At 32.7% G+C, this 55391-nt stretch overlaps 3 protein-coding genes and 1 long non-coding RNA gene across 4 annotated transcripts in view; 1 reads left to right on the top strand and 3 right to left on the bottom strand.

Annotated features, from left to right (window-relative positions):
* The window catches only part of LOC132755742 (degenerin deg-1-like), a 2393-nt gene extending 1451 nt beyond the window's left edge, over nucleotides 1-942 (bottom strand). Inside the window, exon 1 of the mRNA XM_060746657.1 lies at nucleotides 1-942. This exon is cut by the window's left edge and continues 81 nt beyond it. Coding sequence (XP_060602640.1) covers nucleotides 1-774 — 774 coding nt within the window. The 5' untranslated portion in view covers nucleotides 775-942.
* Nucleotides 943-3306: 2364 nt separating this feature from the next.
* Nucleotides 3307-15267, bottom strand: LOC132755736 (degenerin mec-10-like). The gene is made up of 9 exons (XM_060746653.1): nucleotides 15130-15267; nucleotides 14438-14527; nucleotides 13723-13843; nucleotides 12586-12647; nucleotides 11244-11257; nucleotides 7715-7772; nucleotides 6317-6402; nucleotides 5762-5837; nucleotides 3307-4610 (listed from the first exon to the last, which is right to left on the bottom strand). Exons 1-9 carry the CDS (start codon nucleotides 15154-15156, stop codon nucleotides 4464-4466), a joined length of 681 nt encoding a protein of 226 aa, XP_060602636.1. The 5' UTR covers nucleotides 15157-15267; the 3' UTR covers nucleotides 3307-4463.
* Nucleotides 15268-15276: 9 nt separating this feature from the next.
* LOC132755737 (uncharacterized) lies at nucleotides 15277-23315 on the bottom strand. The gene is made up of 4 exons (XR_009629249.1): nucleotides 23146-23315; nucleotides 19147-19227; nucleotides 17291-17382; nucleotides 15277-15297 (listed from the first exon to the last, which is right to left on the bottom strand). It is a non-coding gene; the product is annotated as an uncharacterized LOC132755737 (long non-coding RNA).
* Nucleotides 23316-23441: 126 nt separating this feature from the next.
* On the top strand, nucleotides 23442-24927 carry LOC132755743 (BTB/POZ domain-containing protein 6-A-like). Its single transcript, XM_060746658.1, has one exon. The coding sequence runs from the start codon at nucleotides 23645-23647 to the stop codon at nucleotides 24662-24664; it is 1020 nt and encodes a 339-aa protein (XP_060602641.1). The 5' UTR covers nucleotides 23442-23644; the 3' UTR covers nucleotides 24665-24927.
* The last annotated feature ends 30464 nt before the right edge of the window (nucleotides 24928-55391 follow it).

The following is a 55391-nucleotide window of genomic DNA, read 5'->3' on the forward strand; positions in this document are numbered from 1 at the left end:
ACCGCTCCTACTTACCACAGTTGTACTTTCTTGTTTAGTACCACTTCGCGTGGATCTACTTCGTTGTGTTGTGCTAGATGGCTGTTCGTTTTTACCCCCTGGATCAGTATTCTCTGAGTGATTAGGCGTTTGTTTAGTGGTTCCACCTTGGTTGGTTCCGTTCTGCTGGTTCCCGTTAGGTTCATTGCCAGTCTGCGGATTTCTTTCTTGGTTTCTGGCATTAGGATCATAATTATCATCGAACTGATGTGGTACAAAATTTTCCGGTTTTAGATCTTTGACGAGCATCTTGAGCTTTTTTGCTCCTGGAAATTTATCAAATCTATTTTTATGGAGAACGTTCGTGTTACAGATCGTTACCTGCGGAAATTGTAGGTTGTCAAATCCAAGAGAAATGACGGTCGTTTTGGGCCAGGAGTACCACTGAGAAAACAGATACCATAGGTGTAATAACATGGCAAAAACTGCACCGAGTAATAAAAGAGCCCAGATGACCTTAGCCCACCACAATTTTGCCATGTTTATATAAGGTGGACCTTGCATCGAGGTTTTCTCTGCAAACCTCTTGATGAGACGTCGAAAAGATTTCTTCTTACCCATGGAATCAAACGAGCCTACACTGTCTGTACCGTCTGCTGCACCTGATTTATAATTTTCTCCCGCCATTTTTATATTATATAATTTTAACTTTCTCCGATAGCTATTTGTATAATGTGTTAATAAAACACTTCCGGTCAAGAAAAAATATATTAAAAATAATAGTAATCCTTTCATACAGTCACAAGTTATTGTAAACACATATGCCAAAATACAAATAATATCTAACTTACATATCCGCGAGTAATTTTGCGTTGTTTTTAAAACGGTTAGGTATTGGTTGGTTGAAAATGAAATTATCTTCAAAATATAATTTAATCTCACTTTTTCATCAGGGAATTGTACAACAAATTAACGTATGTATTTTTTTTTCATCAAGCGTTCAAACTGGTACATATCTCGACTGTAACAAAATAATCAAAATCAGTCATGTGTTCAGTTCATTATAAACTATATTTCAACTAATGATGACATCTTTCATCGGTAATTATTTTGTTTTCAATCTGTACCAAGCAAATGTCGTGAGCAGACGACATACATCAATTGTTGTCGGGGAAAGTACTTAGTGTTATGAACCGTATCTAATTAAACTTATTTTTCGCTCTACATTTAATATATTTTGTCATACGTTTGTACATATAAAGTTTAGATTCAACTATCAATTTCTCTTTTAATAACATATGTAGTATATCCAAAAGCAGATACGTAAACACTTTTAATGTTTATTTTCATTACTGATGGACGGTTTATTGTTGACATGTGATGAGCAATATTTATGGGGGCATTTCTTTTTCAGACTCCCGCCTTGTTTTGGACTGGGTGTTAATGCCTAATGTGAAACCCTTTTTACTGCATTGTTGTGTTTATAAGTAATTGGGGAATTGTATTAAAAGTCTTTTTAAAGTTTCATTGATCTTTTTATTTTGTTTTCCATCACGGTTACACTTGATTGCCAACTTGCACACAAAAAGCAATGTCCCAAAAATAACAGTTTTTAGTTCCTAACATTTAATCGAACTAAAGGTGTGACAACACTAATTTGTGATGTTCAACAGACTCTACCCACTACATCCAGGAATATAACAGCATTTTTAGCGGTGTGACAAATCAATGTTACATGTAAATCAGTAGTCATCGTCATTTAAAATCTTCTAGATTAGAGCAAATAACTCAAAGTAAACCACACCTTATATTATTTCAAATTATTTTTATTAATTTAATATTATCAAAATTACGTTTCGCTTAATTTCACTGAGTAAAAAGAGCGTAACTCAAAACAAAAGTTCTTTCATTTCAAACAAGCAACTATTATAAAACCTACTGAACTGCATTGAATTTCAGAATATTTAGTACTTTGTAACATTACAGAAAACAAAATTAGCACATACAAATTAGTGATCAAATATGGTGTTGCTTGCTTATAACAGTCTTGACTTACCTAGTATCAAAAATGACCTAAATTAGCAACCACAGTGATATCGTTTTCATTTTCTGTACTCCCTAAAACACTTAGTTAAACCTATCCTTTTTTAACATTGATAGTGAAACAAATGAACAGTTATTCTTCGAGATACACTCAATTACATATTAAAGGAGATCACTACTACTTTGTTTTAAAACAGTGATATTTTTATATTACCGCGTTACTCTTCGTCGAAGTCCGCGGAATCTTGACCTCTGCCTGCTGGCGGCAACTAAATCTACCCCATACTTAATAGTTATAAACGAGTTAGTTACGAGGATATAACACTGGCCGGGGCGACATCAAGGGGTGTTTCTGCTAAAAAAAATGTCGAGGCCGTTAGGCCGAGACAATTTTTATTCAGAAACATCCCGAGATGTCGCCCCAGCCAGTGTTATACCCCCGTACCTAACGAGTTTCATATAGTTATTTACTATAACTGTTAATCACATTTCATTTTTTTTTGTAATAGAAATCAGAAAAGACAACAACAACAAAACCCGTGCATTACTCTCTCTTGTGCCCTTTCACTTTTTCACCTTCTCATTCCCAGATAATATGAACCAATACCAGCTAATGATGTCGTTAGCTAACCTTACTGCTATAATATTATAAAATAATGAAAACTTAAAACAACACCCAATGACGGATTGTAAGCTGTCCCATTGGAGCCTCAGTGAAACTTTGGAATTTTTCCTTTTTTCTTACTAACCCATTATACTCAGTACACTTTCAATGAGCATTTGAAAACTGTATTGATATATAGCAGTACAGTTTTTTCATAATTCATAATTATCATTTGAATAAATTTTTTTATCTAAGATGCTGCGGTTACTTAGAACTATATTGAAACATAGTAGATTTGGATCTGTTGTGACTATATGAGCCGCGACATGATAAAAACCAACATAATGGGTTTGCGACCAGCATAGATCCAGACCAGCCTGCGCTTCCGCGCCCGCTGTTCAGGATCCCTGCTGTTCGCTTAAAAAACCCCCAATCAAATTTTTTTAAGAAACTTCCAAACCTTCCTTATCAGACTCTTTTCCCAATGGGGGCCCCCAAAAAAAAAAGCTGGTCTGGGGCCATGCTGGTCGCAAAAAGCCCTATTGGGTTTTTGGGGCTTTTGGACTATTAATAAAAAATTTCTTTGCAATTTAAATGTATGTTTTCTTTCCCGTGAAGCAAAAATAAAACCATATTGGAAGCACAATACTAATAATATTTTGATTTTAACATATTTTATTACAAAAAAAAATAAAAAAGAAACATGTATATACATTTAAAGGCAGTAACAATACATTTAGTTTGACCCACAAATTCTCTCATCATAAGCAACAGGTCTTTCCTTATGCAATACATTTTATTTTACATATTTTACACGAATGACTTTTAGTTAGATAGAAGTAACAAAACACACACGCATGCAAACACACTAGCTAGCACACACACACGCTAACATACGTACGCACGCACGCACACGCGCGCGCACACACACGCACACACATTGATAATTTAAAAAGGACGTGGCTTTAAAAAAGTTTGATTTTGGTAAGAAAGAACAATAAAAATATAAAATGTTTATAAAAAGGTGATACAGGTGTGAACTTACATGTATATGTCAATCTTTCATATGAAATAAGCACATATAAAAGACACAAAAACCCAAAAACCAATTCAAATCTTTTTATTGAAAGCGGAGACTTGTAAGATTGTTGTAAAGTAAAATGAGCCGTGTCATGACAAAACCAACATAATGCATTTGCGACCAGCATGGATCCAGACCAGCCTGCGCATCCGCGCAGTCTGATCAGGGTCCATGCTGTTCGCTATCAGTTTCTATACTTGTAATAGGGTTGGTAACAGCATGGATCCTGATCAGATTGCGCGGATGCGCAGGCTGGTCTGGATCCTTGCTGGTCGCAAACCCATTATGTTGGTTTTGTCATGACACGGCTTTAATGCATTTCATTATGAGAAGCATAAAAACAATGAAATTCTAGCAAAGTGTGTAAACTAATTGACACAAAAGTTCAGTAAATTAGTCACCTTAATCAATATTATTTATAGACGGTATTTTGTGGTTTGGTTAATGTCTTCAGTAATAAGACTGAGAAGGTCTTTCAAAACGTCTAAAATTTCTAAAATCAGAGTAACGTTCACGTATGTCGTCATAATGGTCACGTGGGTCATCTGGTGCGAGACGTAGATCATTATAACGTTCATTACGGAAACGTCTGTCGCTGTCGGAATGATATCCTCTGTCGTTGGAAAAGCTTTCTGTTTGGTTAATTCTCCCTCTGTTACTAGATCCTGTATCAACCCATCGGCTTTCTTTGTCATTTTGAAGATTGTATATTCCCTTGTCAGATGAACGACCTTGGTGATGAGTTTCACGATTATTTCAGTTACCTCTGCCATTTTTGAGTATCTTATGACCAGCATAATGACACAACTCCATTATAAGTTGAATAACTTCACAAAGACTTAATATAGAAAGTCCAATCCATAGTCCAATCGCTCCCCCGACATCAGACAAAAATTCTTGTATCTGTAAATTAATCGATAAATCTCTCTTGTTTAAGACATTAGACATGAAATGTTGTATCTGTAAATTGATCAATAAATCTCTCGTTAAAGACATTAGACATGAAATGTTGTATCTGTAAATTGATCAATAAATCTCTCGTTAAAGACATTAGACAAGAAATGTTGTATCTGTAAATTGATCGATAAATCTTTCGTTAAAGACATTAGACAAGAAATGTTGTATCTGTAAATTGATCGATAAATCTTTCGTTAAATAACCTGGCAAGAAATGTTGTATCTTTTAATTGATCAATAAATCTCTCGTTAAAGACATTAGACAAGAAATGCTGTATCTGTAAATTGATCGATAAATCTTTCGTTAAAGACATTATACAAGAAATGCCCTACGTGTACATACAGTATAAATGTAAACCATTATTACAAATTTACATCATGTAAGCACCAATGCAGCCCAAAATCGAATGAAACCAAGATATATTTAATGGTATATTTGCTTATTAAAACATGTATCTGTCAAATGTGGCGGTTCAGATCGAAATATCCGTCAAGAGAGGAGACCCGTCCAATTGACGGTAACAAGGCTTGCGCATGGGTAAAACTAACGGATACACCAGACTGATATGGCAAGAAAAAACTATCTTAACAATAAAACAGCAGCGTGATTAGGACAGAACATATTTTATTTTTTGTAATAAAGGAGGTCCACTTAGGTCCGGATGCCTAAAACATAAAATTTAAAAGATCTTATACAAATCAAACCGCCACTAAAACAGAAAAAAATATGAAAAAGATAGTAAAGAAAAGCACGAAAAAAATTGAAAGACAATATACAGTCTTATCACATCCCTGATTTGAATTAAAAGTTGATTTAAAAGCGCTTTAACACTTTACTTCTTTTTCAGATCCCTTTGCACAATATACATGATTATTCTGAAAAAAAAACAACAACATTTGATTTGAAATTTTGCACACAGGTTATTAGTCTAAACCTACATAGACCTATATCAAATGGTATAAAAAATTAGAAAAAAAATATTTCCAGTTCCGTCAAGTAAAAAAAAAACAGTGGTGTCCCTTTAAGCATTTATATGCAACATAATATATACGTATATGACTATAAAATAATTGTTATAACATATTTGTAGATCTTACCTCAATTTGAGGTTCTTCGGTGATCTTTTCGAAATTGAGGTCTTTATAATATATATTCAGTTTCAAGAAGTTGTTACTGAAAAATAAAATTACCTTATCATTCGTGTGAAAAAGAAAGTTATTGCTTGTTATTTCATAAAAAAAAAACTTTGTGAAAAAAGTTTTATTTTTAATGATAATTGAGGCAATTTGTTACATAATATGCAAATCGTGTAATGTTATTAAATGTTGAGGTCTGTAAATTTGAATATTTTGTAATCAGAGAAGAAGAAGAAAAAAACATTAATTTACTATTCTTATTACCTCCCTTTACCAAATAGACATACATTCATTTGAGTATATTTTATATATTATCATTTCACTTTATTTAAATGATATCATTAAGAGAAAATATTATGTAACTTATGTAAATGTGCATGACCAACGTCCTAGAGTAAGATTCCTCAATATTTAATTCAATCTTAAATAACACAGATGTGTTAACCAGGAATAAATGCTCAGTTTGAATTTTATGAAGCAATAGAAAATCAATGATATAAAAACGAAGCAATTTACTTCACTGCCCATAAGTCGTTAAGTTCGTCACGGAGCGTTCTACAGTTGCCTATATCATTATCACACACCCATTCCAGTAAGACACGCTGTAATGAAAATGACGTCATTAAATACCATGACACTTACGTAAGAATGTAACCATGACAAACCAACAGATAATAAAAGTTTAAATAAGGGTTAAACTAACATAGTAGTAGTATAAATAATAATAATAAATAATAATAATAATAATAATAATAATAATAATAATCATCATCATCATCATCATCAACAACATCATTCATCATCATCATCATCATCATCATTATCAACATCATCATAATCATCATCATCATTATCAACATCATCATCATCATTATTATAAAAACCTTTGGAACGACGAAAAATCGACTTAAACTGTTTTAAATGTTTATTCATTTCTTACTTGTGGTTTAAAATATATTTAAATTATATTTTGTCCAATGGGATCGTTCGATATTTTCAAAGTTTCTTTGCTTTAGGATGTGATAGGGGTGTGATACGTATCGTACCATATATAACCTCCCGCGAACAAACTCAGTCAAAGCGAGTTTGCAATTTTTACCTTTCAAATTTTGTTTTCAAGGCCCTTTTTACTTTATGGATCCTCTTTTTTCCAAATATTTTTAGCTCATTTCTACAGACTTATAATAATATAGAATATTATCTTTACAAAGCAACACTCTTTGAGAAACAACAATTTTGGTTTCGCTCTAGAAAATTAATAAGGTTAAGATTTAGTTTTGGAAGAAATTATACTGTTATTGTAAAGTGATTATAACTCTATCAAAAGACAACAACAAAGTGTAATTCAAAATGAAAGGAAAAGAAGGAGAAGAAGAAGAACCAGGAATAAATGCTTAGTTTGAATTTCATGAAGCAATAGAAACTCGTATCAATGATATAAACACGAAGCAATTTACTTCACTGCCGATAAGTCGTTAAGTTCGTCACGGAGCGTTCTACAAATGCCTATATCATTCAGTCATATTAATTGGCGTTATTAGGGACTTGCTTCAAATCGAGTATCGAAGCACCACATTACACTTTTTTATTTAAAAATGATTTGACCGTATACTTTCAAGCAGATACAAAAGTCAAAGAATATATGAGCCGCCTCATGACAAAACCAACATAGTGCGTTTGCGACCAGCATGGATCCAGACCAGCCTGCGCATCTGCGCAGTCTGATCAGGATCCATGCTGTTCGCTTACAAACCCTAAAGCAAGTAGAGAAACTGATAGCGAACAGCATGGATCCTGATCAGACTGCGCGGATGCGCAGGCTGGTCTGGATCTATGCTGGTCGCAAACGCACTATGTTCAACAGTTGGTTTTGTCATGACGCGGCTCATATGTGAACTAGGCTCGAAAACTTACGGCATATTCATTAGACGGCCACTGTCTCTGGCTCATCTCTCTCGTGTAGCTAAATTCGCTGTAAAACAAAGTTTCACGAAAATTACAATTACAATATATAAGTTAAAAATAACTATAGTCTGTCCCATTAAAAAAGGAAATGAACTTTCGCCTGGTGTGAATTAACAAAACTAGGTTGAATAAAAATTTAACTATTTTTGTAAACTAAAATAAAGTCACCCTCGAGATTTTTCAGGATTTTACTCTAAAATGTCTACTTTTCTTGTGAAAGCAAATTTTGATTTCTCTATGGAAAATCTCTGTTGTTTATTTTCCGTAGCCATTGCCGAAGTACTCTTCATTTGAAGATGAACGGGAGAAAGCACGTGTCATGTTTCTAAAATATACATGAGGTTCTCGGGGTCGTTTCATGATTATTTTACAAAGCTGGATCTACAAGATGTAACACTAACAGTTTAGTTGCAATGCATGATGAAAAACTTAAAAAAATGAAAAAAAAAACAACAGCAAGAACACCGAATCAAATGGATAAAATATCTAGAAATTACTGTACACTTACTTTTAAGCTGAATAGAATTCCTATGAATTTCGGAATAGATATTTATAAACGTCCCTTCTGAAGATTCCTTCATTGCCAGTATCTATCCAGTTCCGTAGATCCGATTTTTTTCTACTTCGAAACTCCTAAATGACATGACTCCTACAGTACACTTATGATGATCCAGATTTTTTAACCTGTTAATCCGTCTCATTATTAAAACATTGTTCAATTTGTGGAGTTATCTGGGTTAGCAAATGAAATATGTAAATGAAACACATCATAATTCATTATGTTCCAAATCCATAATTCAAGAACGGCCCATCAATTTTAGTTGTCAACATTATAACTCTTGAAAATGGATTCCAGACGAAACTTTATTACGTCAACAACAATTTACGAAATATATGACGTAACAAAAATGCCTCGCGATTCCAGTTGCGGCATTGACAGAGAGCGGCTAGGCATTATGTAACCTCAAACAGATAATTTTAAGCGTTGAGATGAATTTGTCTTGATGGAATTTAAAATAATTTTTGTATACCCAGATTTTGCAACTTAACTGTAAAAATACACCTTCAATTCATATATGAATGATAAAACTTTTGATAACATTTAGATCATCTAGATAATTTTAAACACACTTAAAATGACATGAATCTACAACAGTACAATACTTCTTCCATTAATTACATATTACATTCGTTTTGATTTTATGTTTTAAACTATTTTACATATTTCTCAGAAATAATTTCCCTACATATAATCTCGTTTTTCATGACTTCTGTATATCCTACTATTTTAGCTACAAAATATACAATATGCCGTATTTTTCTCCCGCGAAAAATATGCTAGATCTATTGTATTTTCACTGAATATTTTTAAATTTTAGGAAGGCTAAAATTATTGAGAAAGTCACTCGGTGTTTCTCTTGGACTCGATCTCCCCTTCATATTAACATAATAATTATATGTAACACTTTGAGTCTAAAAAAAACACACTTATTGTCGCTTATTTAACACTCCAATTCAATTTATTCAAACTTATTCTTAATAATATCAAATCAGTGAAATCACTGACATTTTGTTGAATTGCGAGACGGGAAGTTAAATTTGTATTTACAAACTAAAAGTGTATAGGCCTACGTATGATTGCTCAAACTAGAAAGCATGATATTATATATATTCTTATAATTTAACATTTTCCTCGAACGCGAGTCTGTGTTCTCTCATTAGCCAGGGAGTTAGTTAAAGTAGACATCGTGGTAACAAGCAAACCAATTCTGAACATATAGTGAATCAGTTTTCCTTTCTATATATTTCTTGTCAGATTTGCATGATAAAGTAGTATTTGTTGGCGATTTTTTGTGAAAGTTGAAACCTACGGAAAGTTTTAGCGCACGGACATCGCACCCGAAATAAGAAGGGTAACATATTCTTGTATCCCATCGAACCTGGTCAATTTAATTATTTTTGAATAGAAGTGATACATACTAGTGGACAGAATTCAGACAACTAAAGAATTGTGTAAATTAAACATTAATTAGCAAAGAACCATTTTTTATAGTCTTCTAGCTGGGTCATGTGGGGGTTACGTTCATTGAACGCCGCCTTTCCTTGTTGATATTGTTTATCATATTCTATATAGCTAGTGTTCCCGCTTCCTACGACATGCTGCGGTATGGAAAGCTATCTAATCAAATCACTTCATTGTTCTTTTTTATCTTAAAAAATACGACAGTTTAATTTATCATGGTTATTAATTTAATCTTTGTGTGTAAGAATTTATAAAGCGGTTAGCGATATTTGAGCTTTAAATGATTTTGATTATTTTAATAATAGTTTGCTAGTAAAATTGCCTTTTTGACACCAATTTTCTTCACTTTTTTATTTTAATGAGAACATTTAGCTATTGATCAGTAAGTAAATAAATATAATCAAATTTTTATAATTACCGAGTACATTTCACGGTAATTGTGAGACGAACCCTCAATGACGTCTGTATGAGCGTCGCCATTTTGAAATGGACGTCACGTCAGGTTACAACGTAAGTCAACGGGGAAAAATATAATTTTAACATTTTGACCATATTACTGACTTTATGAAAAAAATGAAAAACATGCCTAGAGATATTGACGTCATGGTTAAGATGACATTAATTTAAATGATTTTACTATTATATTAAATAAAAAATGGAATGTTCAAATTTGATGGGACAGACTATAGTTATCCTTATTGCTTGATAAGCAGTTAAAGATAATGTAAATAGCATACTAGTATAATGGGGCGTCCGTGGCCGAATGGTTAAGTCGTTGACTTCAAACCACCTGCACCTCACCGCTGTAGGTTCGAATCTCGCCAAGGAGTTTCAAATTATATCATGGCAAAAAGCTACCCAGGTAGCTTACGGTGGTTCTACTTAGGGGGCCATTCTTCCCTGCAGTAATGCACAGAGGGCACCTAAGGTCTTCCTCTAAAAGTAAAGTTGGAAAGTCGCTATATAACGTTTACTGTGTTAGTGTCAAGTTACACCCAACCAACCAAAAGCATACATATTGTACATAATAACACAAGTATATGTTATTTTTGTCATATGTTACCATTTTTCTTAAAAGTAGATCTAAAATCGTGTTAGCCTTTAAAACTCTAGTCAAAACAAATAGTTATCTGGGAGATTCCAAAAGTTACATAGAATGCATAATTTAAAAGAAAATAGAGAAATAAATCGAAACGGCCCCAAACAAAAAAAACAGATCTAGATCTAAACATTTATATTATAACGACACTATTATCATTAAGTGTGATTAATAATTTGTATAATTCAAGGTATTTGGTCGAAGACAAAATAAATTCACACACAAAGACGGCTTTATGCCACTCATATAAGAAAACATACATTTCTACAGGGTTAGCTTAAATTGTCCGTGTTTACCTAATGTCCGGATTTACCAGGACTTCCCCATAAAACAATCAAAGACATGTATGAACAAACCTGCAAGGATTATCACATCGTTGGCTTAATACTACAAACCCGTATGTCATTTTTTGTCATTTTTAGAAAATCGCATTTGAAAGTTTGAACTGTTATAACTTTTTAATGATAAACCGTATAAAGATAAAATTTTCAGTGAATTTAGAAATCTGTATGTTGTACATATGTACCAAATTTTATTTCTGTGCATACAATTTTAAAGCTAAAATATCAAATAATTAATTTCAATTTTTCATAATAAATAAGAAAATACATACAAATTCTGAATTCTAAAAACCCCATTCGAGAGATACGTGGTTGTTGACAAAACATTCAGGTCATTTCTACACTATAAAAGCGACATACGGGGTTCTAATTGAAACAAATTGACTAAGTGTAATAATTTTCGGCTAGAAACATAGCAAAAATTCAAGTAAAAAAATATCATTAACTTCTCCTACTGTGTAAAATATTACACGTCTGTTTGAAAACCAATGCTACTATCAAATGAAATCTACATTAATTTTTCAAAAGTATGCACTTGTTATGTTACATGTTTATCAACCGTGGGTATTCGACGATGCGTTTCTGTCACATACCTATGTTGCTATTATGTTTCAATTTTGATTTAGAGTGTACATTAAGTAGATGCTTTTCGTGCTTCAGAAAACAGCGTTGAATCTGAAACAATTTGTCCTGATAGCATCTAGATTTAAACAAAGTGGTATTTTGTCTTCCATTCAAGAACATCTAATAACTATAACTTTGATGGATGATCAAAATGCAAATGTAAAAATGGGTTCAGCTATTATATAGCTAATGAGTACCCTTTCAAAAAAGTGTAAAAACTTGAAAATAAGAAGCTTTAGGGAAATTAACAAAAAATAGTACTTATCGAGGCCGTCCGAAATGGTTTTCATCCGAATAAATGTAGTATTTACATATGTATCTATTCAATACATTTACTATTAATTCAAAATGATGTAAGAGCTATAAAAACTAAATCATCAATGATATGTATATTACATTCAGGTAAAAATTACTATAATTATCTTTAAATAAATCACTAAAAGTTTTTCAAATATTTGGCTGTGATAAGTAGGCAGCCATTACAGATGTGTCATGTATCACGTGGTACAAAATCAGAATGTTTGATTGGACGAGAAGTTACTGGGGTCTAGAATTAAAGTTTGATGTAAATAGCGAGTTACGGGTTTGTGGAATTGGAAATAAACATTTTTATGTTAGTTCTACAACTACATAAGTATGTTCACTGTGAAGAGCTCATTGAGACGAAAAAAATGATATAAAAATCTCAATTTTGCCAAAAATCGAGTTACGGGGTTGTAGAATTAACCCGACGACATGTGCATGTTAAATTGCCCTCATAATACTGACTTAAAACTCTCGCGAGACATTTATTTTCTGAAAAGAAAATAATTAAAATGTATTGAAAGAATAATGGGAAAACAAAAACAACTGTTGCAAAATTTGTCAAAAAATGAAAATTACCACTTCACTTAAAATGATAAAAATAAACGGTCATTGATTGCTCAATGTGTATATATAATATCTAGATTATCTCATTCCTTATTCCTCACCCGCCCTTAACTTATCTCGGTTAAACAAACAGGACAGAACAAAAAAGGAATAAAATAAATGGAAAAAAAAACTGTAGAATATGCCATCAAAGTCATATTATAGACTCGTATACTGGTTTCGACTGAAGCCAAACATACAAGTTCTTGAATTGTTTTTATTTGCTAAATTCGTTCATGCTTCATAAAAATACGACAAATAGGAAACTGCCACATAACCCCAGTTTTAAAGGGACTACATTGGCTTCGTGTGCACATCAGAGTCGAGTACATACTCCTTACATATGTGTTTAAGGCGCTTCATGGACAGGCACCTACGAACATACGAGACATGCTAGACATTAATATCCCATCCAGACAACTTAGCTCCCAGAATGATGCTTAGCACTTGTTGTACCGCGTAGTAGGACTGTGACTTATGGTGATCGTGCTTTTATGACGGCAGCCCCTAAACTCTGGAATGCCCTACCTAGAACAGTTAAAAGCTGTGAAACTCTAACAGTGTTTAAGAGAGCACTTAAACTCACTTATTTAAGAGGTTTTATTTGGACTGATTATTTTTAGGTTCTTACCTGAATTTTATTATTAATGTGGGTCTTTTCAACTTCTTAAACTACATCGATTTGACTTTGTGACTTGAGCGATATTGATGTTTTAATTTTTTTATTTCTTTTTTTTTTTTTTTTTTTTTTTCTTTCAGTACTTTTGAACGTGTCAATGTGCATGAAAAAAGTGCTTAAGAAGTTTGGCAATAATAATAATAATAATAAAAGATTTACATTGATTTTCTCTTTTACTTAATTTCAGGACATTATTCCTCTTCACAAAATGTTCAGCTATCCGTTTGACCTGACCGGAAGTGACATAACAGCGCGCGATTATAAGAAGTGATCTAAGCTTACCGTCGTTGGTTCTACACGGCTTAAGTTTCGGGTTGTTACTAAAAGCAAACTCTTCCCAATAATCGTCATAGCACGAGCAAGTCTTAATGACAGTAGACATTTGACAAAACGATTGGCAAGCCTTGAACAAAAAAAGAAATCTGGTATTTTAAAGCTTATTTTATATATGAGCCGTGTCACGACAAAAACAACATAATGGGTTTTTCGACCAGCATGAATCCAGACCAGCCTGCGCATCCGCGCAGTCTGATCAGGATTCATGCTGCTCGCTATCAGTTTCTCTACTTGTTATAGGGTTTGTAAGCGAACAGCATGGATCCTGATCAGACTGGTCGCAAACCCATTATGTTGGTTTTGTCGTGACGCGGCTCAATTATCGCACGAACTGAGATGAAAGCTGAAACAACAACAACATAAAAATGGTTGGAAAATTTAAGACTAGCATGATTTAGGCACTAAATCTACATATATGTCCATTAAGTTACTTTCTATCAACACATTTTTGTGTTTACAGATCTAGTTTCAATTTATACATGTATGTTATACATATGTATTTGGATATTTTTAAGAGGTAATAAAAGCAAATTCAAACACAATTTTAAAACAGAATAAACATCCTTGAAATATTGGTGATCTTTGACAATATACCGATATGATATTCGCCGGTTAAATATTATTACACGAGGAAAAATAAAAAAATAAATAAATAAGTTACCCTTCTGGTATAGGACATGTTGTACAATGCCCGAAATTCCACTCCGTCGTTACATTTGCCATAGTTACCTCCAAGTCGAGTTATATTAATCTGCAAGTAACAAGACGATGTATTCACATTGTTCAAAACTTAAAAATGTAACTGTGTACAACAGATATAAGTGACAAAGGTCTTTCTATTACTTTCAAAGAGTGACGAAGTACTTTCCTAGAAAGAGAGAGAGAGAGAAAACGAATCCTTTCCTAGAGTGTGGTCAATTTCTTTATAGTGTGAACAAGAACTTTCCTAAAGTGTGAACAAATACTTTCCTATAGTGTGAACAAGTACTTTCCTACAGTGTGAACAAGTACTTTCCTTTAGTGTGAACAGGTACTTTCCTACAGTTTGAATAAGTTCTTTTCTACAGTGTGAACAAATACTTTTCTAGACGGTGATCAAGTACCTTACCCCAGAGTGTTAACAAGTACTTTCCTTTTGTGTGAACAAGTACATAATGTACTACCCTACAGTGAACAAGTACTTTCCTAAAGTGTGAACAAATACTTTCCTATAGTGTGAACAAGTACTTAACCAGAGTGTGATCAATTACTTTCCTATTGATATAGAAAAATCCTTATCACCAGATGTAAACCGAAACTGAGTAAGTGCATTGTATATTTAATTTCGACGGGTTAAAGGTTAAATAAACTAACGAGTTTTAGAGCAATATCAGACTCCATGGATGCTGGTATAAATAGACCCTCATCTGCCGGAAACGGATATGTACTCCGTTGCTGGACACTAACTCGTATTCCATACCCGTTAGCTATTCCCTGTAGATATTGGTGTTCGTCTCCCAGAAAACAAAATAAGTGATAGTCCTGAAAAAAATGACGAAGATCAGATAAAATCAAAGCACTGGAGGTACGATGCTTTCAATGCGGGGTAGGTATTGTCTTTAAATACATATAGATTAATTAAGCAACTATCGGTTCTTCTTGACCTTAAATCAGCGGATTTTACTGAGCTTTTAAATGGTTTTCATAATCATTTTGCAGACAAAAATGTATAGCTTCATTCAAATATATATGTTAAATAGGTTTATGAATTTCTGAATCACTCTACAAACAATTATTTTTAACTGTCTGATCCCCTCCGACGTTTCGAGGGGTTAAACGCCTCTTTATTAACCCCTCGAAACGTTTGAGGTTGGAAACTTTGTTGAGTAAATAGTAATGAATTTCTGAAATAACAAAGTAGAATTCTATGCTTAAATATTTAAACTATTTATCAAGAAAGAAAGGCAGACCAGTGTACAGATCAATTATGATTGGCCTAATTGTGGTGTTTGAAAGTGATGTGCATTTTTCTTTTTTTCAATCAGTACATATTTTGAAAATTTTCCCCAAGATGAAGAATGGTTTTGCCCAGAATAAAAGATGGACAGGTCAATTTAAGATATTTAGGTAGGTGTGAGTAAGCAGCTCTTATCGTTTGTCATATGCTTGTATTATCATCATAATCTACACTACAAAGTATGAAACTAAAATATCCGTTTCGGAGGGTTAAATGAGCCGCGCCATGACAAAACCAACATAATGGGTTTGCGACCAGCATGGATCCAGACCAGCCTGCGCATCCGCGCAGTCTGATCAGGATCCATGCTGTTCGCTTACCAACCCTACTACAAGTAGAGAAACTAATAGCGAATAGCATGGATCCTGATCAGACTGCGCGGATGCGCAGGCTGGTCTGGATCCATGCTGGTCGCAAACGCACTATGTTGGTTTTGTCATGACGCGGCTCAAATAATAAAAAGAATGTATTTCGAGCACAGAACATTATAATGATTTACAACGTGTGAATACGTTTGAACAATAATAAATGGCTAGTGTCACCTTTCTTTCAACGAAACTATAGACAGCATCATTATGCACGGGAAACTCGTTTTATATTGTATAACTTTAGTTTCATATGTCAATATATCGTATCATGTTATATTTGGCATCATTGTCATATAAAGCTTTTGTATTTTCTGCATAATTATATATAATAAAGACACCCCAACCACAAGAAAAAACAACTGTGTCACATTTTGTTCTATAAATCCATGATTTGAGGAAATAAATTCCGCATGTCATATCGACTTATTGAATTTATGTCGTCTGCCTTATTATATACAACCGACTTATGTGAAGTTTGGGAGAATAAAGCATGTTAAATGTTCATTATAAGAAGAAAGTAGCGCTGAATTTGAAATTACTTGATATAAAAGACATAAAAGTATCAAAATGTAAACAAAACAGTACTTTGACTTCCATGAAATGTAATTCACTATCATTGTACTATTTGTAAAGTACCATGTAGTACCTTGTAACAGAAGAAAAAGATGGTTGTGGGTAACTTTTTGGAAACTATATTATTTGGAAACTAAGCCATTTTGGTCATTCGTTTAAAGTATAACACTAAGAATTAAAATATTTTTAACATAATTATCTTAAAATAATTATCTTAAGCATAATTATGGTAATCTATATACAAATGTAGTATATTTAAAACATAATTATTTTAAACATAATTACAGACAAAAGGGTTTGGACCAAAAGTTATACCAAAATTACCAAGGGTCCTTCCGGACAGAACGATGTACAGACAAAATTATCGACAGACGGACAAAAACGCCATTTCAATATTCCGAAATATTAGCATAGCAATCAAAAGTAGTGTTTTGTACGTCTTTAGACAATTTACTGGCAATGACTATTGTAATTTTGAGAGAAATTCAATAATAATTGATTTTCTCTGTTGGAACATGTAAGTAATTATTATATAACAGTTAAATGTTAGTTAAGATGTGTCAGTATTGAGTCTTACCAGTTAAAGGACCGGCTTTCCTGACCTTGAACTTCTTATCAGATATCGTCCAACAGTTCCCATACTGTGATGTTTGATGTAGTTCAAAATGGCTGGGGATAAAATAGAAACAAGTTGTATCTTTTAAAATGATATTTGGCCGAAATATTATCTGGTTAACATGCAAAATTATGTTATTTCTAAGTTTTCAATACAAAAAAAAAGAAATGTAAGCAATGCTTGCATAACATTGACATAATAATTATTTCTTATGTTAAACTATAGCAGATCATTGATATAGAGGAGTTTTCAAATTATGACAATTTCTATTTTTGTTGTCCCTTTTACTTTTTTTTACGTTTGACTTAGTTTATAAATTTTGTAATAATTTGAAAAATAATCTAAAAGTAAAAGAACTATCCTCGTGCATGTACATTATATTTTAGAGCTATACTTTTCATTTTATTCTACAGTGGCAAAATTATCCCTTACATTTTATTGTAGATCTATTCTTAAATTTTGTAAGAACTTTCCTTTACATTTTATTTTAAAATGGTAATAACTATCCTTTACATTTTCTTTTAGAATGACCAATGAAATTCACCAATGAAAATTCTTCTTATATTCAGTTCTTCTCTGTTAATTTTACAGGAAGTCAAACTGATAATAGACGGATTTCGTCCGAAAAATTCATTTCTATAACGAGTGTATCATCATTTCTTCATCATTTAAAGAACTCTTGTTATTATCATCGCCATCAGCATCTTTGCTGTTGTTTTATTATACGCGTGAGTAATATGGTAGAACCATTGGTTCTTACGCTCTTACAAACCGACCAGCACATGAACCATTGGTTCTTACGCTCTTAAAAACCGACACAGCACATGAACCATTGGTTCTTACGCTCTCATAAAAAGACCCCAGCACATGAACCATTGGTTCTTACGCTCTCATAAAAAGACCCCAGCATATGAACCATTGGTTCTAAAGCTCTCATAAAAAGACGCCAGCACATGAACCTTTGGTTCTTACGCTCTCATAAAAAGACCCCAGCACATGAACCGTTGGTTCTTACGTTCTTACAAACAGACCCCATCACATGAAACCATTGGTTCTTACGCTCTTACAAACAGTCCCCAGCACATGAACAATTGGTTCAATATGCTCTTACAAACAGTCCCCAGCACATGAACAATTGGTTCTTACACTCTTACAAACAGATCCCAGCACATGAACCATTGGTTCTTACGCTCTTACAAACAGATCCCAGCACATAAACCATTGGTTCTTACACTCTTACAAACAGATCCCAGCACATGAACAATTGGTTATTACACTCTTACAAACAGATCCCAGCACATGAACCATTGTTTCTTACGCTCTTACAAACAGATCCCAGCACATGAACAATTGGTTCTTACACTCTTACAAACAGATCCCAGCACATGAACAATTTGGTTCTTTACACTCTTACAAACAGATCCCAGCACATGAACCATTGGTTTCTTACGCTCTTACAAACAGATCCCAGCAATAAACCATTGGTTCTTACACTCTTACAAACAGATCCCAGCACATGAACAATTGGTTTTACACTCTTACAAAACAGATCCCAGCACATGAACCATTGGTTCTTACGCTCTTACAAACAGATCCCAGCACATGAACAATTGGTTCTTACACTCTTACAAACAGATCCAAGCAAATGAACCATTGGTTCTTACGCTCTTACAAACAGACCCCAGCACATAAACCATTGGTTCTTACGCTCTTAGAAAAGACCACAGTGCATGAATCATTGTTTTTTACGCTCTCATAAAAAAAACCAGCACATGAACCATATATAACCAGAATAATACAAAGAGTTGTATACTCACTTCGCCGTGCATTTCCTGCCGTTAAATGTACATTCAACCAGCATATCCGCGATATTATGTCCTAAAATCTCTCTGTCGTATCTATAATTAGAAACAAAAAGTATATATAAAAGTAAGTTTAGAATATGTAAATGAAAAAAACTGAATTGAATCACATAAAAACCCACAGACACTTTTGTGTGGAAAGGACGGGTCAAACGTGGATTTAATACATGTTTAATTCATTCGTGGTTTGTTGTTATGTCTTATTTCTACCAATGTAAATTATTCATTCCATCACAAATCTTCCATAATAGACCAATTCACTTAAATGACACAACCTTCCAGATGAGTATGTGAAAGCAAATAATTGTCTAAAATACGCGAACATTACAATGACATAACTATGTAATTGGATACACGGAAAGTAACGAAATAAACATATCAATTACAAAATTGAATAATAGATGGTCATGGCTGCAATGTAAAATGATTACCTATAATTATGCGAAAAAAAATAGATTCCGGGACATTCTATATAGTTAAGAAAAAACTTCAGTCGTAAAGAATGATTGCATCATGGTTAGAAACTATTTTGTAACTGGAACAAAAAAGAATGTTGATGTTGTTAATTAAATATTTAAAGCGCTGTCTATAGAAAAATGCAAATTAATAAACAAATCTTCTAATTCGACTGCAAATAATCTTGCCAAACACGCCCGCTTAGCCCAAATGGGAACGCAACGCACTTGATTTGTAATCCAGGTCCCTTGTTCACAAAGATTTAAGAATCTGGATGCAAAATCAGGATCAAAATTTAAAACTCTAATATTCTTCATCGTTTATCCTCATATATTAAATATCTGATAAAACTGGACTTGCAATAGCAACTTTATGAAATTTTAGAATACATTTTTTGTTATTTTTGCAAGATACAGGAATTTTACAGTTGATCCAAATATTGATCCTGATCCTAAAATTGATCCTTGTTTTATCCGAATATTTTTGTAATTGTTTTGTTAATTGTTGATTTTATCCCAAAATAGTTTGCAAATCAGTAATTTTTACATTTTAATATTTTCCATTTAATTCTAGCAAAGCACGATTAATTTTAGTAACATAAAACAATGAAAATAAAATCAGGATCATTTGATCCTTATCCTGATCTTTTCTTAGCGAATGTGGGGCCAGGGGTCGCTGGTTCGATCCTCGGACAAAAACGGCGAGAAAGGTAAGATGGTGTAATACCGGCCAGAATGTGAAGAGTTTTAAAGTGACATTATGCCCACCCAAGGGTATATAGTCAGTGAACATGTGAATATATAAATAAGTTTTCATTTTGCAATAATTCCTTTTGATTTAATAATTCACTTCGCAAAACAATAAATAACGCACGGATCCGAAGGAATTTTCTGTAAATATCCATTAGAACTTACGTGTACCGTTCAGTTTATAAAAAGAGTACGGCAGTCTTTTTATATTTCAGGCAGATTTATAATTTTCTCCTAAACTTTTTCAAATATCACCTGTTGGTCAAACACCATTTTAACAGTCAATCTTTTGAATTATAAAGTCAATTCAGCTCAACTTGACTATGAAAATATGAGCATAATGTCACTATAAATAATCATAAAATTAATATTTTTTTGCACGCTGGTCGTACATGCAGTTTAAGAAGGCTCTAACATATTAGTTGCTGAATTTATTTGTATTTGTGTTTAAAATACCCTTAAACTTTTAACTGATTGCTCCAAATTCCTACCAAAGTAAGCCAACGTTTACAAAGTCAGTGGGGCAAAGGTTAATTTTTTTTTTTGATAAATGTGTTCATAATGGCATTTTGTATATCTTTACAACCTCAAAACGATGCAATGTAGACTTAATGGACACATGAATGCAGGCATCCGTATCATTGTTTGAAGTTGCAGTTTTTATCAGATTCATTTTCCTATTACAAACAATCTGCATGTTAAAAAAATATGGTTCAAATCTTATTGAAGAAGATTGAAAGTATAGTCAACTGTATTAAAGGGACTCCGCTGAGGATTTTTGATATGCCGTAATTGGACATATTTTTTTCCGAGATTTGTTAACCATTAGTAGTAGGTCTTAACTAATAATTAGTACGAACATTATTTACATCCTACACATACCCCGCTTTTTTCAGAATAATCATTGTTATTGTATAAAAAATGGCCCCAAAATGAAAAGCGTTACGAACGTTTTTCTGTTAATCGGCATGAAAACACACTAAAGAGCAATTTACAATAATTGTTTCTTTTAAGTCCATTTTTTATTATCTTTTGTAGTTTTTTTACCATTTTAAATGCTTCACTTAAAGATCCTGTAACACATTATTTTTATGGTTTTATATACAAATTATGATGCTCAAATTAAGATTTATCGATATTGTAAGTTTCAAAAAACATTATTTATAAAGATATTACCGAATTTAATATTTCATGTAAATAAAGGGAGGTAATTAGAATTTAGTTTTCTATAAATTCTAAGTCAATTTTTCCAATAAGAAATGAATGCATATAGTTTAATGATTACCTTAAATATGTACAAATATTTGCAATACATATTTTACATATTCTTCCATGTTTGAAAATTGACAAAGTTGCATAATTACATACACATATAATTCAATGAAGAGTGGTATGCAATCTCAATTACAAAACATACAGGATCTTTAATCTTTGTAAAAATATGAAATGTTATGTTTTAAGGATTTTGGACCTCATTTCTAAAAGACGATGCAAGAGATGGGACATAATTTTACTTACGTACATTTATTTATATTTTGCACTATTGCCGCTATCTCTACAGTACCGCTGCTAAATGTCTCAAAGTATTAAGCCGTTAAATGCCGCAATCATGGTGTTAAATGTCGCACCATTTTCAGTTTCAGTTTCAGTTTTTATTAAACCAAGGCATATAATATGCAACTGGTTATAACAACAAACAAACAGAAAAATAACAGTCAAAAATCACTAATAGCACAATATAAAAATACAATTATGACTAGCTTAATAAACAAAAAGGATATCATATTGTTCTCTTACCGTTAAATGCCACAACATCACCGTTTAATGTCGTAATATCTCAATTCAGGTAAAACAACTCGTATTGTGACAATATTAACGTTATGTAGGTACTCTTGAGATTATAGCTATCTATTAGTTAGGAAAAGATTTGCTATGATGTACAAAGTAATTGATTGCAATTGAAGTCATCTTCGTCGGTATTGTAAATTGACAACCATTACTTATGTCAAAGATCCCTTTGGTGATATAACAAACGTTTTTTTTTAATCTAACAACCCAGTTGTCGTGGATTTGAACTACCACATCAGCTTGACATGGATCTAGCACACCGAAAGTTTATTCTAAAAAGATTCAATTAAGATCAGATTTTTTATATTTTTGCCTGCGGTTTTATTTGTATTACAGGTTTTCTACTATATATATGTTATCATTTTGACACCGTCAGTTAACAGTTTTACAAATTTCGATGATGCAATCAACAGTTAAGGTTACGTATGCAAAATATCAACCCAGTTTGTCGTTTAGTCGGCAGATAAATCGGGACATTCTTTTATGATTAAAAATTACTAAATATGTACAAACATTTACTAAATGTTCATTGTAATTTGATAAAACCAGTTAACTTAATTTCAGCAGGAACATACATCTTGCGACATCAAACGGTAGTGTTGCGACATTTAACGGCAAGTGAAAATCATTCGATATGTAATGTTACTACTGTTATTGAGCGGCAGAGAAATTTTGCGACAATAAGCGGCGGTTGCGACATTTAGCGGCAATGGTGCGAGATTTAGAGGAAAGTGCGACAATGCGACTTTTAGCAGCGTTTGAATGTAATGTTATCACTGACATATACATGTATCTCCTGCCTGAGATTATCCTAATATCTAAACCTAAAACTATGTTGTGTTGCTATAAAAATATGAATACAACTATAAGATTTGCTTCAGAGGATCATAAAATATATTACTTGTCTATATCCATAAATTGCTCTGTGACGGTTTCCCTTATGACAGTTTGATATTCTTTATTCCCGCCATAATAGAATTCATCGTCATAGTATTCGTCCTCATAATCTTCGTCATCATCGTAATTTGAAATATTGATTTTCTTTTCGTACTCTTCGATATATCTTTTTCTTCTGACCTGGAATGGTAAAATATTAAAGTTTCTGATATAAGTAAATGAGTAAGAGGTATAACCTTTAGTAGTTCGAAATTTAAATCCCCTTTTTAAATATACATGTGTCGGACTAAAACCATAAACTGTATACTTTCATTTTTATTCACTATATAATCACATGTTTCTGATCTCTCCCTATTAGGACTAATATGTATTTCAGTCATTCACCAACATCGTCTTTATAGCACATCTTTTATTTCATCTGATTATACTGTACGCAAGTTTTACCAATTATTGTTGACAGGTTCTTATATACAGAAAGGATTGACATAGCTCCGGACACGGTGATGGCGCTCATGTACACAGCCAAGAAATATGCTGTAGAAGGACTGGTAACTAGATGCAGAGAATACTTGGAAACGAAGATTACATGTGACAATGTATGTACAATATTAGAACAGGCCCATATGTTTGATGAGAATGAGCTACGAAATCATTGCTTCATTACAATTTTCTCCAACAGCATGGACGTTCTGAAGAGTCCACTAAAGGATTATCAAAGCCTATGCTTTGATTGCCTAAGGAAATTACTGCAGTCTGATAAATTGATGGCGAATGAGGAAACCATCTTCATTGCTTGTTTGAATTGGGCAGAAAAACAATGCCGTTTAAAGAGTTTAGAAATAAGTGATGAAAACATGCGTGAAGTGTTGGGAGAAATTCTGTATCTAATACGATTTCCAAATATGGACCAAAGAACGTTTACTGATCTTGTCTCTGGCACAGGATTGCTAACTTCGGATGAAAAATTAGCGGTTTATCGGCAGTTTTGTAGATATCCACGTGATGGCGACACGACGACAGTTGGACTAAGATTTCCTTCAAAACCTCGCAATGCTACTGAGATATTCAGGGCAAGTCGTTTTAAAGAGGTTCTTGGGGGAATATTTGATTTCTGGGACAACAACGATAATGACTGTGATGCTATTTCTTTCAGGTCATCACGTGATATTAACCTAATAGGTGTATCATTATACCGTCCTTTCCCAGATGGGATTATTCGTGGTAGTGTTAAGATATATGACGAAAGTAACTGGTGCATGGCAAAACTAGAGAACCTAGAAATAGTGTGTAGGGATGGCGATGAAACAACAATTGATATAAAATTCAAAGGTAGTGAAAAGATACAACAAAACAGGTGGTATACTGTTACACAACAAATGCAAGGATCCAGATCATTCTATGGAAATAGCGGGCAAAAACAGGTTCAAGGAAAAGGCGTAGTAATATCGTTTAGACGTAGTCCGATGGACAAAAACAAGACAGATGTTGATTCTGGTCAAATACCGGCTCTTCTTTATTCGTAAGGAACTCTTAAAAAAAGAACGACATGTTTAAATATGTATTCCTTTAAATAAACTTATGAATCTTTGAATACAGATATTTCAACCTTTAGTTGTTATATTTGGACGATTTTTTACATAAACATATGCGTTGGTCTGTAATAATTTAAGCAACTATACAATTTGATCTGTAAAGTATTTTTTTCAGCAAATAAGTGTATTGTTGTAAATACAAGAAAAATACCATATATGGAAACAAACACAGAAAATTAATTCATGAATGATATGGATGCATGCACTTCACTTTGAAAATAACAATACCGATCACCTGTCTAATATTTTGTCCTAACCCGATAAGCAAGTATGCCTATAGAATGGGCTCATAAGACTATGCTCAAACGCGACGTATCTCATATAGATATTGTTTTCAGGATAATACCTCTCGTCTTACAACTGCATCTTGTCATTATCATCATGTTTGCTAAGTTTTAAATTGATAACTTTTATAGATTAAGATAAGCATTTTCGACACAAAGTTTAAAAGGAGTATAACTCTTAAACAATTATGTTTGCCTTAAAAAACTACGCATTGTCACGACAGTTTCACGTGAATGTCCTTGATAGTTTTGAAACCAATTTAATTCATAAGAGGGTTATAAACAAAGGGACATGACTCCGAAAAGAAGCTTTCAGAATATTTTCTCTTGATTTTTGTTTTGGCTTGTTATTATTGTGTCATGTTGATTCCTTAAGTTAAAATCATTTCTACAATTTTGACAGAAATGGTTATACCTTTAATACTTTATGGTATTAAGCATATTGCCCGTTGTGCTAGACTGCACCTTGTCATAATAAGTTTTGTATTGATACTTTATTAGGTGTTTGAGTAATGGGTTGCACTAAAGTTGTTTGCACAAGACGGCACAGACGACGACGACGCAGCCATCAACTTTTTTTCCATATTCGACAAGCAAAAAACACATGCAATGCAGGTCTTTATTGAATTGCTAATAATTTCAGATTCATCAGATAATGGTTAAATCTGCATCCATTCATACTTCGACGGATTTTCTTATGTATTTTCTTATTATTCTATGAACTTGCAGTTACATAAAATCAGCTTGTCAAAATTTCAGATTTTAAATTTTGAAATTATTAACAAATTTTTCATAATAGTTTATCTTTTTTTTTTAATTACGAGTTTTTTTCATAACTATCAACATTTTGTCGATTTATCTGTGGTATTTGTCAAATTGCATGTAATAATTTTGTATTTTGGTGTCATTGTAGAAAAAAGAAAAGATATCTAAAAAAAATAATAATGTAAATGTGGGAGTTATTTTTGAAAGACTACAGTTTTACTCAAATCTTGTATGTCAATGTCAATATATGTTTACATCGTATCAGAGAGACATAAAAATGGAAATATCGTGTGAATCGCTTTGTCATGTTAAAGATGGTCTATATTTGAGTCACAATACACGATCAACCAGCAAATTACTTGTATTAATAAGCGATTGCCTGCCAGGTAGTTTTCAATAACACAGAAAGCCCCATTACGCCAATTTATTCCCCTTCCAAATAACTTCAAAACATAATTTATCAAACATTTTGTTGAGAAATGCCTCCTATTTTGTAAATAATTATCAAAATCATCATCAGATGAAGGTTTTTTTTAATTCTAACATTTATGCATAGTAGAGACGCAAACTTATTTGAAATAGGAAAAAATGACGTATTTTCAAACAGTGGGGTAGCAATTCTATTGCAAGTCACATTATGCCTTATAAAGCCATTATTTTCAAATCCTTGAGAAATATCAAATGCGTTTAATAATGTTTTAATAGTTGATGTAGAGCATAATATTATAAGATGTTTATAAACTAAATGTGCAGTAATGTGTCGTTAGGGTAGCAAAATGTAAACAAAAGCAGTCTTTTTAACTTACATACAAAATATTGATATACTTTGTTTATACCAATTGCCAACAGAGTCAAAGAAATGAAATCAGAAATTCATGACGTTGAAAGAGTCCTTTACCCCTTGATGGATTTCCATTTAACATGGATCATGTTTACCTAAGCATTGCAATGGGTACAACCCATGTCAAGGTAAAGACACAGTTCAAATACCAAATAATACTTATCAAATCTTTTAATTTGAATTATTGTTTTACCTTGATTGAAATGTTCACATTAACAAGGCAATATTCAGAACACATGCCATTTCTGTGCAGAATTAAAGTCACTTTTGAAGTTAATGTTTTCATTTAAAATATTTATAAAGTATACTACCAAATAGGCTGTTACTGTAATGAAGCAAATCTCTTCACCATCTTCCGTACCATTTAATGTGCAGTACAACTCAAATGTTGGTTATGCCAGACTATTAAACTATACAACAATGGGTCCTTACATATATCTTTGATTCTTACCAGCGTCTATTGCTAGAAGTAAAACTAAACAAGGATACAGAGCCAACGATGTTGACTACACTTTCACAAATTTTGATGCAAATACAAACAGCTTCTTGTCTTCTTTGTCAACCGTGATAATAACAGTTAAATGGCCGTTATTCGTGGTCTCTTGAAACAACAGATCATATCTCAGTAGTAAAATTAAATAACAGAGTAGATTACATTCATGATAAACACGGTGTGATGACATTTAGATTTCCAGTTGGTTGAAATATTTGATACCCACAGGTTAACCTTTTCAAATGGATAAATAAAACATTTTTCCTCAAAAATTAATCACTTGGTAAAACTTGTTATTCACTGGTCAACTAACATCATATTATCGTATGAAATGCAAAAGAAGCATTAAGCCATCATCATCAACAGTATTATGATTTAAATTTAAAAAAATCTTGATACTGAACGACACTCACTCATATGACATATATTGGTGTTTTACTATAAATTACTATATTTCTAATGTAATGCTTGTGATTCATATGAAAAATGTCAGATAAAGTATGCCTTTTATTTAATTTGTTGCTTTGTTCTGAGAGTTTAGATAAACAGTAATATTTTTTGTAACATAATACTAGTTTTAGAACTCATTTTCTTCTTGTCTAATAGAACTCAAAATTTGAAGAAGAAAAGAAAACAATTGAAAATAACCTAACCCAGATAAAACCGTATGTTAGGATTGTAAAGATAAGTTTATGATTGTTGACATGAAGCTCATTACTATAACATCAGTTTTTTTTACCATAGTTTAGTTGTGATTATTAGTTTTATTGCACAGGTTCTCTAAATCTAGATCTAATAAATACATGTGTTAAACCGGGCTAAATATTGTCATTTTTGAAAATATTTCACCATGCTTGAGGCTACGATATTTTTTATTATTATTTTTGAGACAATACAAGAAAATGATAATGGCCTGTTTTTGCTGGGTTGAAAACTTGATTTGCCCTTGTTGATCTTTCTTTCCGTTTTCTTAATTTTTGGGACTTTCTTTGGAAATACTAGCTAATTTTTCAATCCTTAGGGACAATATCTGTCAGAGAATCGAGGTAATATTAAGGTACAGTTCTTTGTTACAACGACCTTTTAAATTCTTTAAATTGAAATGTTTAGTTGAGGAGGTTGTTTGGGGTGGGGGGCTTACCAAATTTGAAGAAATCTGATTCAAGAAAAGGGATTAACGGCGTGAGAAAACCGCTGAAACTGTTTTTAGTGCATTTTCTTAATCAGAATTGTCCTCGTAATCAAGAGCGGATAAACTTTACGGTTTTGTTATGTTTAACAATGTATAAAATATGCATCCAAAGTGTTAAAATTCTCTGCTGGTATGCTCTGCTGGCTAAGCAATTTGGCAGGACATTCTAAAATATAGTGTAAAACTGCTCTGCTGGTATACTCAGATGACTAATCAATCTAGCAGGACATTTCAAAATATGGTGCGAAAAATGCTCTGCTGGTATGCTCAGCTGGCTAAGCAATCAAGCGAAGCATTCCAAAATATAGTGTAAAATGAACTGCTGGTATGCTCAGCTGGCTAGGCAATCTAGCAGGGCATTCCATAATACAGTGTAAAAATGCTCTGCTTGTGTGCTCAGCGGGCTAAACAATCTAGCGGGGCATTCCAAAATATAGTGTAAAAATGCTTTGCTTCATTGCTCAGCTGGCTAAGCAATCTAGAAGGGCATTCCTAAATATAGTGTTAAAAATGCTCAGCTGGCAAGGCAATCCAGCAGAGCATTCTGAAATATAGTGTAAAAATGTTCTGTTGGCAAGCTCAGCTGGCTAAGCAATATAGCAGAGCTGGAATGCTGAGCTGTCTATGCAAACAAGCAGGGCATTCTTAAATAAAGTATTAAACTGTTCTGCAGAAATTCCAAGCTGACAGAGCAATCTAGCAGGGCATTCTTAAATGCAGAGTAAATATTCTTCCTCTTTTACTCCTTATGCATCCTAATGCCTCTGAAAATGTAATTTTTGTTGCCAGATCTATTTCACTGGTCTGCGTCTGTGGCTGTGACTGACATCCTCGAAGAATTCCATGATATTGTTACAAATAGATTTAACCCCAGGAGTCCATTTCATTAGTCTCCAACTGATTATTGGGCACTTGCAGACTTTCCGAAATGTTTGGTGTTTTGCAGATAATCACATTTCTGACATCTACGGACCTTCCTGAGTCCATTTTGTTGGTCTGCGACTGATTCTGAGGCACTCACAGACTTTCAGGAATTTTATGTCAACACAGATAATGACATTTTTTACTTCAGCAACTGATTATTGGACACTCGCAGACTTTCAGAATTTTTTGATGTTAATGGAGGTAATGACATTTTTGAATTCTAAGGTCCATCCAGAGTCCATTTGTTTGGTATGCGACTTATTCTTGGACACTAGCAGACTTTCAAGAATTTTTGGTGCCAATAGAGATAATTATATTTTTGACATCTTTTGACCATCCAGAGTCCATTTCGTTGGTCTCTGACTGATTATTGGCCACTTGCAGAATTTCCGGAATAATGACCTTTTGGAGTGAAAATACTCTGCTTCTGATTGAGGGGTCCTTAAAATTTAAAAAAAACATGATATGCAATGGCAACAAAAATCCTGATAGTCTGCAATTCTTAAAGAATAAGTCCCAGACAAAAGAAATGTACTCAGGCGGGTCCGTAGAAGTCAGAAATGCCATTATCTCCATTTGCATCAAAAATTCCTGAAAGTCTGCAGATGTCCCAGAATCAGTCGCAGGTCAGCATAATGAACTCTGGTGGCTCATTAGAAGTCAAAAATGCCATTATCTCCATTGGCAACACAGATTCCTGAAAGTCTGCGAGTGTCCAAGAATCAATCGCAGACCAGAAAAATAGACTCTGGCGGGTCCCTAGAAGTAAAAAATGCAATCATCTCTATTGGCACCAAACATTCCTGAAAGTCTGCGAGTGTCCAACAATAAGCCGCTGGCAAATGAAATGGACTCTTTAAGGTCCCTAGAAGTCAAAAATATCATTATTTACATTGGTACCAAGCAATCTTGAGTCAGCGAGTGACCCAAAATCAGTCGCAGACCAACAAAATGGACTCTTGAGGGCCCCAAGAAGTCTAAATTGTCAATATCCGCATTGGCATCAACATTTCTGAAAGTCTGCGAGTGTTTATCAAAAAGTCGCAGAACAATAAAACAGACTCTTTAATGTCCCTAGAAGTCAAAAACATCATTATTACTATTGGCACCAAAAAATCCTGACAGTCTGCGAGTTCCTCAGTAGTGCCTAGAAGTCGAAAATATCAATAAAACGTTGGCAACAATAAATCCTGAAACTCAGAATAAGTCTGCCAGCTGAGCATTCCAGCATAGCATTTAAATACTATAATTAGAATGCACCGCAAGATTGCTTATCTAGCACAGCATGCTAGGTTGCCTAGCCAGCTCGAATATAACGCAAAGCAATTAAATACTATATTTTAGAATGCACAGCTAGAGCATTTTATCACTATATTTTGGAATGTCCCGCTAAATATATTGCTTTGCCAACTGAGCATTGCAGCAGAGCATTTCTTGCACTACATTTAAGAATGCCTTGCGTAATTTCTTAGCCAGCTAAGCATTCCAGCAGAGAATTTTTACACTATATTGAGGAATGCCCTGCTAGTTTGCCTAGTCAACTTAGCATTCCAGCAGAGCATTTAAACACTATATTTTGGAATGCCCCGCTAGATGCCTAGCCAGTTGAACATTCCAGCAGAGCATTTTTACACTATATTTAGGAATACCCTGCTAGATTGCCTAGCCAGCTGAGTATTACAGCAGAGCATTGATTTCCCTATATAAATTGAAATGCCTTTTTGTTTAGCTCACTGTTTACTGCTAACTTCTCACATACACAAATAAGACGGAACTGCATTGATATTCGCACTTACACAAACAGTAAAGATCTTTGTTAAATCCATCAATTTAAGGTCTATATAAATACATATACGATGTGTTGTAAGGGCGATAAATGGTCGTTTACTTATATGAAACATTGAAGAAGAGTTGTCTATTACTTTAGCAGTGTGCAAATGTGGTTTATTCAAGCTGTAAGCTGTAATATTTAAGGACAAATTATGAAACAGACGTGTCTTTGCTACCTTTATTAAGCCTTGCAAGCTTGTGTGAACATTTATTAATCAATATACTTTGTGTTATAATAACAATAACAATAGACAGTTTCAACAAGGCAAGCATGAACTTAGCAGGACTAAAGAAAAATACATGTAGTTATAAAATACGTTGGTACAATACTAGATCAACAATAAGGAAAATCGGTTGATCAACAATAAGGAAAATCGGTAAAGTTGTTCAAGAATATTTCAGAAATCGTATGATCTTTTGATAAATAACTGATCAGTTCATTTTGTTTCACATGATAGCCTCGTGATTGGTAACAGATGCTTTTGTGGCCGGGAGGTCGTTATAATGTAATATCAAATATACGTTTATTTTACCTTTTTATATTTTCTGCGTCATTTTACAATAATACCATTTGTTTAAGTGCATTTACCGTGTGTATATTGTTATAGCGTTCTTAATCCAAAGTACAAATTATTTGACCTGACTGTACCCATTGTATCTAGTGGTCTTAAATCAAGTACAAACTATTTGACCTGACTGTACCCATTGTATCCAGTGGTCTTAAATCGAGTACAAACTATTTGACCTGACTGTACCCATTGTATCTAGTGGTCTTAATCCAAAGTACAAACTATTTGAAATGACTGTACTTAGCGTATTCAGACTATTTGGATAATAATTATTTCATACCACAAATTTATTATAACCGTTTACCATAACAATTCATCATAACAAATCGTGATATATATTGTGTACAAAGAAAAGGAACAAAAAGCTGTAAAAGCATTTGTTTGGCTAAAATTCATAACCATCTTGTCAGGTAAAAGACAAATAAGGCAACTAGTTTATAATTACTTTAAATCATATAAATACAAACGACTGCAATACCTGCATACAATTGTTACTCCCTTACATTTGAAAGAATGAAAAAGAAATCACTACGAGGAACCACACGGGAAGAAAATATTGCAACAATATATTAATGTTTAGCTCTTTAGCAAAACGTTTATCTTTGCGGCACTGAAAGGAAGCATTTAATTTAATTAACTTTTTCTTCTTTTCAAAACATGAAAGATTTATGTTTAAGCTGTGAATATGTTGTGAAAAATTTAAAACACATGCCAACCATTAGAGTACCGTTATTTTGATTATGCATCGGCGGCAGTACAATTGTACTTTTTCATAAAATACCTGGTGCAATTCTAGATCAACATTTGAGCGAGTGCTTAAAGTTATCCACGGGCTTGGTAGCAACAGTTGTTGTTTTGATGTAAATTTTGAATTTATATAAATGAAAAACAAGAAAATATGACAACTGATTAATATGGTTGAACGTACTGTAAAAAACTTATCCATGGGCTTGGTAGCAACAGTTGTTGTTTTGATGTAAAACTTGAATTTATATAAATGAAAAAACAAGAAAATATGACATCTGATTAATATGTTTGAACGTACTGTCAAATATATTGTAACAGATGTCTTGACATATTCTCTCAGTATGCATTAATTTTCTAATTATCTGACATTTCAATCTCTTTAGTTAAACCAATCCTTGTCAAACACATATTGTGAATTTGTTATATTGCTAATAATTGATGTGAATTAATATCCTCACACATTGTTAAACAGAATAATTTAGGAGGATTCGTTTGTAGGGTTTTCAAAAAGCAAAATTTAAAACGGTAGGACATGTAGGAAGCTAGAAGATTCAACATGATTTTACCTGAAGCCTGTAGAATGTGAGTACCTTTTTATTTATTTATTTGATTATTTATTTGTTTGTTTATTTATTTATTATTTATTTATTTATTTATTTATTTATTTATTTATTTATTTATACATTCATTCATCTTAGACACCGACTCAACAAAATTTCTAAACTTGCTTATTTAAATTTAATTTTAAAGTTCTGAATGATTAAAGCGTTTCAATATGTAGCAACTTTAGGTTTGAAACTACAGTGTTAAATGAAGAACTGCTTTTGGGCTTTTACCGGTCAAATCATAATTTCACGCAGATATTTCTTTGTATATTTTAAGAATCACAATCACCTCTGATTTCTATCTAACGCTTAACATTATTTTACTTTAAAATTCTAAAAAAGAAAATAGAGAATAAAAAATACAGAAGAAAAAGTTTACAAACTGACGAAACTTTAAAATTTTCTATACGTTGACCTATTCGCTGTAAAACAATATATGAAGCCATACACAGATATGTTTGTCATTGCGCTTAGTTCAATAGGAAAACAATCGGATCTGTTCTTTAGGGGTCGAGGGTTCGACCCTCAGGCGGTGACAATTGGTCTTGTCATTGGGTGTAATGCTGAATCTCCATATAATTGTTTGCATTGTATTAAACATTGGTACGAGCGACCATCGATATCGAAAAAATAAATTCAAATGTGTCAAATACATTTAAAAAAAATAAATAGATTCGACAGACCTTTTGTTATGTTTGTTTCTAATGGCCGATGGAATTCACGGTTTGATTTTAATGGCAGATGAAATTCAAGGTTTTTTTATGGCGGATGGAATCTATTTTCTTATATTTTTTTTAAAACCAAAACATAGAAGTGTCCTAGTCATTTATTTTCACCGAGACAGCTTTTTAGGACGAACCTGGAGCAGACTGCAACGATTTTTTTCTGTTAATTCTGCACTGCGGTCTAGAGCTTTATATGGACATATTTTGCTGAAACGAAATTCTTAAACTTAGTACGGTTTCAACCAAATAAGAGGACACCAAATTATTATCAATTTAAAACTACATTATTTTATAAAATATCATACTCAAGTTTTACGTTTAAAACTTATAATTTAATTAGGTAAATCTGGTGTATTACAGCTATATAATTGCTTAATTATAAAAGAAATTTAAAATTCAGTGTAAAACTTTAAAATTAAAATGACAGCGAGAAGCGTTTGCAAATCTTTGTTGAGTTTATTCTTCATATTCCAAGATTTAAAAATATTTTCAAATGCTGTTCCATTACATATGTACCTGTATTTACTTAAGCACCTGAAAAAACAGGCGATGTTCACTAAACTAGCTTTATAGCGTCCTCAACAAAGTCGCTGGTGAGTTGAACTCACAGCGATAAGAAAGGCAAGAAACTAGAAGATAACGACCGTAACAACTTGTTCACGGACGTCCCTTTCGTCGATAATGAAAATAATATATTTTAATAAAACTTTGTAAAAAAATCGAAACAAAAAATATGAATTAAGAATTAATCAATATATTCAATAGTAAGATGTGAATATATTTATTTAAGCTCGTCTGCCAAAAAAAAGATCTTTCAACTTTCCTTCATCATTTCCCGAGTCCAAATCCTGGAAAAAATGGTGTCACAGAAATATAGTCGTGACCCGAGTAGGGCTCGGACCCATGAAACTTGGTTAAGAGGCAGACACCTTATCATTTAGACTACAATCATCATTTGTTTGTTGTCAATGATTTTTTCTGCTCATTCTTTATTTTTCAGACGAAATATTTAATTGCTTTAATTCTGCTTTCTTTAGATATTTTTTCTCTGTCGAAGTTGTCGTTGTTAAAATACACTTGCGTGGCAAAATGTTAGTTACACAAATTCATTACAGTGATGATAACAATTGTATTTTCTTCCAGTGTACCCCTTTCACCTCTTACCCCTATGCAATATCCTAATTGAGTATAGTTTGTATTTAATTAATTATTTTTAATTAACAATGTTGTTTATACATGTCAGGTGTACGTGTTGCTTTCAACCTTTATCAAAACAACAGAAGGCACGTTGAACTGTGTTGAACATTCTGATGTGTTTTATTTTTCCTCTATTCTTTCATAGCAAAAGCAAAGAAGTATATAAAATTCAAACAAAGCAATGATTATAACACAGATTGCATTCATTTGTTTTGCATAGGCCTTCTAGTTATGTTCAACTGGATAAGGAAAAATGTCTTCGATTTTGCCTAGTGACCTAATTCTTCGACAGCCTTATTTAAACTTAACCTGTATAGCATCCAGACAGAGATTGAAGATTCAATATAAAATGTGATCTTAAAAGTATGAACAAATTTTTTTTTCTTTTGACTCGATGATCTAGTTTAGACCAAATACTTATCATATTCGAAAGTAACCATTTTACCAGTATAACTAGCATAAGCCACTATTGATATCATTGTGCTCAAGTTTAAATTCAAATGCTGTTTACAATGACTTTTCTGACTGGAAACATTATCCGCTTAGAAACCAGAAAACAATTCAAAACAAAGCTTTAAAATTAAAATTTCTTAAATATAAGATTTTGCGCTTTGATCTTCAAGGGTCAAGGTTACAGTGAAGATTAAAACTGGTTGTAATTAATATCTAGGCAGCTAATTAAATGGAGGAAAACATAATGCCTTAAGAACGCCCAAAACGACACAATTGAACATGTTACAGGCTCGGTTTGAGCTTGTTCGCGGACGGTACTAGAAAATGTAGATTACCGTCTACGCCAAATAGCACCGGCTGATGCAGAATTCAACATTTAAACGCAAAATTGGTGAAATTTTAGATGAGGAAACATCCGCATATGTGCTCATCCGGCCGATATCATGGAACCTTCATATTTAATCTAAAACGTTCAAAGGATGTTCGATCGTATTGAGTAGAAGATCTTTCTGTTAGTAGTTTTTATAACACTCAAAGGTCACTCTGACCAATCAGATAATCAAATGGTATAGTACATATATAATAGATGTAAATTATATGCACAATCAACAAAATGGAATCTGTTTAATAGCAGTTCATAATTTTTATTGCAGTGTCCTACCGGAAGTGCATGTTTTCTCCCGGGATTTGGAAAAGCAAAGCAACCTGCCTCAAAAATGTTACCCATGTAAGTTAAATACGTTGAACATTTTTCAACTATAAATCAGTTATATCTTCAAATTTTTCCAAAATGATATTTACTTTGTATCTTATTTTCATTTAATGTATATTAATGCATTTCTTAAGCTTTTATTATAAATACTCTAGAGTTTTTCCTTTATCTACAGTTGAAACCTTACACGAATTTTGTTTAAACTTCAGGGGAAACCTCTCCATCTGATCTTTAATTTACTTTACTTTAAATCATTTATGAAAAATTGTGTAACAGAAGTTTTAAACTTGCAATGAAATACTACTTTACCGTATTATCTTTTTTCATTTTCTAGTCACACGTTGTTTACAATTCGCTGTCAAAGTCGTTTAGAATTTTTTTCATGAAGATTATAAGAAGCCTTCTGGTCAATTTCTGGAAAACTTGTTTTAATGTATCTTTATAAATGTCATAAAGCAAAAACCTCTTGGTCTTCTTTTTGCCTGAATTTAATCTTTAAAATCTATTCAGTAATTTCTAAAAAAAAATTCCGTCAGAATTCAATATAAATGAAAAATAACTATGTGTTTCATTTTGTGTATTATAGTGTTCAGCGGTTGTGACGATTTGCAACCCGAGGACAGAGTAAATGGGGAATATGTCATCTACAATACCAAAGACGAGCCATACGAAGTGTATTGTGAATTCCACGCAAGCTATGGCTACACGTTCATATTAAATGAAGATGCTGGGAAGGCTGACCTGAACCCTCTTCGGTCATATTAGTATGATACTACAATGGAACAGATCAATACTTATTCTTCAATGGTTGCGAATCTTAGTATTCAGTACAATACCATATTGATTATGAAACTCCAGTAATTAGTGCAACAATGGGTCCTTATTTGTGTCTTGGCTTTTTACCAACGTCTATCGCATCAAGCCGAACTATACAGGGATACCGAGCAAATGGTAACGACTTCACGTTCTCAAATTGTGATTTGAATCCTAATAGCTACTTGGCATTCTTTGTTAACCCTAACAATAACGATCCAACTGGCTATTACATGAGTGGCTGCTATACACCATTGATGAGATATTAGATTGAAGATGCTGCTAACCAAGCTTCGAATTATATTCCGTGTAATTACTTCTACCTGTTAGACATTCACATGGTAGGCTGTGGTGGTTATGCTATCAATAGCTACATTTCTTTGGAATGTCTTAGTAGAAGATCTATGTTTCCAGAATACTGATTAATTGAATAAAAATCTGAAAATTGTTGAAAAATCATCTAAATATGCAAAAGAGTCAGAAATCTTATCTGATGAAGCACCGCCTGAAATCTAAAACTCGCAAATTATCACTTTATAGCATTATTTCCTATGAATATTTGAGTACAGCAATCAAGTTTCGGAATCTTGTTCTTAAATATTTGTTTGTATAGAATCTTATTATGATTTCTTTCTCATATGGACAGTAATTCCTGAATTAGTAATTGATGCAAAAAATTAAACAAAAATAATCAACAACACTTTTAACTTGACGAATTTCAATATTGCGTGCAAAAAATCGCCGTCTGGTACAATTTGATTGTGTATTTTTACTGTTTCTTACTTTCTTTGTTTGTAAAAAGTATAATTGATGTTTTTGTCAGGTTACCATTTGAATATATTTAGGTTTTTTTCTTTGTTTTCTTATATTTTGTGGTTTTTGTTTTAAATACTGTACTTGTATATGTATTTAATTTACTATAATAAAATATCTTCTTCTCTCCCTTTTCATGTGTTGTGTTTGTTTGCAAAAAAAAACAAAACTTATTTATGTGTTTGCGTTTCTGTTTGTCCATGCTGTTCCCTAACCAACCCTATTACAAGTAGAGAAACTGATAGCGAACAACATGGATCCTGATCAGACTGCGCGGATGCGCAGGCTGGTCTGGATCCATGCGGGTCGCAAGAACACTATGTTGGTTTTGTCATGACACGGCTCATTTTATTCTTTAACTTATGCGGAACAGTATAAAACGGACCTTTTGCATTCCTGTTCCCGGAACCTGTCGCCTAGCAACGTCTGGACAACGTTTAATAAGACAACCGATTGCATTTCTTATTCCGAAAGGCGTTTGAACAGTTGAACAAAACAAACATACTTTAGTTGATTAATTAGATAACAGTGCAATTATAAGCTGTAGAATTGGATGCTTGGAATATCTAACATTGCGACATAAAAATTTATGTAGCCAAGTAAAGAGTAAATCACTGAAAAATGCATAGCATACTCACAAAGAAATTATAATATACAATAAACCAGTCAAATTTTGTAAAAACAAATCTATATTTCACGTAAACCGAAATCATGAAAATGGCGTCGTCTAAGGGAGGTAACATCAATGGTTTTTAACTTGTTTGGACGAAGCAACCAAATTCTTGTATCAAAAAAATTAAAATAGAAAATGTAATTGGTCCCCACTGTTATTAGAGTCTGAAAGACTAAGTGGAGTTTTAACTGCAGAAAAAAAAAAAAAAAAACAGAAAAAAAAATTATCGATTTAGAAATAAAGACAGAATGAACAACATATCCGTTTATACATCTATATGATGACTTTGAAAGGAGAAATAAACATTAACATGTTATTGCCATACATGAGTCAAGTAGCATGTCAGCGGTATGAAATTTAGATTTCTAAATGCCTTTAAATTTCTAAACACAGTAACTTTCAAAACAAATTATATATGGCTCTGCGCGCGTGCGCGTGTGTGTGTGTGTGTGTGTGTGTGCGCGCGCGCGCGTGCTTGCTTGCGTGCGTGCATGCGTGTGTGTGTCAAGATATAACTCTGACAGTTTAAGTTTGAAATAATTATATGAATTTTCCAAATATCACAAAAATGTACCTAAGTGGCTATAGTTTGTTATCTATATATCAATTTGTCTTAATAGTTGAACACAACAATCTTTGAGGATAAACTTTCAAGTTGACAAGACAGACTTTGCTTTATAAATGACCTTTACTTTCCAGGTAAAGTTTTGTTGTTTTTTTTTTTTTTTTCTTTGAAATGATGTAACTTGCTAAAAGTTCACTATTGTACGTCCAATCCAATCTCATTCCATCTCAGGAACCGGTAGATACATTAATTTCAACGCAGTATAACTATTCACTGTGTTTTTTTAAGTTATAAAACTCTAAAAGATCAATTTTGCGTCAGAAGATTATTGATCTGCCCTCTTGTTTTTACCAAAATCATGTTTAGCAGATTAATATACTCTTTTAGCAAGGCAATTAATTGTAATTATTATTGGTTCACTGATGAAACATCATAAAATATTATTTATTTATTTATTTAAGTCTCATCTATACATGATTTACACTTATTCAAACAGACATAGGAAAGATATAATACATACATTTCAAGTATAACCATTCTTATTATAGAATTATATGAGACTATAATAGCTTATAAGGGGGACAACTTCATAACCTACACAGACATATACTGTCTATATACATTACGGAGTTGTCTCCCTTATTTACATGAACTTTAAAATTCTTACTATCATACAGGCATTTACAAGTTAAAACACCGTAAAATAGTAATTAAAAGGGATAAAATATCACTTAAAATGGTCTAAAAATTAAAGAGTTAAAACATACTAATCATCTGCTAAGATCTTATTTTTCTTGAGTTATTTGAATATAACATATTATTTCTTTTAGTAAGAATGTTGCAACAGGTTTTTGCAAGTAATCTTATAATATCTGGGTTTGTAAAAAGAAAATCCAGTTTATCTGTTTTATTCAGGGTATTGTAATCTTCATTTAAACTATAATCCTTATTTGTTAATGCAGCTCTATCTGATTCATATAGGTCTAGATTAATTTTGACATCAGAAAACTCTATTTTCAAATAGTTAAAAGTGGTGGGTGAGAGACTGAATCACCTTCATTGGCAGTTTTGAATATGTTTTATATTAATTAGTCACATGAATGATTTAATATTAAAGAAATAATGCTTTATTATAGACGCATGTACAAAAGTACATCTTATTTCAGAAAAAAGAACAAGATACTTATCTTTTGACAATTCTTGACTACTTACAAAATCAGAATTTAGGACAGGATAATAACACTTGTTTTAGACATGTATATTATCTCGCAATAGAGATAAGTTGTACATATTGGTTAGTCCAACTAATTAGACTTGTCAAAGAGACACCGAGATAATTTTGGACGGGCGCTGTCTTTGTCCAAGTCCAACCACGAACTGCATTTTTATGCACGGACGCTTCCCAATTAGAAGTTGTTGGGAGCGAAAACTAGAAAAGTTTCAAAGAAACGGTCTACATTACCTGAAAGAGAATCGTTTTTTATGCAAGGTTCCAAATTATCATACTTCCAAGTCGAACAGAAGTCTAAATATTCCACTTTAATTTTTTAATCGTTGAAAATTATTGAAAGCGGCCATAAGCGATGTCATGGTAAAATCCATGGTGTAACACAGGTATCGGCGGCAATCGATTGTATTTGCCAAGCTTTATTATACAATTTGTTTATGTTATTTATATGAATTATTGCAGGAATTATTCTTTTATTCACACACAAATATTTCAGCATTAAAAAGAGAATGTGAAAAGGAAATTCTGATAACCTTACTTAGAAATTAAATAGTTTATGATGTCCGATGTCAGATCATACTGCATTTAAGTCCGTTTAAATTGTCAAATTAGATATTATTAAGTTGGAGTTTTTAACATCTGTGATCATTAGGTGAAATTTCTGAACCACCTTTTTATTTTATAACCCTGCCATGATTTCCCACATACGAAAATACAATGTAATTGTAGGTACATCTTAATGAATTATAATTATACTATACATGATGAAGCAAAGAAGAATTTCAATTTATATTACACTCCATATCAATTTCTAGTTTATTATCTTTAAAAGAAATTGAGGACGGTTGTGAAGGGGAAGAATTTCAAAACAACCAAAAATAACTTTAAAATTCTAAAAAAAAATCTTAAAATTTCAAACTGTAAAATGGAATTTCAGACAGTCCTCGTCGCACAGATTTGACGGGGTTTATGATAAAAACGCAGCAAGCGGAAATTAAGTGACCGTTATTTAGACGTTGAATCGCATAACAAAACAGATGGGAGAAATGTTAGAACGACTGTCGCAAAATGACACCAAAACCTCTGATACCCATTAAAAATTCCATGTTATCTAGTTCCCGTTGAACGGCACCTCGAATGTGTCACATTGAAAGTTCCATGATTACCGCCGTATTATGTACACATCTGTGGATGTTGATTAAAAATTTCAACATTATTATGTTTAAGTGATCAATTCTGTTTAAACCGGCGAAAGGGAGCACTTGCACCTACCAGAGCCGTCTTTGGCACTCCTGTGTATTTATGTTTCGATTTTGCAGTTTCAGGCGTTTTTTGGTGGGGTTTTTTTGGAGGGTGGATACATGAATGTGGATAAGTTTTTTTCTGTTTCTTTACATTTCTTTGCTTGCTTGCCGAACCTTGTACATGTATTGATAATCATTATCTGTTTGTTACGGTTCGGTATACATGTATACAATATGATAAACAAGATGAACAAGGAAAGGCGGCGTTCAATGAACGCAACCCCCACACGACCCAGGAACATGAACCATTGGCAAGGAGCCCAGGAGGATCCTAAATTAAAACGGGACAGGGCGCAAGGGAGAGCACGGTCGTGCTTATCACTAAAATGTAACTGAGAAGGAAATCAAAGAAAATAAAATGAAAATGAATGATTAATAGGACCACTAAGTTAACGAGCACAGGGGAAGGGGATAGGAAATTCGGGGGAGGGGGCGAAATAAAGAAATAAAACTAGGGGCAAAGGGAAGATACTTACCATAGACGAGAAAACAACAAGAGACACAAACAAAAGTGTCACCAAAACAGTATGAAACAACAAGACATACACCTTATACATTTATAAGTCTCTTAATCTCTTCATTTTCAAAATTCTGATCTTCTCAATGACTTTTTTTTTAATATCCTCTACTTAAAATTTATTTCAATTAAAATATGTGACCCTTCCTTTATAGTTACACATCATATGGCTGGATCACAATAAAGTTCCTTTTTAGTAAATTAATAAAGTATGTCAAGAAGACATTTAACTTTATCAATAGGTTTAATATGGTATTATATATCGGCAATCGGTGAAAAAGAGCTCTTGAAATATTATTTGTACAAATACTGAATAATTTGAAGTGTATTTCAAATAAATTCCTTCAATATTTCTTTTACGTTCTTAATTGTCATATAAATATGCATGTATAAATGAAGTAAGTATTTTTTCCGAGAGTGACATTTGGCAGTCATTAGCAGTAAACAAGAAGGCAAACCACCAATTGATAAATGTTGAGTACATGTATTAAAATATTTAAAAAATATGAAACAACAGTACTTGTACGGAGCCTATTTGCGACCATTGCATTTTAGGTTAAATAGAATGATACTTTTCAATAGTATTTAATAATGCACACATTTATTAAAAAATAATGAATAGATTTATTTCCCCCGATATTTTGTTTAATTTAATCTTCATGCGTAACCCACACTTACCTGCTAGATACACTGGTAGCTACTACCAGCTTTCACGGAATCGATTTTTTTACGATGACGTCATAACATGTCCGCCGAAGATAGAGTAGACAGTACAAATTTGAAATAAATCGCATGTATGCGTTAAGACAGGTACAATCTAATATTTTTTCTAGGAGAAGTTAGTACTAAAATTTATATTCTATTGATCTTTAGAGGTAATTGAAGTTACTTTCAGGTTTAAGCAGTAAAAATCAGTCCAAACTATCGATAGTGTTACCGGTAGATTTTCCGTGCGCAAAAATGACAGTTAAAATTAGGCGTAACGGTTTGACAGTAAGAAAAAAAAGTTTGTAAAATGGGTCAAACCGTTCACGCCAAATTAATAAGGCTACATATTGGTCACCTTGTTCATTCATCTGTCACTCATGTTTTGAGACTAAGATGAAAGAAATTAATTTTAACTGTAAAAAAGACAGAGGAATTGCAGTAACCAAGAACCATAACTCTGTTTTTTTCCAAATTGTTCCTTATTTATTATTATGCCAGAAATGTAATTTTTATTGTTTATGTCAGTCAAACCTTGTAAATAGACCTCGTTGATGGTCTTTTAATTATGCCTCTCAGAGTGGGGGCATTTAGATTTGCACTTGTCCGTCCAGCTGTCCACCCGTCCGTCCCAGATGTTGTGTCGCCTGTATCTACAAAAGTTCTGAAGCTAACTCAAGACACGTCACAAGAATTTTGAAAAGCATGTAATGTTGTGCACCTGGGGTTTCAAGTGTAGATATATTTGGAATTGTCAGAGTTATGGCCCCTTACATAGTAAAAATTTGTTATTTTCAACTTGTGTCGTCTTTATCTCTTAAACTGCTGGAGCTAGAGTCAAAAACTTTACATGATTGTTGATCAGCATGTTATGTTTTTCAGCACCTGTGATTTCACGTGTAGATTTATTTAGAATCGTTAGGGTTTTGGTCCTTGAAATATATGAAAAAGGGTGACTCAGGTGACGTAAAAAATGTGCAGCAATTTTATGACAAAGTTATCACAAATCTTACCAAATAGCATATGCAATTTTATGAATCATGTAGGCCTCATTAATGACAATCAAGTTGTTATATTACATAAGACCTAGAAATGTGTATACGAAAAGCATTTTTAGTTTAATAATAAATATCAACCAAGGCAACTTGATTTATTAAGTTATTGGTCAAAAACAGACTTTACATACAAGGTCAATATGACATTGACCTTTGCCCCTTAAATCAACAGGGTTATCTAATGGCCAACACCAACAAACCTGTGAAGTTTGAAGGTAAAGGGCCCATGAGGGCCCATCAGAAAGCGTTTTTACATATAAGATCAACATGATCTTGACCTCAGCCCCTTTATCCCAAAAATCCAATGAGGTTATCTTCTGACCAAAGGCAAGGAATCTAAAATTTTACCATTACATGTTTAAATGTTCAATACTGCTTAGGCAGTGGACAGCATTTTGCACTTTCCAGTACTGTCCATGAACAGGCTCAATCAAATCGAGCCTGCATTTTCAATTTTGCCGTTTTGGACACTCTTTAGGGATTCTATTTTCTCTTTATTTTAACCATAACTTTAATAGTACAGATCTACTTCTTCCATATCAAACAAGATTTTCTACTGTCCACGGTGCTAGAAAATCGATGTAAGTCTCGTGGTTTAAATGATGTCATTCTCAGGCGTATTCCTGAATGAATAGGAGTGGGGCTAGGAGCTTCCGTAGCTGAGTGGTTAAGGTCCTTGACTATTGCTGTATGTTCGTCGGGCTATCACCACCGCTTTCTTCAAGTTAGAAAGCTACCCAGCTTATGTAACCTTGGTGTATCTATTCAGGTTCCATTTGTGTCTGAAATAATACACAGAGCAGCACATGAGCTTTTTTGTTGGTTTGACGTTAAACCCAACCAAAACTATGCTTTTTATGATGTTCCGGCGTTATAAACTAAGTTTAGAAATTAATATGCTTAGTACTAAGAAGGACGTGCTAAAAAGAATATATTTGTTTTCGTAATTTATTTCCAAGTGTTATGCGAGAGAATGGGACAGACACATGTTGCCGGTTCAGATAGGAATATCTGGCTTTCTGGTAACTCCTTGGTGCTGACTCAGAACTGTTAAAAAGTTACTGTCGAGTCTGTTCCTGCAACCAGTGTAAGACTAAAATCTAATTGGGGTACTTCAAATGGATCATTGCTAGATAATTTGATAAGAATTAAACAATAATATGTTCCGAAACAAAAAATGTTGCCCTAAATACCCCTGACAGTTGAGTTGTCTGTCCGCTTCTTTTTACATTCTTTCGCGGATTTTGAAAATCATTTGCATAAATATATACCAAAACGATGTGTCGTTTGCATGAACCATGTTTGTAGGGCACAGACCGTAAAAAATAGTGCTCAAAAGTACATCGATGGTCGTGTCCAGTCGATAATATTGATATTCTTTGATGGACTTTGAAATACTTGGCATAAATGTGCTACACATGATAATGCCGTGTTATGTGGAATATCGGCCTTTCAGCTCAGAGTTTAATGTCAGACTTGAAATTTCAGTCATGACTACTTTTTCATAAAAACTTTGATGTCGTGCTCGTTTAATAAGAGGTTAATACACGGCAGGAGAGGGCCGGAAGGTGATAATCGGCCCGCAAAATGAATAATGGACCCGAGGGCTTTAGCCCGAGGGTCATTATTCATTCAGGGCCGATTATCACCTTCCGGCCCTACGCTGACGTGTATTAATGTCTTTAATACACTTGGTAGATCTAATAGTAGCATTAAAAAAAAAATAGACTTTGAAGTTCATTCCTTGAAATTTTTTCTACTCTTCTACTGTTCTGTACAGAGATGTTTACTGTACTGTTTGTGTGTTCAAAGCTGTAGCATCAAGAAGCAAGTTTTATTTTCATTTTTTTTCGGAATGAATTTGTCGTATTATTTCTTCAAATTTCAATAGTAACAAAAATGTGTTTGTACTAAATACGCTTAAGCTCTTATAATAAAAATAAAGCGATTCGTGCTGACAACCTACTTTCACTTTTACAGTTAACTGTTTGATGACGTAAAATATGACGTCATTGTTTCAGTTTGTGCACGTGCACATGTTCTGCGGGCTGATAACTAGTTCTCGGCCCCGGGCCGCAAACTCATAATAGGTCACGTGACACTCATAATCAGTTGAAATCATAGGCAATTTTGTTACTATATATAGTAACAAGTGTATTAAAAATCCTTCCATTCTTGAATGGATATAAAGATAGCATAATTGAACTACACATTATTGTTAAGTCAATATCTTGTGGTAGTCAGGCATCAAGTTTAAAGGTCAAGGCCCCACTTGTATTTAGTTTTAATGTTCATGTGACTGATGGTTATTTGTGCATACTTTCTTGATGGGTGGATTTTGAAGTACACTTATTTATACACCAATGTTTTAAACAGTTAAACATTCCTATATTTTAATATTAAGCTCAAGTTATAATACGAACCTCTGAATTTTATCAAAGCTATTGTGATTAAAGTGTCCGTTGCGACTGATTTACATTCAGTTTATTGTTGGACACACCCTCTATCTAATTGATTTTTGACACAAAACAAGTTGCCAAGCGTTAATAGCATAAGGAAGCGATATTTCCTGTCACTGCTATCACATACCATGTTACATACTAATTATCAGGCCCTTGTTTGCAGTGATGAACAATATATGGCTTTGGGAGCTTATTAATGTCTGTTGGGCATGCGGTATTAGGTGTTACAGAATTTTTTAAGAGTTAAACTTTTTCAAGTTTCAAATAAAACTAATGTATTTTAGAGCTACAATGTGGCAAATTCAACACTAATGAAAATAATATTTTTGTTCAAACAAAATTCCTTTTAAATATATTACATACCAAAATGCAAGGATGAAAACGTGGACGCCAAGATAAGTTGTCACTTTGACAATTTTATTGCCTACTTTTCAACTGTTTGCAGCTGATGTAGACGTGATAAGTTTATTTCGAACTCTTTTATGAGGCAAGATATAGACCATATAAATATTCTTTAACTTGTTTTAGACAAAATTGTAAGCCTCATACACATGTTGTACATGTACACTTAGCGTGAGTGCATTCAGTAAGCTGCGAAGGGAGCGTAGTACACACTATCATTTCAAAGGTATTAAACTGACATCAAATTGAAGGTATCACATACGCACGTTTCCAATTTCTTCTTTGAGTAATTTAAATTAAATGTGTCTGTAATAGAAGATTTTCCATACCATACATAATCACGTTCACTTGATAGTGTTAAGTTTCATACACGACAACAATAGATAGAAATAAATAATAATAATAAATATAAATATAAATAAATAGAAAATAAATAGAAATTAAATATAAATGCTCTTATTAAGTGTGAGATAAGTGATCTGATATAAAATATCAATATAAAATAGATAATAAAGTGTTCTAAAACACAAAATTATTATTCATTATTTAAATATTGATAAAACTTGCTCAGAACACAAAACAGGTTTACTTTTACAGAAGTTTTCAGAAAGAATATCAAAATTTTACATTTTAACTGTCTTTATCAACATTTATTTTTATTATTGATTTATTTATTATTGGAAAATTTACCCATTATAGATCAATCCACTCTTAAGAAAATCAAAACTATTTAACAAGTTAATAATAACGTCCACCATTGTATGCTTCTTAATTAAAAAGAGAAAATTGCAAGACGCGAAATTCAAATTACCTAAAATGTTAAAACTAATGTTAAAACTAATTAGTAAACGTAATGTGAACCGAAATAAATAAATAAAAAAAGAAAAATTCAATACAAGCAACAATAATGAACAATTATTTTATTACAGGCATCCTCTAAACTGCAAACTTCACTTTCGCTTGAAGTAATCACATGAACTCTGGAAGGCGGGGTTCAAATTACTTAAATACAGTTCATAGCACATATTTATGTCTCATATATTAACTTTATAATGCTGACTGAAGAAATTATACAGTTCTTGCATACTGAACATCACTTCAGGTTTTCCGTTGAAATGTCGTGTATACATATTACACTCATTCAAATAGACTATTTGTTTCTTTAGAGAAGAAGGGAATCCACGGTCAATTTATGAATACTCTCAAGTCTCTTTATACGGATTTAAAATCATGTGTCAAACTCAATAACAATGTCACTGATTTCTTCTCATGCAATATCGGCACCCGCCAAGGGGACAAAACAAGTTCGAAAATTTGATCTCTTTATAGTAAGTTGTCTGTCCTTTTACGTGAATTTTTTTATCACAAATGATATTCCAGATATTTTTTGTTTGGTGTTTGCAGATGATGTAGCAGGATGTGCCGAAACTGCATTTAAGCTTCAACAGCAAATAAATATTATTGACAACTTTTGTTGTGATACTGGGATGGAATTAAATATGGATAAGACTGAAATTACGGTTTTTCGAAATGGAGGTCCTCTTCGTCGATATGAGCACTGGTCGTATCGTGGGACACAAATCAATATTACCTCTCAGTATAAGTAAATGGGTATCTTACTTACATCAAGTTTGTCATGGTCATCCGTTCAATCTAAGTTAGTATCTCAGGCGCAAAGAGGTCTCTTTGCCATAAAGGCTTATAAAAGACCTTTTGGTTATTTTTCTGTTGTTGATTCATTTAAGATTTTTGAATCCATGGTCAAACCGATACTTTGTTATGCATCTCAAATTTGGGGCTATGAATATGTAGATACAATAGAATCTATTCATAATAAATTTTGTAAAAGTATTTTATATGTACGTAGAACTACTAATACATGTGTTATGCGCTAATTTTGTAGTTCTACTGAAGGTGGATTGTATCACAACACAATGTTCCGTTTTATATTTTAATGTTTCTTTCTTAGTGGAATACCACAGATAATATATAACATATACACAGGTTATCCTGATGTTAACAAATTGATATTAAAAACAGTAACAATTATTTCTAGTTGAAAGCCACAATACAATGTTATCACTTGGAAATCCAAAATCTAACTGACCCTAAATTTTCTACATGTATCTTTACAATAATTCTAAAATTGATTTCGTTTTAACTGACCAATAGAATTTTAACATTTTTGTGTCTTAAATAACAAAATGACCAATTAGGTTTCAATACAAAATAATGTAACATAGCATCATAGAATTTATAACAACAATCATCACCTGGATATTTTATCAGTCATAAGGTTTAACAACATGATAAGTACAGACAGCTTAATTGACCTTATCACCTATATATTATAAAACGTTTAGCACAGTTGATTGGACAAAGAGGAAAAGCCGCATTTTAATCTTCCAGTTACATAATTTTAAATTTAACATCTGTTATTGAAACATATACTATTTGTAACTTAACATATTTGAAATTTCACAAATTTTGTTTTGAAAATATGACCTTTTAGAAAATGATTATACATGTATATATAAATATTTGTGTTTAAAAGAAAACCATCATGCATATTGATTCATTTTTTTTATAAATGAATTTATCATATTTTCCTCTTTGTCCAATCAACTGTGCTAAACGTTTTATAATATATAGGTGATAAGGTCAATTAAGCTGTCTGTACTTATCATGTTGTTAAACCTTATGACTGATAAAATATCCAGGTGATGATTGTTGTTATAAATTCTATGTTGCTATGTTACATTATTTTGTATTGAAATAGATAAATACAGAATCCCTAAAGAAAGCCCAACACGGCAAAATTGAAAATGTTGCAGGCTCGGTTTGATTGAGCCTGTTCATGGACGGTACTGGAAAGTGCAAATTACCGTCCACGCCCCCTAGCACCGGCTTAAGCAGAATTCAACATTTAAACGTGAAATAGTAAAATTTTGAATTTAGAAACATCCGCAGATGTGTTCATACGGCGGTTATCATGGAACCTTCAATGTGACACTTCCGTGCCATTCCATGAAAAGCGGCGTATGGTCCCCAAGTAATAAAAAGCGTGTGACCTAAACGAGAAAACAATGGGCGGAACTAAATAAAATGGAATTTTGAAAGGGGATCAGAGGTTATGAAGCCTGCGTATCACAGATAAGACGTCAAAAGACAAATTTAAAAAGCAGGCAACATATCCTAAGGGTGATTCAACATTATTCAAGTAGGAATATTGGAACCACCCATATAGAAAATGCCGAAAAGTTGAAACTAAAAATACCACAAGCACAACAATAATGTCGTGCTGAACGATCTTCAAGGATCGAAAATATAACATCATTGATTAAATGTACGGGGAGACTTTTTACAGCCGCCACAAACCTAATTGGTCATTTTGTTTTTTAAGACACAAAAATGTTAAAATTCTATTGGTCAGTTAAAACGAAATCAATTTTAGAATTATTGTAAAGATACATGTAGAAAATTTAGGGTCAGTTAGATTTTGGATTTCCAAGTGATAACATTGTATTGTGGCTTTCCACTAGAAATAATTGTTACTGTTTTTAATATCAATTTGTTAACATCAGGATAACCTGTGTATATGTTATATATTATCTGTGGTATTCCACTAAGAAAGAAACATTAAAATATAAAACAGAACATTGTGTTGTGATACAATCCACCTTCAGTAGAACTACAAAATTAGCGCATAACACGAGTGTTGTGCAGCCGAAAAATAATAAATTCATTTATAAAAAAAAATGAATTTATCATTTTTCGGCTGCACAACACATGTATGGTTCTTGGTGAATGTGGTAGATTGCTTTTATGTACTACATAATATATAAATTGTATTCGATATTGGTGTAATTTGTTAACCATGCCATCACATAGACATCCAAAGCAGTGTTATAACATGTTAGAATCTCTAGATGATGCCGGTAGAAACTGCTGGGCAACCAAAATTAGAACACTTTAATATAAATATGGATTCAGTTTTATATGGATAAGTTAAGATGTTGGCGATGTCAATGCTTTTATCACCATGTTTAAACAAAGAGCTGTTAACTATTGTACACTAGACTGGCAAACAGCTCTTGAATCCTCTAGTAGATGTGATCATTATAATAACTTTAAAAGCCTATATCTACTTACTGTTGAAAATATTTGACTATGGATATTCAGTTAAAATATAGAATTGGTATGTCAAAGTTTCGTCTTTCAAATCACAGGCTGAATATTGAATTAGGTAGATATAATAATGTTATAAAAGAAAATCGTAAATGTAACGTTTGCCAACAGTTTAATAATGCTAATGTAATTGATTGTGAATATCATACCTTTTTTAAATGTGTTAAATATGATACTGTTAGACAAATGTATTTATTTAGTTGGTATATACATTGAACAGAACTTCAAGATTTCTATGCTCTTTTGTCTTTTCAAAACCCTGACATTTTTCAAATTATATCTATTTACATCTATCAACTTATGAATATAATTAATGATACTTAAGTTTCACAATATACAACTACTAGACATTTTATTATATGTTATACCTTATGATGTATTTTGGGCCGGATGCCTTTATGTACAAATAAATGATCTGAGTTGAGTTGAGTTGAAAACTCAAGGGTAAATTCAAGCATTCTTGCGTAATTATTGGAATAAAACAAAGCAAACATTGTCTTGAAAAATATACCCATCATTGTCTAAGCCTGTTTCTCTTATATCTTTGGAAAAATATAAGAAGTCTACGCATTGACTTCGAATCATACTCAACAATGATTCGATCCGTTCATTCGACGTGCTTTTGTCAACGATTTAACATCTGTCCGGCGTGTCCTTATCTAAGAAATATTTGTAGTTGGCGTAGAGTGACATGTTCAGTTCCTCAATCACTCTTTATTATAGTTGGAACGATCCCGCGTAGTCAAGTTATGGTGTCCAAGTAGTATTTTGCAATAATCTGTGGGTCATTATTACTGGTTCTAACTTGCATCCACCGACTTATACGACTGTTTCCGTCTATGAATCGCAAACCCAAAAGGTTTTAGTTTATGGTATTCATCGACTTGCCATGCGAAGTTTGGACCCGGACACGAATACTTCCTCCGAAGAAGCTTCCTCCAAATGCCATCTTGATCTGCTATCAACATAAATTATATCACAGTTTTCTGATGTGCATTCAGGCGATATTTAAGTTAAAGTCTTTTCGACATTGCTTTATATCAATCAAACAGTTACAACTCCAAGATAGTTCTCCAAGAATTACACGGAAATACCTTCGTTTTTCGATACTTCTATTCGCCTATGTAAATTAAGTCTCTTTATGATTTTTTTAAGTGCCGATAACTATTTTTATTCCATGAATCAACTTAAGACTAGCTAATATCTCCTTATATTTATATCCTATCGAGAAATAATGAACTATCAAATCCATGATCGCTTCTTTATTTAAAATACCTTCTCCGGTAGCCAATACAAGAAACGCTATAGAAATGATAATGAAAGATAACACCCGCATCTTCAATTAGATAAAACAATACAATTACTTAATATATTATATCTTATTCATGTAAACAGATACACAGAGATTGAACCTTGATGTATATTATAAACAGCATTTCAAAATAAAAACTTCTGGTTTAGACCCCAGTGTCTAATTCAGGATATAGCCGAATTTATGTGTTCTAGATCCCCATATATGTTCTTTTTAAACCAACTGATATGAATAATTTTCCTACTAATATTTTTAACAGATTGATAAAGAAAATAATGACATATTTAAAAATTATATAAGGAAAAGAGCACTTACCGTTTTTTCCCGCAACTTCCTGAAACCCCTGTCACACTGGCCTGCGAATGTGAGCGACACACTTGCGAACGGCATTTGCGAGATAGTTTCAAAAATGTTTCGAAAGCTCTTAATTTCGTCGCACGAGTCGAAGGTCTTCGTTATTTTGTCGCTTGAATTTTCAACATGTGATCCTAAATTTCTCTCAATGTATTAACAAATCATCGCATAGATCGCGAACCCATCACAAACCGTTCTCTTTGTGGTTTCTACGAATAAAGTCAGCAGATAACATTAAGTTGGACACTTAAATAAGGCCCTAAAATCAAAGTGAAATAAAGACCTGTCCCATATCAGCCAATTTCCTAAAATGTTTGACAAGCTAGATCCATTGATAAAAGATACAGTATTTTTTCTTTAAAACCCCATATGAGACATATTCTTTAGAATATGGACTGGACTTGGTCCTAAACTTACAAATACAATCATATGAGCCAACCTCAAGCCCGTCCGAAAAATAATGATCATTTATTTTGGCAGCAATGCATTATTTTTCTTCATGATTCATATAATGGTCTCATAAACCAAAAAAGTAAACATCACAAAAAATCGACTTATGTGTCATTAATCAATTAATGAATTCAAAATTAAAAGGATACCTATTGGCAGATTATAAACTTTAGAGATATGCATGGCGACTGGGTGCCTGTAACGGCGGATACATACATACGCACGCATGCACGCACGCACACACACACACACACACACACGCACGCACGCACCAACGCACACACACACACAAAACAATTACAGGGTACAAACTGGTAAATCATTGCTCTTTAACGGGATTTAAGAATAAGGTATGGTAGTTTAATACTTGGCATTTACACTTTAATAAGAAAAGAAATTGAGCTTCAATAGGGTAAACATCTGATGTGCAGACAGATTAAATAAACTAGGATAAAAGTATTTTTTCTCTTTTCAAAACATGTTTGCTGCCATTGTACCTTTTACATGTCATGCTATTCAAATTGCACATTTAAGATTGATTAATATTATTTTATATTGTGTATGATTTGAGAACTTAGGATTGTCGTTAATATAATCGTTAAACAGATTTAAAACAGTTTTCGTTTTTTCACACAGTAAAAGGAGTAACGGGATATGTATGCTTCTAATGGCGTAACGTGATTCGCTTCATGATCAACAGTTTTATATGTTCTTCTAAAGTCCTATTTTAACGTTGGTGTATACAAAAAAAAGAATGGTTAGAACAGAATTAACGAAAGGCCGTGTAATCATGTATCAATATTACATTGTATGCGATAGTTTGGTGCCATATATTGACCCCGATTGTTACTGCCCTGATTAAATCATTTGCTGGGCGACTAAATTGACGCGGCATTCGAAGGAAGGGCTTACTCTTTTGCTACAAAAACTTGTTATCCAACCAATTTGCTACTATTTGTTACATTCTTATCATTTGTATAATACTTGACATGTTGTGCTGCTTTAAAATTTGGTTAATCTGATAAAGGTTTTATGTCCAGCTGACAATTTCCAAAACACATATTTTTAAAATGCAGTTGACGTTTTAGATCGACATTTTAGCGAAACATTGTTTTTGATTCAAATATCTATACAGAGAAATGGGTTTAGGGTCTTATTAAAACGAGGACAGGTAAAATGAAATAATCGGTTTGATTTTAATTAAGTTTTTAATATTAGTGTTTAAAAAGCAAAGCAAAGGGCCCATGACAATGCACCTATTGTTAAATAATATCTTACAATTGTGAGTCATGAAAATAGGATATATATTCTTTGAATATGAAAATGTGATGAGCACATAACTTCTACTTTTTTGGATGAATGAGTCAACTAGATATCATATGGTTTTAGATCAATATCTATAAAACATCGTAAGTGTTATTTATTAGCCAGTAGTAAAAGTAATGTCCGAGATCAAACCGAAAACCACTGACCATGGCAAAACAACACAGTCATGAAGAAATACCTCCTTTAATTATCGTGAATTAGAACATGTTCAAAAATTATTATTTCCGGATGGTACGCTTGTATATAACGGGTTAATGTATAAGTCTATGTAAAAATAAAGTTACCCCTGGGGCGGGATAAATAATATTATTTTTCAGGAGGTCTACAAGATAATGAAACATGTTAAATTTCTTAACTATAAGCATTGTTGATTCACACAAGGCTTATGTAATTCTACATAAATCAAATGACCAATTTTGATCTAAGGAAGAATTAACCTGGGTTCTGCACATTGTCTCATTATAGGTACACTTTGCCAAAAAGTTTTAATTTTCTTCTTTCAGTTTAGAAGATACAAAGCGGACATTACATTTTGAAATTAAAGATCCTAAAGATCCTGTATGTAGTAATTAAGGTTGTAACCCACAATTAAGTGAAATTTTATATATGTATATATACATGTACAATTATGCTTCTAAAACAATTCTGTTGAAGTTGAGAACGTGAGTTTATGAAAATTAAAATCGTGAAATCCAATCGCAACTACTCGGCCCTTTCCGTCAGTCTTCGGATATGGACCTCAAACACAATAGTATGAATACACAGAACGGATGCGGTATTTCGGTCAAATCTACGCAAAGAAACTAAAACATGTTAACAAATAGTAATTAAATGCTGGGAGTTGCTGACAAGTTTATTTCCAATATATGTAGTAAAAGTCCACCTAAAATAATTGAATTCATAGTACCAAAAGCAAACAATACATTATTTATATATTTTTATCATGTTGAATAGAAACGAAAGTACAAAAACCAACCTGTTTACATTTAGTCGGATTGTTTAAAATGAACATCAATGGGCATTATTTATATTACAAATTGTTGTCAGACATATTTTCAAGCATAAGAGTACCGGGACAGACATAAGATGTCAAATAGTATACATTCGTTTACATTATCTAATGTTTCTTTTCATTGAAACCACTTGTAGAACTA

Source organism: Ruditapes philippinarum, unplaced genomic scaffold, assembly GCF_026571515.1.
Source record: "Ruditapes philippinarum isolate M1 unplaced genomic scaffold, ASM2657151v2 ctg3340_1_1_1_1, whole genome shotgun sequence".
NCBI lineage: Eukaryota > Metazoa > Mollusca > Bivalvia > Venerida > Veneridae > Ruditapes > Ruditapes philippinarum.

Bases quoted from the DNA above. Each gene is read 5' to 3' on its own strand.
- LOC132755743 (XM_060746658.1), top strand. From the start codon at position 23,645: ATGGCGCTCATGTACACAGCCAAGAAATATGCTGTAGAAGGACTGGTA.
- LOC132755736 (XM_060746653.1), bottom strand. From the start codon at position 15,156: ATGGAGTCTGATATTGCTCTAAAACTC. The intron at 12,648-13,722 runs GTAAGCTTAGAT...TTTTCTTTTCAG, and splicing joins GCCGTGTAGAACCAACGACG to AAAATAAATGTCTCGCGAGA. The intron at 4,611-5,761 runs GTAAGATCTACA...ATTAATTTACAG, and splicing joins CCGAAGAACCTCAAATTGAG to ATACAAGAATTTTTGTCTGA.